General features: G+C 46.0%; 1 protein-coding gene across 1 annotated transcript; it reads right to left on the bottom strand.

Annotated features, from left to right (window-relative positions):
• Positions 1-7,697: 7,697 nt before the first annotated feature.
• On the bottom strand, positions 7,698-45,976 carry LOC142805238 (solute carrier family 22 member 3-like). The gene is made up of 10 exons (XM_075891168.1): positions 44,325-45,976; positions 35,233-35,336; positions 33,482-33,636; positions 27,316-27,484; positions 19,332-19,461; positions 12,075-12,190; positions 11,183-11,397; positions 9,910-10,091; positions 8,988-9,190; positions 7,698-7,858 (listed from the first exon to the last, which is right to left on the bottom strand). Exons 1-10 carry the CDS (start codon positions 44,685-44,687, stop codon positions 7,801-7,803), a joined length of 1,695 nt encoding a protein of 564 aa, XP_075747283.1. The 5' UTR covers positions 44,688-45,976; the 3' UTR covers positions 7,698-7,800.
• Between the last annotated feature and the right edge of the window lie 22,243 nt (positions 45,977-68,219).

The raw sequence follows: 68,219 nt of genomic DNA, 5'->3' as shown, positions 1-68,219 counted from the left end.
GAAGCTCATGTTAGTATAACTCATCCCCTGATGAAGGGAGGACCCCTCCCGAAACTGTTGGGAAATAAATATATTTATCCTTGTTGACAACGCTCCCGTTGTGCCATGCCCCGCCACGGTGGTCTAGTGGCTAAGGTACTCGGCTGCTGACCCGCAGGGCGCGGGTTCATATCCCGGCTGCGGCGGCTGCATTTCCGATGGAGGCGGAAATGTTGTAGGCCCGTGTACTCAGATTTGGGTGCACGTTAAAGAACCCCAGGTGGTCTAAATTTCCGGAGCCCTCCACTACGGCGTCTCTCATAATCATATGGTGGTTTTGGGACGTTAAACCCCACATATCAATCAATCCCGTTGTGCCATATCCCATACCTTCAAGAAGACGAACTGACCCATTGAATTATTACTCCCACTATATATATATATATATATATATATATATATATATATATATATATATATATATATATATATTGTTGCGAATGTATTTACTACTTTAGAGTAGAAAAGTACTCCAGCAGTCAAGATGGCAGCCGTTGTGTATTTCGAACAGCCCAAAAACGTCGTCGTCTTCTTCTTCGCACCGCCCGCATAGCTGCATAGCCGCGAACCCGCAACATCGACCTCCGGCGGCGAAAAGCGCCGACCCGGCGCTTGTTAGCAGGTGTTGGACGAGATGTACGGCTTGAGGCGAGCGACGTGGACGATGTCGGAAGATGTGGAAGGTATCGAAGGGTTTAGAGGTGCTATTTCATAGGTAACATCAGTTACCTGCCGTAGCACACGATAAGGTCCGGAATACTTGGGTAGAAGCTTTTCAGCCAGACCAACATGTCGCGACGGAGTCCACAGAAGAACGAGGTCACCTGGACTAAAGTGGACGTCCCGATGGTGGCTGTCATAGCTACGTTTCTGACGGAGCTGCGAGTCCGAAAGGCGCTGGTGGGCAATCTGACGGGCTTTCTCCGCGGTGCTAATAGCGCGGCGAGCATATGCTGTGGACAGGTCGGTAGGGTTGGGTACAAGCGTGTCGAACGGCAATGTCGGGTCTCTTCCATACAAAAGGTAAAAGGGAGAATATCCAGCAGTGTCGTGGCGTGAGCTATTGTAAGCGAAAGTGACAAAGGGTAGCGCAATGTCCCAGTCACGATGATCCGTCGACACGTACATGGCGAGCATGTCAGTGAGTGTGCGATTCAGACGTTCTGTGAGGCCGTTTGTTTGAGGATGGTAGGCCGTCGTAAGCTTGTGCTTGGTTGCACAAGAACGAAGTAGATCGTCAATTACCTTAGATAAAAAGTAGCGACCGCGATCGGTGACCAGTTGACGAGGAGCACCATGATGTAAGATGACGTCTTGAATCAAAAAGTCGGCGACATCTGTAGCGCAGCTGCTTGGAAGAGGTCTCGTAATTGCGAAACGGGTCGAGTAATCTATGGCGACGGCGACCCACCTGTTACCGTCGGTAGAAAGAGGGAAAGGGCCCAGCAGGTCGAGGCCGACACGATAGAAAGGCTCGGCAGGTACGTCGATCGGTTGAAGGAGCCCGGCGGGGTGTACCGCTGGCTTTTTGCGGCGTTGGCACGACTCACAAGACCTAACATAACGTTGTACAGAACGGTAGAGGCCGGGCCAGAAAAAGCGTCGGCGGACACGGTCGTACGTTCTGGCAACACCAAGGTGGCCAGCCGTTGGTACATCATGTAGTTGCTGAAGTACGGTCGAGTGCAAATGAGTGGGTATTACGAGTAGTAGTTCGTTTCCCACATGGTTCATGTTGCGGCGGTATAAAATGCCGTCTATGACAACGAACATGCGAAGCGAACTGTCTGTACAGCCTGTGTTCAGGCGGTCGATTAGCTCGCGTAGGGACGCGTCACGCCGTTGCTCACATCCCATGTTGCCGAAAGCAGAGAGCGAGGAAATACAGATGGACGCGTCGTCGGTTACTAGATCTGGAGCGTCAACGGGGTACCGAGAGAGGCAGTCGGCGTCTTGGTGTAAACGGCCAGACTTGTAAACCACTGTGTATGTGAATTCCTGGAGGCGCAGAGCCCAACGAGCAAGGCGCCCCGTTGGATCTTTGAGGGCTGAAAGCCAGCATAGAGCGTGATGGTCAGTGGTAACTGTGAAAGGCCGGCCATATAAATAGGGGCGGAATTTACCAACTGCCCATACAAGCGCCAGGCACTCGCGTTCCGTAATAGAGTAATTGCGTTCGGCAGGAGAAAGGAGCCGGCTGGCATACGCAAGAACTCGATCGTGACCGGATTGACGCTGGGCTAAAACCGCGCCAATACCGTAGCCACTAGCATCAGTGCGGACCTCGGTTGGAGCAGACGGGTCGAAGTGGGCGAGAATCGGTGGCGTGGTCAGAAGTGTTATGAGCTGGGAAAAGGCCGTGCCTTGATCAGGACCCCACTCAAATGGTACATCTTTCTTCAAAAGATCAGTGAGGGGGCGTGCGACCTCTGCGAAGTTTCTGACAAATCGTCGGAAATATGAGCATAGGCCCACAAAACTTCGAACGTCCTTGACACAAGTCGGTACAGGAAAATCCAGGACAGCTCGGACTTTGTCGGGATCGGGGCGGATGCCGGAGGAGTCAACGAGATGCCCTAGAATAGTAACTTGGCGATGCCCAAAATGGCATTTCGAGGAATTAAGTTGGAGCCCAGCCTCTCGAAATACTGAAAGAATTGAGGAAAGGCGCTCGAGGTGAGACTTAAAGGTTGGGGCAAACACAATCACGTCGTCCAGATAACACAGGCAGATAGACCATTTAAAGCTGCGCAAAAGCGTGTCCATCATCCGCTCGAACGTTGCCGGCGCATTGCACAAGCCAAACGGCATTACCTTGAATTGGTAGAGACCGTCAGGCGTTACAAAGGCGGTCTTCTCCCGGTCGAGGTCGTCCACGGCGATCTGCCAGTAACCGGAGCGTAAGTCTATCGAAGAAAAATAGGTTGCGCCATGAAGGCAGTCCAGGGCATCATCAATACGAGGAAGCGGGTAGACATCCCTTTTGGTGACCTTGTTTAAATGCCGATAGTCCACGCAGAAACGCCAGGTATTGTCCTTCTTTTTAACTAAGACTACAGGGGACGCCCACGGACTCGATGAGGGCTCTATGATGCCTTTTGTGAGCATCTTATTCACCTCCTGTTGGATAACTTGGCGTTCTGATGGTGACACTCGATAGGGACGCCTGTGAATTGGAGCTGCATCACCGGTATTAATGCGATGTTTGACTTGCGATGTTTGACTTATGGGCCTACCGTCAAAGTCAAATATGTCCGAATAGCTCGTGAGAAGATCAGTGAGGTCTTTGACCTGAGACGGCAAGAGGTCTGAGGCAATCATCTTAGTTACATTGTTGAGCCGTGTAGATTTGGCTGGGTCGGTGCTATGCGGGTTCGGCGAGGCGACTGTGGCCAGTTCACGTGACACTGATGAGATCTGGCACTCGTGTGACGGTGAAAGAGTGGCGAGAACAATGCCTTGTGGTAGGATTTGAGGGCCGAGTCCGAAGTTCAGAAGAGGAAGGCACGTCTTGTTCGCTGTGACAGTTAATATGGTGTACGGGGAGGAAACGTTGCGGGCCAATAAAACACCGGGAGAGGGAAAGACCACGTAATCCCCATCCGGAACACTGGGATACGGTTCAACTGTGACACAAGTTAGGGCTTGGGGTGGGAGGCGAACAAACTCAGCGCACGAAAGCTTGTTCTGTACCATCTTCGACTCTTCGGTGGCCGCAGGCAAGTCAAGTTGCACGACGCCGGCTGAGCAGTCAATTACAGCGGAGTGGTCGGACAAAAAATCGAGTCCAAGGATGACGTCATGTGGACAGTGAGCGAGAACATGGAATAGAACGGACGTCTGGCGGTCGGCGAATCTCACACGCGCGGTGCACATTCCGAGCACAGCCGGGGTCGCTCCACTAGCGACACGTACAAATAGGGACTCTGGCGGCGTAAGGACCTTGTTTAATCGTGCACGGAGGTCAGAGCTCAGAATTGAAATATGTGCGCCGGTGTCAATAAGGGCAGTAACAGGAAGGCCATCCACTTCTACATCAAGCAGGTTCTTGTCCGTAGTCAAGGTCAGCAGAGGGTTTTCAGGTCGGGAGTCCAATGCAGCGTCACCTCCGGGAGCTGCATTGCTCAGTTTTCCGAAGAAGGGCGTCCACTAGGGTGGGGCGACGAATAGCGGCGGTGCTGAGGTGACCTGGAGCGACGGTCATGCGGGGACGGCGAACGGCTGGACCGGCGGACTGGTGTCGCAGGAGTGCCATTGTACGGTCCATCGTCACGAGCGCTGTACTGCAGGGGCCGGTGGTTGTCGTCACGTCGATAGCCAGGAAACGACCGAGGTGGATACGTGCGGAAACGACAGTAGCGGGAGATGTGTCCTACACCATGACAATGAAAACATATAGGCTTGTCGTCCTGTGTCCTCCACTGAGCAGGATCACGATAGCGGCGGAATCTTTCTGGTGCAGGAGAAGGCGCTATGGTACTGACCCGAGGTTCCGTCAACGAACACACAGGCTGCAGCCCAACGTTTGCCAGCTCCTCTCTCACGACCTGTTGGATCAACGAGATCGTTGGTCGATCATCAGATGGGCGGGTCAGAAAAGACGGAGACGCGGCCTCGATTTCTCTACGAACGATGCGAACCACACTTTCGTTGTTATGTGGTTGACTGCATGGCGGCTGAAGGTCCTCGCAAGATGACGTAGCGGCCGTGTTCGGAAGTCGCAAGAAATTCTTGGCGACCCGGCGACTCTTCAGCTCTTCGAATCGGCGGCACTCTTTGATGATGTCATCAATGGTGGAACAGTCTTTGGAAACCAGTATGTTAAAAGCATCATCTGCAATGCCTTTAAGTAAATGGCTTACTTTGTCTTCCTCGGACATGTTGGGGTCGGCACGATGGCAAAGGGCGAGAACGTCAAGGATGTAGGTGACATATGATTCGGTCGTAGTTTGTGCCCGACCAGAGAGTTCTTTAGAAGCGGCCCGCTGGCGTCCGACGGCCTTACCAAACAGGTCACGAAGCTTCTGTTTGCAAGTATCCCAGCTGGTTATGTCCGCTTCATGAGCCTCGAACCACGCGCCAGCTGTTCCGCAGAGATAGAAGCCAACGTTGGCGAGCATCATCGTAGGGTCCTACCGGTACACTGCTGCAAACCGCTCGAACTTCGGAATCCAGTCGTCAACGTCAACATGGTCGGTGCCGCAGAAGTTGCCAGGGTCGCGCGGTTGCGTCAATACGACCGGCTGTACAGGCTGCGCCGGAGTCGCGGCTGAAACAGGAGCGGCAGAATTGGTTTCTGTTGCCATGGTCGGGCAGTCGAGAACACGTCCGCTTCGAAGTTCCGTCTTGCGTCGTACCCAGCGCCACCACCAAAATGTTGCGAATGTATTTACTACTTTAGAGTAGAAAAGTACTCCAGCAGTCAAGATGGCAGCCGTTGTGTATTTCGAACAGCCCAAAAACGTCGTCGTCTTCTTCTTCGCACCGCCCGCATAGCTGCATAGCCGCGAACCCGCAACAATATATATATATATATATATATATTCATGCCCCACCACGGTGGTCACTCGACTGCTGACCAGCTGTCGCAGGATTGAATCTCAGCTGCGGCGGCTGCACTTTAGATGGAGCCAAAAATGCTGTAGGCCCGTGTGCTCAGCTTTGGGTGCAAGTTAAAGAACCCCATGGGGTCCAAATTTCCGGAGCCCTTCACTACGGCGTCTATCATTATCATGTGGTGGTTTTGGGACCTTAAACCCCATATATAAATCAAATCAATATATAGAATCACCTAACCGCATTTAATTTTGTGCTATTCGCTTCTTAACCTGCAGTCACCCAACTGTATGTTGATACGTCACTCAAACGAAACCGCGGCAAAATGTTCATTTTCTTAGGTGTAGCATAGATCACTTACCGAAAATGCAGTGTAGTAAAGGAGTAAAGAAACTACTAGAGGCCTGCACGAACCTTCTCTGTTGAGGCAAGTACATTGCAATGGACTCACCCAGTTCTACCCATGCTAGGTCTCTTGTTTTCCGCTTCATGAGCGACCTGCTGGACCTCGGTTCACAGCAGCTGCGTATGCAAAGATAAATTTGTTTCGAAGCAGTTTCCCGTCCCGTTAGACGGTTAGTAAAAATGTTTAAAAAGAATCAGGCATGGCCTGAAGGGTACAAAGTCGCACGTGCCGTTGCTGCAGCTGTTGGGCCGTATATGATCGAAGTTCACTTGGTGCAAATCGTTGAAGCGTGAATATCTGAAGGGCACATTTTTTTTGTCATATCAATTGAGCACAGACCCTAAAAATATACACCAGTATCCAAGTCTACTCAGGGATTTCAAAGTACAAACTTCTGGCTATTCGAAGGTGGGAGATGTTCTGCAGAGACGGTGGCCTGCGTGGGGCAGCGAAGTGAGACTCGGTCAGTTGAGTAGTTTAGATACTGCTGCCAGTTTTTCAGTTTATACGCTTTTATTTTACTTCCTATACTCCTCATTATTGTGTTTACTTACCTTGCGTTGTTTGTAAGTGATCTCGTAAGTTATTCCAACATCGGGCGCAGTCGTCATGAAGTTTTCTTGTACTTGCAAATGCATGTATGCTAGCTGTTCACTGACTGATGACTATTCTTTGAGGGCTACTCAACGGCTACTGACAAAGAGTTGAGAGCTACGCACACGTAACGGGCTGCGAAAAAAAATTCACCTTCAGTTGTGACAGACACACGCATCGCGAAGTCTATGAGGAGGTGGGTTAGGCTCTGTTCTGATGTCACTCGTTGAAGATCAGCGTTCATCTCCGTTAATTAACCTAACACCTTGCGTATTTTTTGTAATATGTGTAATTGGTGTTTTGTGTGTAATGCGTGCAATGTGTGTATTCGGTGTAATGCGCGTCATGTGTAAAACATTAGGGTAGCTTCGCACTCGTGATGCCGAGCATGAACAGTGGAGCTGGGTGGCCTGCCTTGTTTATCTTTATCTTTTTCTTTCTCCATTCTTCTATTTCTCTTTTATTTTCTCTTTTTGTCTGTGATTAATTTAATTTCTGTCTTTCTCTATCTATCTATTCTTTTCTCTCTCTTTCAAGTTTTTATCTTCCTTCGCTTTCATTTTCTCTACATTTCTCGCTTCCTCAATTTTTAACCTGTTTCTCTCGCTTTCTTTATTTGATCCTCACTCTTTATCTATCTCTCTCTTTGTCGTTTTCTATTGCTCTTTTTGTACTTTCTTTTTATGTGTGCCTGTTTCGTGCTACATCTTTCACTCTCTGTCTTTCTCTGTATTTTTTTTTCCTTTTCATCCTCGCGTTCCGTTTCACTCATTACTTCCTTTTTCTTTCTATCTTTCTGTGCTCATTCTGTCAGCGATCAGAGTTATTGCACCGCACGTCGGACAAACCAGCGCACGTGTTCTGGAAGGGAAGCAGAACATGTGGAAGAGTAAGAAGACGGCACCTGCTAGTCCATAATGATTACAGTTTGCTGTTCACTCGGCACCTACTAGCGGTCGGCTTAAATGCAGCTCCGCGATTAAATCTTCACCATCCTCCACTCCCGAGCTGCCAACACGATATTTCTCAGGTCTGCTAAATCAGGCTCCCAAAAGATATGTGTGCCGCCGCGCGCGAGCTTTGAATAATACACATAATCCAATCGCGTAACATAAGAAGTTTATTGGTCAACTGAGCGAGTGTCCCTCCTCTTTTACCCAACCAAGGTACGTCTTTGGTGATGAAGTGGTTGATCGCTTGTACTTCTACAAGTGCGTAACAATTTCCTGGTTCTTGACGGGCTCTCCATTCGATTTGTCGCCCCTGTAAAAGAAACCAGTAAAGCAATCATTGACTTTTTCCTTCTTTTCTTTGTTTATAACAGAGTCATAACATTAAAACCCAAAGTATACAATACACGAGGTATGTGTATTGTGTGGGTCCTGCTTTACGCTATATCGCCTCTCAGTTAAGTCTTCCTTGATAATAAAATAGATATAGCACCCAAGTATGGCTTTTTCCAGAGAGAAAGAGAGAGAGAGAAAGAGCTTTTTCTTTATTTTTCAAAATGTGTGGTTATCGATGCTGTGCAAAATATTGTCTCCACTTAAACAAAATGCTCCAAGAAGTGCTTCATCGCCAAGCACGTTTCCTATCCCGCATAAAGTATTTTCCAGTTTGCAGTGTTTCTTCTATTTTATATATTAGATGAATGTTTTCTTCCTCCTTTCCTTTTTCATCAACATTTCTTCTTATCTGTGATTACAGCAATATGTCTTTTCTTCACTAAACAGTGGTCAATGAAATGCAATTTTTGTGGCATGAAGTAATGTACTAACCATATTCCGGTTGCTGATACAAAAGGACACACAACAGCAGGAGGTTGAGTCTTAATCATGATTGCCTTCAGGCTACACTCTCCTCATTTACAATGAAATTAAAGTGTATAAATTGATGTAGCGTCCTGCGCCATTTATGAGCATCGATACAGCATTCATTTATATTGGGTCCAAATGTCACATCGCACTCCGGCGAGACTGAAGCAAACTGTGGCTAGAAAGTGGTGAATCATATACATTCAGCTAAATGCAAACATTGGGTTCAAACTGCTTATCGTAAGCATTGTATTGATCGCCCTGAAAGGAAGTATGACAGGCAAAAAGGTGGATAAATCAGTGACGTGAAAACCATGCTGCCTGCCCCGAATACCGGTCCACGTGATTTGAGAGGTTCCTTCATTTGCTCGCAATCTTTGCGGTATTACTTTCATATGAAGAATGTGAAAGAGATATATATCCCTTCCGTTACGTTTCTGAATTCTTCAGAACTGATTTGCAGCTAAAGACAATGTTGCTAAATGCGTCAAAAAAGACTATGCAACCAAACGACCCTGTTTCCGTCTTAACGGTCTAGTTCAAAAGAAAATCTATCTATAGGTTATCGCGGTACTCACATCTCCTTGTCTTGTCGGTCTGGCAACCTTTTGACGAGCACGGGACAAAAGCAGAGACCCTGGTCTTTCGCGAACTGCTCGCCGTCCTCGATAGTCTGTGGCAGCGGTTCGTGCACTGTGTCCGGCACGAAAAAGAGCAGCAGCGCAGCTAGCAGAGACAACACGCCCATCACTAGCAGCGGAAGATACCGATCGTACTCCACCTGCGCAGTACGCAAATCTTGTGATGCCGCTCGATGGCAAGTGACACTGAAAAACGTCAACGGCAACGATTTAGTGAGCGGGATGGATCATCCTTTTTACCTTCCAGTATCTATTCCCACCTAGGTTTAACTTATATAAGTGGAGGGCTTGTGTGAAAATTTTTTTATATTTATCTTCATTTAAACAGCATGCATAACAACATCTCTTAAGGAGAAAGCCTGTCTCATCAAAGCCGAAATTCGACCTTCGGCATCGGCACAACTCGAGTGATGCAGAAACTGTCACATGACGACGTTGCCCAATAACGTCGTCGTAGAATCGCGGGTCGCCGAATTTATGACGCCACTGTGTCGCCAGATGATGACGCCATCTCATGACATCATTGGTGAAACGTGGGCCGATCCCGGAGGCACTGCAAAACCACGTGAGGAGCGGAAAGCTTCCTGCGAATTCGATCACGGAGGCCCAGCTAAACCACCTTAGTGGCAAAAAGCTTCGGGGAGAGGATGAGACCAATACAGTCGACTGAGAAGTCAAGCTTCTCAGTCGATTGTATTGTACCACTGAGTGATTGTACGACTGAGTGATGGTGAAGCTGGCTTTTGCTTTCGAGTCGTTTTGGGTAAATGCATAAGGAACTAAAAGCCTAACTAAAAATAAAAAGGTGAACGTGTGATGTATTCCCGCTGTGTGACCAATAATCCAGCTGTCGTCTCACCAGGTAAGCAACATCGGCACCCAGACAGCTGCCGATGTCGCCGAATAGCCGCTTGATGAGCACTCCTCGGCCTCGTATCTCGGTGGGAAAGATTTCGGAGGCCAGCTGATAGGTGATGTTGTAGCCGCCCGCGTAGCACACGATTGAGAGCACGGCCATCACCAGCGTTGCTGCCGATGAGTCTGCGTCCGTAAATAAGAAAATGTCATGGGGTTATGCTTCATCCTGGCGATATAAGGTTGAACTGTGGTTTCGTCGAGCGTCTGCATGCAGAAATAACTACGCAGAAACTAACAGTTCTGATGGTGTCATGGTTCTGATGTTATAGTTACACCAACAAGGATGGTGTTCTGATGGTGTTATAGTCCTTAAGTAACAATGTCTACGGTGATAATATACTGATGGTTTTGCTCAGTATGCTTCATTTCGCTATAATACAAAAGACATGTATTTCAATTTCCCCAACAAGATACCCCTCCAGTGGACGTGATATATGCCGACGTAAAGAAAAAAAACATGACATACTCTTGCAATACTCTTATGACTACAGCGCAGTCAGTGGAAATAATGATGTAGACAAGGTTGCTCAAGCACCGTCTGAAAAAGACCACTACATTGTGATTATCAGGGACGAAAACAGCGAGGTAGCGTCTCGACCTCGCAAGCACATATCTTAAACAGAAAGCGCTCCAGACTATCGATTAAATAAGTTCAAAGATCAAGTTCAAAGTTCAAGACACTATAAGCGTGCTGACTAAAATAAAGCAGTATACCAAACTCGGCAAGGTTAATTATGGTACGGCCAGAGTTGTCCAACTTGAAAGGAAAATGTGTCAGTGTATGCATGCATCTCTGAAAACCGCAGGGTCAATTTTTTACCCAGACTGCGATTACTAGGAACTTCAAAAAACCATCACTGCTCTGCAGCTTCCACGAAATTCCACCACCATCAATATTTGCTACATACGTGAATACTTCCAGTTCATCGCATACGTCATGTACACTGCCTCTTTTATTTAAGCATATAAGTGGGTAAACGTGACTTAGTTGCGCGAGCTCACACAGCGAGCAGTGAGAACATCGGGGCACGTGTTCGGTGTGCGGATGGGAGAAAGATGAACCCCTCCCGCTTAACCTACCCTGGCTATGCCTCGGCAGTTGCTATTTAGGTAATTCCACACGGGTCTTGTCAAGATTAGACAGCCGGCAAAGAGCGCTCGGGGATAATCAGTAACTTTAAGTCAGGCAATTAACTAATAAAAAGCACACGCACCTGTCCTGAGCAGGGCCATCACTAGGGAAATGGTGCCGCCGATGAACATGAAGCCCACGTTGGGCCACCGCCTTCCCAGCCTGTCCAGAGCCAGTATGGTGAACAGGTTGACGGGAAGCTCGAACGCAATAGCCGTCGAATATGTGCCGTACACGTTCAGACCTAGATGACTCAGCTCTAACGTGTTGGCGTTGTAGACGAGGCAGATGAGGAACCTGCACCACGTGTCCGCACACCGACAGCGACATGAGCCAGCGAACAACCACATTTACGTCTATGAATATTTCTACGAATAAAATTGAACCGCGTTAATCCCTGTGGAGAGGTATTTTGCGCTTCGTTTGTGACTGCGCTTATAAATGAGCTGGCAGTGGTGGGCCTGCCGTCTTTGTTTAGCTGGAGCGCTCCACAGACGGCGCATATGTACCATACGTGCATATAAGTTATACATTATACGTGTGTAAGTTATACATTAGTTGCGAAAATGGCACTGAAGGTTCGTTTAGACCGGCTCGATCGTAGTGAGGACAGCATTGCGCTATTCACTGCGAAGATGAGTGTCGTTCACATATACTATTTGTGTACGGACCATTAAAAAACGTATCAGTGGAGCTCGAATGTATACCACAGTATGTGCCACATCATTGCCTTGGTTGAGCTTCTGTGTGCATTATCTGGTTTGAGTAAAATTTTCAAAATTCATCAAACTAACCTTAAGTTGCTATAATGTGACCGTCAACTGAGTGTCAACCAATGCCTATGGTTTCCTGACCAGCGCGTGCTCGGACCATGCAGGCTTCCTTCTCATTATCCTCGTGAAATGTTTGATCATACGAGGAAAAATGCGAGACTAACAACACTGATGTGAATACAAGTTGATTGGCCATTTTACCATCCTCCGAAGAGCACCAGAGTATTCCTCCGTAGGCGCGGAGTCGCCACCAGAGCAAAGGTGTCCTTCCAGAAGCTCCTCTTCTCCTCCATCTGAGTTACCTCCGCTGTCTTTATCTGCAGATCAGAAAGGTTATATAACTTTAATCAAGGTCAGCTGAAAGTATTTTTTTTTTCTGTCAGATTGTATCTAAGCTGAAATGTGCCACAATCGACCGCATTAAATGATGCATGCAGCTACTCCGATAACATGCAGTAACACAGTAGTCGCATTTATGGAAGTTGCTTACAGGCATCCTTGTAAATAAATCTCCTGAACTGACCAATCGGCTTTGGCACTGACCTGAAGTTCTTACCATGTTGTATTGTAGGAAGTCTATTAGACTGTATACTGAGCGGCTCCCTAATGTAATGAAAATTCAGCAGTCTATATTAGGATGATCAAATAGAAAGATATGGCTGATGCTCCAACAAGAATTTTCATGGATCGAGGTACTGAATGGGACTACCGTGAGTAAGGCGAAATACGTAAGAGCATTATCAGACAATGGCCGCCATGTGTGGCTCAAAATCACTCGTGACCTCGATAAGAAGAAGACTGAATAAGACGCCCCACGGTGCCTGGTGCATTTGCCTGACCCAACAGCGAAAGTCATCACATTTTTCTTCACGGTTGATTGTAAAAATCCACCCCTCTCCCTCTATTCCTGAGAGCTTTCTGCACCAAACAAGGTTTTGCTGCGCCTTCGAAGTGGGTCCACCTTTGACGAAGCGACAATGTCAAGTGATGGTGTCGGGATGGCGTCACAAATTTCGGTAACTTGCGAAGTTATGATGACGTGATATGGGGATGTCAGCACATGATATTTCTTTTCACCCCTCGCGCTGACACCGACGTTCGCTTTTCGCCTTTGATGGGGAATCAAAAGCTTTCGCCTCCATAAAAAAAAAACCGCCGTCGATTACGATACTGTCTAATGTGTATACTGAGCGCAGCTGTTTAGGTGCTTTGATTTTGCGATTGCTGGTGGCAAATGCTTCCCCTTTGGCGGTATCGAGTCTCTATTCTGGCAGCTCATTTAGGTGCAGCGGCCGACGACACACTTCACCAGTTGCGGCTTTCATTGTTCAAAAAGAACTGGCCGAGACTATTTTTGTATATAGGTGCACGTTTTACATCAAGAAGAGAACAGCGTGAGTAGCTCAACTGACGCGCACAATTTCATGCCACCTGTTTCGCATCAACCTCCACAGAGGGAGCATAGCGCGACTGCTTCGCTCACCGGGAGAGCGCGGCAGACAACGCGTGGGCGAGTTTCACAACAGCCGACGCAGGGCGGCGCGCACAACTGTGACGCTGCATGACGCCGTGAGTGGCCGCCAGGGAACGTGGCGTCTCGCTATTAACGCGATAGCGGTAAAGAGCTCGTGTCGCAGAAAACCTGCCGCCGGCGTCGGCCCCGTTGGTTGTGAGTGAAAAATCGTCTGTGCGTCTGTGACCGAAAAATTAAGTTACCGAGATAGCCGTGGGAGGCCGCTACATGTCCACGCGTGCGCGCGCGATGTGACACTGAGAAAGCCGCGCATTCGAAGAAAAAGAAGTGCTCAAAATCCCGAGGCGCGGTAGTTTCTTTGCCCTACCGCCCCTCCCTGCTTAGCTTCCAGCACTTTCGTCGGGACGAAAAAAGAGATAATGCAATTGCAGCATGCGACAAACCGATGTAACTCCACTCGCACTGGACGGATTCTTAAAATTTTTGCGGCGTTGAATTCTTGAGTTCATAAGCACTTCTAGTGAATTCGTTCTATTGTTACGAGAAAAAGTGTTTCAGGGCCCCTTTAACGCATTTTGTTTGCATTCGGTGATAATAGCGCGCGCTGGTCCAATCTACTGTGTGCGTGTTTGTGTGCGTGCGTCTGTATGTAACAAAAAATATGATTAACTATGCACTTAGTGGTTGAAGGGTGCACTAGGGGCCGGATTTCGCTATCGCGTTCAACTCTTAAAGACGAAGCTTAAGGGTCCCCCAATTTTCGTCGTTCGCTTCTCCTCACGTTTTCCTCGCTATACTGCCGTCTTTCGTCCTCGTCGACGCGTTCGCTCTAACGGTTACGCCAACGCCGCTCTAGACTGCAACGGGCGCCCAAGAGCTATGCTCCGAAATTTAGAGTTCGAGCTGCAATTAAACCCAGGAATTCTTCGCTGCAGTCAAGTATTCTACTATGGGTCACGTCAGTGTTTGTAACCGCACTCGAAAGAGAACCAGTCGTCGTGTTGATCAAGGTGTCACGTTAACCGATGTTACAATGCGCCTTAAAGCGTATAGAATCGCACCAACCTGTAACACCACGTGAACTGGGCAGTGAGTGGGTGGTGAAAAGTTGCCGACCTGTTAATAACTGATCACCGTCACCAGCAGCGATGTCATCGGCAGCCACAGCATTCTGAAAGGCGTTAAGACCTTTGCACGTCGTTAATGAAGGTTATTCAAAGAAGCGATTGTCACGTGACACGTGACAATCGCTTTTCAAGACCCGTGAAAAGGCTTTCGCCTTGATCTATATTTGGACGGACTTGAGGACTTCAGCAATTTCAATTGACTTTCATAGATCCAGTGATGGCGCTTTACTTCACAGTGCTCTACTGAAACCTTTACAAAACATAGCCAGGAAATGGTAGGGTGGGGAGGGACCAATGACAATGCATTTTTAAGTATTTAATTTATCGCTATTGTGCTATTCGTGAACATTTCTTCGAGCACAGCTGACTAATAATGGGCTATAGCTTATACATACAAATAATAAACTTCTCCACGAAGGAGACGGCGTCAATGGCCTCGGTCAAGAAAGCAAAGCGATTGGTGTAGTGAATGCTTTTGTCTGCTACTTTATGTACCTATTTGCCATCCCTGTCCTGTTTGCACCTTTCCGTAAACAGCAATAAGTACCAGCAACGAGATAAACAATTAGGTACCTCCGTATATGCACCTTGGTTCATTCCCGCTCCTTGACACTACGATATCGTAAAGATAAGATGCTTCAGAACCTTTGTCGCTGGCCGACGCGTCAGAAAACACGTCGGCAAACAAGCGTGCAATCGTCATTCCACAGGCCGTAATTGCAGCTTTGTCACCACTGATTTCAATGGCCTACGCCATTATGAAAGAAAAACACGGTGCAACATCTGTCGGAACGGTCATCTTCATATCCCGCAACAGCTGTTCGCTGACAGGTCACTTTACTACGCACAATAAGAAGGGTTATTGAACGCGCTACAATTCGTGCCCTTTCAGCACTCGCTTATATTTGCACAATTGTTTGACGTGATGCTTTTTGTGCGTGTTGGACGTCTTCGACGCTTCAACTACGCATGAAGCCTTGCCATTTGTTCAGTTCAGTTTATTTTCCTTAAAGGGCCCATTCCCGATTGCAAACAGCGCTCTATGGGATACCACTTGTTTGAGACGGTCGTATCACCATCCACATTTATGACAGTAGACTGGGCAAAAGTCTAGTTCACCTTCGCGTCACTACGCCCCCCCCCCCTTCCTCTATCTTTCTATTTGAGACTGGTTTGAACGCTGCCGGAACTGTGTCCGAACCACGGGTCTGGGCTAGGAACGTATGGGGGTGTTGAGCATATAAGAAACATACATGTTCCCTCTTGATTTCGACATGAAGCTCCACAATATCCTATAACAAATATGCTGTCACACTGTGGTCTGCACTATCATTTGTATCGTTTGTACTCAGTTGATGCTGTGCATATATGCCTATCCTCCCCTTATCATCTTTACTGTTAGCGTGTTACTGTGTTGCGTGGATATATAACTTCCAAATCGCGGTGAATTCTTGTTTTCTTTTCTTATTGCACCGACGTTGTGAAGTATGAACACGACGAAAGGTTTAACCTCCTCGTAATTATTCGAAATTAGTACTTGGCATAACTTCTATCAAGAGGACATTCTTTTTACATACGCCAAGATCCCGTGTAGATATCACAGTTAATTTTTTTTTTCTTCTGTACGCAATAAGCCTCCAATCAAGCCTGTGAGGCGTACCGTATGAGTCCACCTAGTAAGTGCACCCGTCGTAGACCGAGGATTTTCAAACCGAGCGTCCCAATGTTGTTGGCGCCGCGCTTTCTGAACGCCACCGCCATACTACTACCTGATTTTCATTTCCCCTTGCAGATGGCGCTACTAGTCGTAGGAACACAATTTGCACAGGTGCGGGCACACCTTGATTCCCGGTACCTCGTCACCACGACGCAAACGCACACGTGCTGTCAAACAAAACAGCCTAGTTTCAACGCGCCGCATGTGGTGTAGGCTGGAATGCGGTGTGTCGGTGTGACAGCGCTTTCCTGCCATGTGTGTTATACTACAGATAACTCATATAAGCACAACTGGCGCTGAAGTATCTGGCTCGCGGTGATAAGGTGGGAATTAAAACGTAGACCAAATTAAAACAAAAAATGGAGGCACAAAGAATTCGAGGTATGCCGGGGCACATTGTCTGTGCGCCAACGCTATTGCGGGGCGTGTGGATAGGCCCTCAGCGTGCGACTGAATCGGCATCCTGTGCGTCATCGAAGCAAGTATTGCGACTGCGATCTTCGTAGCTGTTGGTCTTCGTATCTCAGACATGCAGGAAAAAATATATCGCTCGCTCCGTACGCCCCTTCTGCAAACACGCGGAAACGGGAAAAAAAAAATATTGCGCAGGTGCGCGAGCATATTTATAGCGTGGAATGTGCCTGAACCCTTAATACCGCTTGTGTGTCGCCCAGGAATTCAGGGGACGTATCGAATATCGCCTAAAAGGTCGGCGCTACGTGCTTGTGCTCATCTTCGCTCATTCAGTGTGTACCACGTCGCTAATCAGCATTCTTAGAAAGCAGGTGGAAGGCCGCACTGTCACGCTGCACAAAATACGTGTAAGGACTGCCCCGTCGTCATGCAGGAAGCGTGGGAGCGCTTTTACGCGTGAACTCCGCGTGAAATGAAATGCGGGTTCATTAGGTAAAGATCGAATCTTGCGCACCTGTTTTCTATTCGTTGAAAGCAACGAACGGTACAGAATATGATTCTCGCCCCGGTCTACTGATAGTCAAGTGATAGCGTATTGTCTTGCCGTTCACGAAACTTCACAAAGCGAACGTATTTCTTTTTTTTCTCTCTTTCTCTGAACTTTTACCGTGACGGTCAGTGCCCTCAGACAGAGATAGTCATACGAAACAAACTTCAAACGCTGCTTACGCGTGGCGCAGTCCATCGTATCGTACAATATGTTACGCCTTTTTTCGCCTTGACGTGTGCCATTGTGTTTTTGGTTTAGTTATTTCACATATCTTTAGCGCACTTAAGGGTGTACTACGACGGCGGCCTCACCGCCACGTAGCGCAAAATGCACGCACCGACGCCTCGTGCAGAAGCCACGCCCACGACGTACACCGGAAACACATTCTGTGAGATCATCGCTTCGCAGCGCATGACGACGCGCCGGCGCAGGTGCGCGTCTAATTGTCACCGTATAAGAAAACAGGAAATGGAAGGTGAGGAGGGAGCCCAATTATAGGACTGCTCTCGGTTGGCAATCATTCTATACAAGCGCAAAGGGAAGGAAAGAACCTCCAAGAAAGTATCGTAGCATTAAAGTATACAACCACCCAAAGGCATGACGATAGTTATAGCGCGAGAACAAAACGACGACACAAGAGACAAGGACACGAAAGATTGTCTCTGTGTGGTCGTTTTGTTCTCGCGCTATAACTATCGTCATGCCATACCAACTAGCCCAAGCTGCCACACCCAAAGGCGTGTGCACTGAAGAGAGGGAAGGAGAGGCGGGAGCCTTTGAGTTGAAACTTGGTCCCCTCCCCCTCTTTTATTAGAGAGCCCTGTGCAAGACTATGACTCTCACACAAGATAGAGATTGTTTTAGAGGAAGCCAAGGCATGTACTCTGTCCCGCTATACCCAACGTCAAGATGTGAAGATCTACGCCACGTTTGTGTCTTTACACCATTACTTGCTTTTGTGTGACTGTGTTTCTATCGCTATAATATTAACTTTCTGATCAACTAGCCCCACAGCAAGAGACATTATTAGGCGGCCGGAGTGCATCGGTCTTTTTGTGCCGCTTGAAGGCGCAATGACACCCTTATCAAATTATTATCAGTGTTGCGTGTGTTTATCCGTGTTCTTTCACGCGGAGTTTTCTTTTAAACCGTTGGCGACGGAAGAGTCGGGGAACAGCGGTGCACTCGCGAGTCGTAGCGTACTACGTAACAATCTCCTTGCTAAGCGAACGTTGGAATTCCGGCGAACGATTTTGTTCCGTGCTCAGCCGTGCGCGCAAACGAGCTGTTTCATCAAATTTCTCCGCCTTGACATTGAAATTGAATAATCAGCAACTGCTCGAATTTTTACAGAATTAAGCGACGGCCCCTCTCCGTAGATCACATGACGCCACACACGTCATCATTGCAAGATGTCGGTCGTCGCCAGTGGTGGCCGGCTTCCAGGACTTATTCTCCACTGAAATCTTTTTTTCACTGTCCGTTTTTCTTTTCTCATATATAGGCCCTATAGGCGCTTTAACTCTGTTTCTTGCTGAAAACCTCCCAATTCTTGCGGTTGTTTCGCACTGCACAAGTACGTGCTGAAAATCTCACTCTCCGCTCTCGGTCAGTCAACGTGGCAGTGCAGATTAAAAAACTGGCTGATACCATCGCATTAGAGCAAAACTAAACGCATCACCATTTTAAGGGGCCCCACAAGACGGGGAAACGAGTTTACCACCTCTGTACGCGTTGGTGCTCGGCTGCCGACCCGAAAATCACGGGTTCGATTGCAGCCGTGCTGGTGCACGTTAAAGAACACCATGCGTTCCAAACTCCCGGAGCCCCGGATTACGGCATCTCTCATAATCATATCGTGTTTTGGGACGTAAAACCACTGATATTATCAATATTATTCAGTGTTCTGATCGGGGTGCTCAATGATGCGCATATCACTTCGTCAATCATGTGCGCACAGGAAGGCGGAACACGCTTGCAGCTGGCGTATAGCGGAGAAATTCACGCATGCAGTTAATCAGTTCACATCAAATGCATGGTCACAGTTGTGCGTTAGGGCTGGAGCTCTCCCTACCATTCTATATGTACTTGATTTGCTGCTGCGGCCCACTGTCCATATTAAGCGCGAATAGCCCACGTGACTCTGTGGCGATGGACAAAGCGCCCTGTAGTTCACCTGTAGGGTCTTGAAGTCGTCCTTGGTGATCTCGCGTCGGCCATTGACCCTGGCGATTTTGGTCAGAGTACGAATGGCCTCGTCCCTCCGGCCGGCTGTCAGGTGCCAACTCGGAGACTCTGGCACGAACCTGCAAGGTGAGAGCATGGTAGCCATACATGGCGAATTCGCACGCGTACCGAAAGGAAAACTGCGAAACCACGAAAACGGCCCCCGCTTTTTTTCCCCTATTTGTTTCCGTCTTTCTCCCGATTATTCTTCGCGCTATAAACCTTCCACTTAATTTGCGATCAACAGCACTTGGGGAGCAGTAAAAGCGCGAGATTTTGAAGAATTTCAATTTAACGCAACTAGGCTCGGTTAATCGCGTAACGAAGAGATGCCTGCTGAATACACGAAAGTTAGGGTAACGGCTGACTCTAGTAACACCTTAAGAAAAACGGAAAATCATAATATTAATAGGGCGTTTTCGAATAGCGTACGCAAAGGTTTGCGTAGGCTATCTGTTGTGGTCGCTGCCACTACGCCTACTTCATAACGCTTGCTGGCGTTAGCGTTTGCGGCCCACCCGCCAGAAATTCGAAATAGCGTGCAGCCCACAAAACCTCTTTGCGGTGACTCCAGCGTTTTGCGTGGAACAAACGCTATTCGAATACTCATACGCGCCCATACGCAAACGCTACGCCCACAACACCAGCTAATTTGTACGCTTTTACAAGACTCCCTATTGTATGGCGTTCTACGTCCCAAAGCCACTATATGAATATGAGAGAGGGCATAGTGGAGGGTTTCAGAAATTTCGACCATGGTGTTCCTTAACGTGCGCTGACTGCTGAGGCGGGAATGGAATCCGCCACCTTCGGGTCGGTAGCAGAACACCCTAGCCACTGATCCACTAAGGCGGAAAAAATAGAAAAAATAATGCAGGGTGAAAAATTATATTTTCAAAATATAATTTTTCAGTGAATGTTCCAGAGGCGGGTCGCTCGTGAAAGCAAGTGTGTACCTATCTGCCAGCTTTATCTCGCAGGTCTTGTGGTCCTCCGGTTGAGTTAGACCACGCCCACCATGTCCTCGTCACCGGTCAGAAGTGAGTCCACACAACGACGTCAAATGAGCGTTAACCAATTAACCCAAATCAGCGTTCTTCCTCAATGCTTGTAGGGTGTTCTGGACATGAGTATACATTCTTGTTGGACTGATTGGAAAACTCCGTGTGCGACATGCACACAATGTTTCTGCTGCGCTTTGGTGACTCCCTGCTTGTTACGGCAGTTGAGATACGTGTCATATGCAACGAGTTCCATTCGGTTGTTTTCCACTTCTGATGTAACGACGAAGGCGACGCAGAAGCGCCGGCACGCGGAGGAGCAACTGGAGCAACCACGCGATGACGTCAGTCATGCGCCTAAGTCAACGTTACATCACGTAGCCTAGTCACATGATTATAATAACGTAACACTGCGTAGCTAGTGACGTGGCACATCCCCGTCAGAACCACGTGACAGGTGCGCGTATGTGCGGCCAAAACCGGAGGAACAAAGCCAAGTCTATAGCCTTACTTATTTCAGTATATATAGCTTAAACATAGCATCTCTAACAAAAGCTGGCCATTCGTGAGTGTTATGGAGTTCAACTTTTGCCGTGCAGAGGTTACGTGCTTTGGTGAGTGCTTCACGCGCTCGGTATGCAACGCGCCAATCCGGCCCGTTTGTCTTCCTTTTTGCGGCGATACTTCTCCGGCGGGGGATTTCCTGCACGTGTGGGCTTGTGAGTCCGTTGCGAGAAGCAGAACGAATGACCCTCACTTCTATTTTCTCTCTTCTCCAACCTTATCCTTCCTATATCTAACATTCCTCATGCCCCATTCCTGTGTCGACCTGTTGAGGTGTCCTCGTATAAGTAGAGACAGTCGTGGGTCGGCACTTTTCTTTACTTCTGATATAACCCCTTATATATAGCAAAAGCCGAACAACGTGCACTAGCTCATCTGACAGTTCCAGCCTAACCCCCATAGTGAAAGCCGCTCCTTTTATTTAGCGATGTTAACTTATTTATTGTGTTTACTTGTGTGTTATTGAAGCCGTTGTTCATTAATTTTAACCCTGTTTCGCACTTTGCTATAGCCTTGCCATAGGCCTGTACTGACCAATTCATCTTAAGCATGGTTACGGCTCATGAGATGTACGGATGAACGACAAGGCACCCGTCGATTTCCACGTATGCCTCCTTTCTGCTGCGCACTTAAAATGTTTTCCGCGACAAATTGAAGTTGTCCCGGCCCCACCGTGGTGGTCTAGTGGCTAAGGTACTCGGCTGCTAATCCGCAGGTCGCGGGATTGAATCCCGGCTACAGCGGCTGCGTTTCCGATAGAGGCGGAAATGTTGTAGGCCCGCACTCTCAGATTTGGGCGCGCGTTAAGGAACCGCAAGTGATCGAAATTTCCGGAACCCTCCACTACGGCGTCTCTCATCATCATATGGTGGTTTTGGGACGTTAAACCCCACATATCATTGTAGTTGTCCCGGGTGTTGAAGCTTCGAATATAGTGATTCACTGCATTTGTCGCAAAAGGTGCGACGTGTTTGCCTTAAACTGACCCAAGTGACTTTTGCTACGGCATATTCAAACGTTCATTTCAAGGCCACGCATGCGCAGTGACCTCAGGACGTCTTCGTCTTCCCGCAGATTCCGCGTTCCACAAACAGTTGTCGCCGGCTGCGCACGTAACATGCTTCGGTATAGTTTTTAGTGTGAAGGGCTCACTTTCCGAATAAATCCCAGTAAAGCCACGTTCCCCTATAAACTAATCACCGTAAGACACCCGGCACCACAATCTTGGACAACGCCAATTAATACGACCGTAAAACATCGTAGCCTCTTAACCAACCATTGTCATTCGCACGCGTCTATCGTAAGGTTGTTCGTTTAGTTGTTAGACCCAAACACAGAGGTCAATTGATTGACATATAGGGTTTGACGTTCCAAAACCACCATATGATATATGAGAGACGCCGTAGTGGAGGGCTCCGGAAATTTAGACCACCTGGGGTTCTTTAACGTGCACCCAAATCTGAGCACACGGGCCTACAACATTTCCGCCTCCATCGAAAATCCAGCCGCCGTAGCCGGGATTCGATCCCGCGACCTGCGGGTCAGCAGCCGAGTACCTTAGCCACTGGACCACCGCGGCGGGGCCACAGAGCTCAATATGGCTTCACTGAAACGCATACGTGAAATAATCTATAGCTCCCGTAGAAATGGGAAGCAACATCTAGAGAACAGGTAAGGCGAGGGCCTGTTTATTAAATGAATGTAACAACTTCTGTCCAATTAGTCTGTTTACGCGTACGTCTCCTCATTCGTCGCACGACACGGGGAAACCACACGGACACTGAGGTCGTTGGTCTCAAAGAAAATTTGTACGGACGGGCGAACTTCGCAAATGAGAGCATCCACCGAACCTGTATACGCGGCCGGATTAAGCAGCCGGCTATCTATGCATTCATGCAGCCGTCGCGCACACGGCACTGTCTTGCGATCCCACTGCAAGCCACTAAACTCTCGTCTGCGAGAGCTGCATCCAAGTAGCCTTCATCACGAGCAAAGGCCATGATCTGGCGTAAAGAAAACAAAAAGAATAGAGAGAGCAGCTGAGCTGTTGCAGCAGTCTCTCCTTCTGTACGAGTCTTTATCATTGGCTGAGGCGCGGAGCTCGTGGAGGAAAGATGCGGCAAAAACAACTGGTAAAGAAAAAGCAAGAAGTACCGGTGTGATCGTCTCTTCGTGAATGGGTATCGATAAATATAGCCAAGGCACGGCGCCCCGAAAAGAGCTATGCTGTCAGTGCTTATCGTGGCGGTGTCTCCGAGCGTGGTCTTTCCATATAGGGTGATTCCCCGCGCTGGACTTTTTCCATTTCCTGGGCACCGAAATAGACCGCCAGACAGTGCGCGTGCGTGCGCGCGAGTAGCTCCGTGTCGATTTGCACATACCTTGGGCGAGGCGTACAGATCGAGATCTTGCGTCTGGCAGAGCCGAGAATTGCCCGTGGAAAATTCTATAGGAACTTCAAGGTAGTATAACTTGATCTGATTACATAGCTCGTTGCTGGTGTTAAATTCTCGAACCACGAGCTTGGGTTCATTATTTATTTATTTGTCTATTTATTTATTTATTTCATTAAATGTGATGAGTCACAATCTTTCCCCTCATGCAATAGAAACATCGGAGAAAACAACTGATTAGGTTTCCAAGGAAAGTTAAGCTATACACTTCTGCAGGCATAATGACGAAATGACTTCGTTGAGCAAAGTAACTTATATGAGACTTAGCAATACTGGCGGAGCCCCGCCACGGTGGTCTAGTGGCAAAGGTGCTCGGCTGATGACCCGCAGGTCGTGGAATCGAGTACCGGCTGCGGCGGCTGCATTTTCGATGGAGGCGAAAATGCTGTATACTCACGTGCGCTCAGATTTGGGGCACGCAAAAGAACCCCAGGTGGTCAAAATTTCCGGAGCCCTCCACTACGGCGTCTCTCACAATTATGTGGTGGTCTTGGGGCGTTAAACCCTACATAACAATCAATCAATCATCAATGCTGGCGAGGTTTTACAGCGAAGCGGTGTACGGCGTGACTGTGTTAGAATGTGTGCAGAAACTACTAGCGTGCGAATGTGCCACCAATATTGGGCAAACTGCACCGTTCACCACTGGCCCACTAAAAACAAAGGGAACGCACGGGTTATACATAACCCGAAATCGTGCACACATCACCAGGCGCATTTGGCAAGCCAGACACGATGACGTGCTTAACGGCGATAAGACGCGTGCTGATGAAATGATTTTTTTAGCGAAGAAGCCTTCACTAAATTCAAAAAAGATTCTTTCCGGACAGACATCTCAGATGTAATAGCTAGGTCTGTGATTGGCTATACAGCTCGAAGTTCTGTGCAACTTCTGCGCCGTGTGTAAAACAGCTTCGCTGTTCATCCCCCTTCACGGAGAGGAATAGCTCCTAAATTTTGTATTGAAGCTTCGGGCGCATATAAGCCGTGGGAGACCATATTAGTCGTCGAATTCGGCGTGCTCAAGCATACCTATATGTCTGTAGATGATTACAGATAACTAGGACATACATTTCGGTAACAGTTTGCATAATGGGCGTACGAATGAATTCAACTCAGCCCACAAAGTTTTCATTCTTTAAAGATAATTCAAAACCCAGGGTAAAATATTATATGTTCATTCCCCGCGCCTCCATCAACATGTCGCGCGAATGAGGGGCATCTCCACTAAATAAAACCCTTATTTACCATGGCGTCTGCAGCACTGATCAGTTCAGCCCGCAGCCCGACAAGACACGTGCGTATACTCTATGACCAGCTGCGACAGGGGTTTCAAGCACGTGATCCGCACTCCACACATGACTGTCTTCGTTCAGCGATTTCTTTTCTTTTTTAAGTACCTTTATCAGGTACTCAGACATGACTAGTAGCAAGCATTTCTTCAGTGAGGCACACCACGTGAGGCAACATAACCGTAAAACGAAAGCTGTATATTTGAAAATTGGCGTGCAGGTTTTAGTCATCTATACAGAAAATCGGTATTGATGTTTCCCTAATTTCAGCACCGAACGCCCTTCAGAGTTATGGGAAGGAGATTAGAGGTATTTTTTATAGCAATGTTAGCTAACATTATGTTCAAGCCATGGGCGTCGGCAGGGGGGGGGTGGAAAAAGGACACTTGCTCCCCTCAAGCAACACCACTTGCCCCCCGCCCAAGCTACACTATAGCTACTTCCTCAGCCGCAATGTAACAATTGTCACCCCCCCCCCCCCCCTTCTACCAAAACGAAATCCTGCCGAAACCCATAGTTCAACTTGCTCCCTCTCCTCCTACCCCTACCATCCCCGTTCTACCCTTTTTCACATTGCCAGCCCTGACGGGACTAAATTTCGTGAGTGTGGCTGGCTAGCTCAGGTGAGCAACCCCTGAGAATAAAAAATTTTGGCAGATCCCACACTCAGTGCAAATCAGTTTCGTGCGAAGCATCCCGGCCGGGATTGTCCAGGCTTCATTCCTTGGCTTTTCGGCAAAACGTTAGAGTGTGGATCGATGTGTTTTTGTAAGTGCAGTAGTTGGATGCACATCGCGGGTTTACCAGGATTGTCGACAACGCTGCAGCGGTCAAAGGGTCTATGGTCTGCCGTACCGTTAGAACTCATGGTAATGCGCATGAATTATAGAAACGATGTCCACTTTACGGTGCGATGATGTGAATATCATGAGTAACTTTAATTAGCACATTCCTGCGATGTTGAAGAACGCCAGAATATTGCTTCTTGAATAGAAAAAATACAAATCCAATATTTATTACACTGCTATAAAACAGAGTCGACACTGAAACCACAAGTTACGGTCACCCGTTATGAGCCCTGTATGAAAAATGTAAATATGTAATGTTTATTGCTTCGTTATCAAGTTAGATTGCCAGCACTGCAATCACAATTGACGTTGCGCTGACATCACGGCATTCTTGGCATCTTACTCCAAATCAGCTTCAAGGCCTGGTTTGCCTCTCGGTATAGAGTACCTGAACTATTGGGTTCGACTCCTGTTGGAATCCTGATTTCGATTCTTTACGTTCCTAGGGTCAACGTTGCCGACCCCGCTTTTTTATTAATGCTTTCGCATATAAATTACCAATACCTGTTCTCACCAATCCTGGCTAGAAATGAGCTGCCAAAAACCAGTGCCGTATACCCACATACCATGGCCCTTTATATATGGGTATGCGCCACAGGGGTCCAGAATAAATGGTTTGACGGCGTACGCGACGAGATTTTAAGATTATTGTCATTATAGATAGATAATAGATAGATAGATAATAGATAGATAATAGATAGATAATAGATAGATAGATAATAGATAGATAATAGATAGATAGATAATAGATAGATAATAGATAGATAGATAATAGATAGATAATAGATAGATAGATAATAGATAGATAGATAATAGATAGATAGATAGATAGATAGATAGATAGATAATAGATAGATAGATAGATAGATAGATAGATAGATAGATAGATAATAGATAGATAGATAGATAGATAGATAGATAATAGATAGATAGATAGATAGATAGATAATAGATAGATAGATAGATAGATAGATAATAGATAATAGATAATAGATAATAGATAATAGATAGACAGATAGACAGATAGATAGATAGACAGATAGATAGATAGACAGACAGACAGACAGACAGACAGACAGACAGACAGACAGACAGACAGACAGACAGACAGACAGACAGACAGACAGACAGACAGACAGACAGACAGACAGACAGACAGACAGACAGACAGACAGACAGACAGACAGACAGACAGATAGATAGATAGATAGATAGATAGATAGATAGATAGATAGATAGATAGATAGATAGATAGATAGATAGATAGATAGATAGATAGATAGATAGATAGATAGATAGATAGATAGATAGATAGATAGATAGATAGATAGATAGATAGATAGATAGATAGATAGATAGATAGATAGATAGATAGATAGATAGATAGATAGATAGATAGATAGATAGATAGATGCGCGGAGCAGCTAAATATCACCACTACTGTTGGGCGTGTATTCAGAATTGGTAAGTTGGTACATTTTACATTGTATACGCTGTATCGGTTTCGAAGTAGTCATTTTCGCAAGCATATCCCACTTGGTAAACACGTTCCTCTAATGGTGTGAACTCGAATAGATTACCTCTGAATATTTATCAAAAAGCATTTGTGGGCTAGCTTGTTGGTCGTACTAAGGCGACTGATTTTGATAACACAAAGGCGAAGATGGCGCTAGACCGCAACATCGCAACATAACTTGTGCGTGTGACCATGGCGTGGAATGTGCCGTTATCATAACCTTTTACAAACCCAAGAGATGCGGTTTCGGGGAAGCTCACCAAAGAATAATCAGTATGGCGACGCTGAGGGCCGAATTGGTGACGACCAGCCCCCGCCAGCTTTGGATGAGGTCGGCGTACCAGGGATAGGAAGACGCCAAGATGGTCCAGCTGAAGGCCCACACGAAGCCGATGAGTGTGCGTCGCTCGGGAATGGTGAACTCGATCACTGCGCAGTTCATGAATGGGTATTGTCGTTTGCGATATGTGTATGATAAGGCAAGCCTTGGCAAAGATTACGATATGTCAGTGCGTCGTTATGAGTGGTGAAGCTACTCGTAACTAGCACGACGCGACAACTGCAATAAGCTATTCAAGAAAATTAATAACAAAAGCGATGAATGGGCAATTCAACCTTTAACAGTTGTTCTAATCTGCACAATTCCACCGCACTTGTCGTCGTAGTAGTAATAGTAGTAGTGGTGGTAGTAGTAGTAGTGGCAGTAGTTAGCAGTAGTAATAGTTGTACTAGTTGCAGTAATAGTGATGGTGGTAGTAGTAGTACTAGTTACAGCAGTAGTAGTGGTAGTAGTAGCAGTAATAGTAATTGTGGTAGCGCAGTAGTAGTAGTAGTTGCAGCAGTAGTACTGATGATAGTAGCAGTAGTCGTTATTGTAGCTAGTTACAGTAGAAGTAATGCTCGTAGTGGTAGCAGTAGCAGTCGTAAGAGTAGTAGTGGTATCAGAAGTTGCAGTATTAGTAATACTAATAGTTCTAGTAGTACTGGTTGCATTATAGTAATCGTTGTAGAAGCAGTAGTGTAGTAGTGTAGTAGGCGTCACGCAGGTCACGGTGCCAGAGAGGGGAGTGAAAAAGAAATGATTAAAACGAACTGCTGATGATGCCGTATGAGATGGTGATGATGATGATGATGATGATGATGATGATGATGATGATGATTATGATGATCGAGAAGGTGGTAGTGGTGGAGGTCATGATAATAAAGACAATGTGCGTGATCTCGCTAGACAATCACATACACACGCGCGCTTACAGCTGCGCTGTCCGACGGCTTTTAGGTCGTGGAAGTGGCTGGAGGTGTGAACTGCGTGATGGAGAATGTAAGCGCCCATGTGTGTGTCCGTACACATTCCCTTTTCCATCCGTGTTTTCCTTGTGTTTTCTCCTTTCTTAAAAACGGATTACCAACATGCCCACATTTCCGCATTGATAATGCAAAAAAAATCAAACCCGGCATGTCCTTGTATTTGAGGCACCCATATCGCGTTTCTCGTCACACAACGATAACATGCGTTGATTAGAGCGCGGTCAATGTTCAAGTGAAAAAAAAAAAGAAGTCAATCCTTCTTTTCTTTCGTAAAGCTTAGTCATAACACGAATGTGAAACATGTGTACATGAAAGTAATTGCAACTTCGTGGCTATAAGGTGTCGACAGGCATTGGGATAGCTATCGTGCCTTTATTTGTCCCTTAGAAACAACCTACTACTACTACTACTACTACTACTACTACTACTACTACTACTACTACTACTGCTACTACTATTACTACTACTAAATGGAACTCTATTTCAGTACACTTCGATCTGATAGCTTCACGGCGTCATTATATGTGCGATTTGAGATAGCGTCGCCGAGCTGTGTTTATGCCCTGGCGTGTTGCCAGTGCATGCGTGCGTGGGCGCTGCTTCGAGCGACTGCCCTGCCCTTGGGTCCCACCGTCACGTAGGCGGAACCATGGGCAATGCTAGACTGTATGCTTACGCGCGATGTGCAACAGCTGCGAGAAATTCTGCGAATGCTCATTACACCCTTTCCGACCGTGCGCGTGTACACTCGGCTATGGTGTAGAGAAAAGCGTACCTTTGCCTTAACAGATGCGGCGCGTTTCGCAACAATTGGGTGGTGTCAGCAGTCACGAAACACTTGCCTCATCGTATCGGATCACGCGATGTTATGGTTTCGGTTGCAGCGGACTGAACAAACCAGCGTTTTCCGGGAACGTCATCAGAAGACGAGCACTTATGTAATCAAAGAACGGTGTTGTGTATTGCCTAGACCTCTAGAGAGGTGCCCCTACTACGCCACGGAAGGAAGGTGTCTTTCTTGTCGCTTGGAAATATTCGCTGTTTGCTTGCAGGAAGAGCTTGTTCTTTTATTCTATGAGTGGGTTAACGCATATGTGGCGAAACGTATGGATGCACACAAGCTGTATGAACCGAGAGTTGTGTCCACCTTGCTGTTACATATAACGTCCAAGAATACCACTCGATGGGGCCTCTGGGTCATCGTCACAACAATCTGTATTGAATCCTAACTTCATCATATTCTCTTTTAAGCGTACTTCGAGTTTTAACTTAATAGGTACCCATGCTTAGAATCCCACGTGAATGTGGCCGTCCAATGACCACGAATGCTTACGAATGTTGATGTTTTTCATGCTGATGATGCAAGCGCATCTTTTTGCGCTCTGTGTTATTAACCTGTTGATTCTGAAAGAAATCGCATATATTCGAGATGTATATATCTAATAACTGTGCCTTCTGCAAAGGGCTTGTAATAGAGAAGAGAAAGAGAAGGAGATTAAGAGGAAAGCCAGAAGGTTAACCAGATATTAGCGTCTGGTTTGCTACACAGCACTCGGGTAGGGGGAACAGGGGCGAGATAGAGGATCTAGAAAGAGAGGGGAAAAAAGTAGGGGGGAACGCGTGTGCACGCAGGAGAAAACACACACACACACCGGAAGAGCGTTTTGGCTACAATGGTTCAGAAAGGCCACTCGATCACAAAGAGAGAGAGAGAGAGAGAAAATGAGGGAAAGACAGGGAGGTTAACCAGAAAATGGAGCATCCGGTCTGCTACCCTGCATTTGGGGAAGGGGGAATGGGGAAGAAAGATGGGAAAGAAAGCGAAGAGGGAAATAGACGTGCGAAAAAAAAAAGGGGGGAGGGGGGGGCTGGGGTTCTACAGTCTATACAATAGGCCGCTGCCACGCAAAAAGTTCAGTAAGGCCTTCACTGATTTTCTGTCAGCACACAAATCATGTCGCCTTTCCAGCGCTGATTGTTCAGACAAAGGTCTGTCGTCAAGGAAAGCTAACGCAGCAACTAGTTGCCGTCTTTGCACGCTGTAACGAGGGCAGTGACAGAGAACATGCTCTATAGTTGCATCGCTGCCGCAATGACCGCAAGCAGCACTGTCTTCCATGCTCGATCACAAAACGTGCAGTAGCGCTTGCAGGGTTTTTTTTTCTGTGACGTTGTGTCCTGACGATGGTGTAAAATTATTTTCTCCGACAATGGTTTGTTATCTAGTTTAATGAGCACGTTGCAAATGCATCGTCGCTGTGCACTATAGTGTCGGCAGTCATAAAATATATGCCCAATAGTTTGCTGGTAATAAATGCCGAAAAAATTGGGGTGGTTACTTTTCGGTAGCCAGGCACAAGTAACTTCATCCTAATAGTAATCTTATCCGAATCGCCGATCACGTTCAGATAACGTGTTATCGATCGTCGTATGTTCAGATAACGTGTTACGGGACTCGCAAATAGAGCAGGCAGTAACAACAGTGGCACATATAGTGTTATAACTTATCGAACTAGTTATCAACAATGACAAGGTGCGGGCCTTCGGGAGCAGCATTGCAAACGATGTCCGAGCACACTCATCTGTCGTGACACCGAGTAGCCTGCATGCAGTTTCTCTTCCGTTTTCTTCCTTACTAAGAATCCAAGCTGAGCAGGACGCAGTTCTTTCTACCTCTTAACGTGGGATCACGGATTCAATCCTTGACACCAGAATTCGTATTACGACATCAAGGAAAGAACACACAACTTAAGTTCGATACAAGATTAATGGTAACTAACACTCTGTTATATAGTTCTCATTAGAGAGAGAATCTGTCAACTATCCTGTGGAGCTACGTAGCATTGTTTATTTAAAACACATCATTTTTTCCCCTTTTAGTCCACGTTGATTCCTTAGTTATTCTTCTTTACTAACATCGAGCGAACACTACAGACATTGAAAGTCGGTAGCCATAAATCGAAAGACTTAGAATAATGCGGTCAATGGCAAGTTTTGTAATGCACTAGAACGCATCTACGTTTCCAGGCAAAGTTTCTTGTTCGCGTCCTTTCGAGAAATAGCCAACCGTGACCTCACGGGACACCTGTATAATTTTGCGAGGTCTGGAGTGGTTATTCGTATATTATCCGGCATTCCAGCTAGAACGCTCGTATGCAAGACTCTGCACCCTTAGTAATCCAGAGTATCGGGATGTACATACATACAAGCAATTTAAAAGCATGCGATAGGTGTAGCTGCAGTGGAATGCAGGAGGGAAAGAATTCTTGCTGATAGAGCGAGAAATTCCTGATGCGAACCCTGAGTCCACCTAACGCGTCATCGGTGGTTCTGACGTTGCTATAGCTCACATGCCGCTACGGTAAAAGAAACAATAATAGTTGGCTAAAGAAGCGCGACAAGAAAAACAAAACAAATGGTAAGGTTCCGTTATCGTATGCACTCCGTATGTACCTTGCATGAAGTACATGCGTGCACGGGCTCGGAGTGAAGAACAGTAAAAGGCTGGTAAAGCGGAGGGGGGCGAAAACAGCATGAAGAAATGTGTATAAACGCCGACTGGAGCGAAGAGCAATCTCGCCTTCGAATGCCAATGCAAATTTCGTCACGTATATCGAAACTAAGAGGAATGCATCGCGTCTATACCTCCTTCGAGTCAGCAGTGCCGTTGCAACAGATACGTGCGTGGTGTGTCAATACGTGCGTGTATATATGTATACTATTCTATGACATGTCTTCCTTGTTCCGCTTCCAAGTCGTCGAACGAGCTGGGTCGCGTTTGGGAAATGTTAACGCAATCGCGATGCCTCTATAGACGTGCAAGCTCAGTCTCGACATTTCTCAATTCTTCTCTTGCCACTCCTGGTGCGTCCTTTTTTTATATTTCTTGCTTTTATTAACTCTCGCAAGTGGCCACCTGTCTCGATTCGGGTATTTATACCTGTTCTTTTTTTTCTGTCTTCGTGCAAGCAACCACGATTGTGCAAGGTGCTCTTGTCGCGACGACTTCGTGCGCTCCTTCAGTGCTGATCCACTTCAGCACTATCCCATAGGAGAACACGCCTTTGCATGTGAAATTTTGGTTATGTTGGCGTACGTGCAATTACATGCAAATTAATGCGTGTTGTTCGAGTACCACATCCACATTCGGGTATTTCCATCATGAAGACATCTGTACGAAATAAATGACCAGAGAGAGAATGTGCCGATATCAAGACAAAACTAAAATAACAGAGAATATGAATGATGGAAGAATCAAAACAGAACTGAAATCTGAAACCAGCCGACAAAAATTAGACAGGTAGAGCTTCACTTACCAGTTATCTAAAACCAATGGAAATCTTCTTGTACTGCGGGTCGGTGATGTAGCCCCTAAGCTCCAAAAGCGTGTCCCTTAGTATCCTGATTTGGTGGTGGTAACAAGTTAAATAAAAGTTCCAGCAAATTTGTGGCCTGAGATATGGCCGCCCCTGAGGAATACCTGAGACCCGGCCGGTCACGTCGCTGCCTCACTGGCTTGCTGGATGTGTCGATTTTTTTTTCTCTCTGACATAAATAATTAAGCTTCCACATGCCCAAGCGAACTTACTAACACTTTATTACCTGTCAATACGGTGTACTGCAATGTCCGTTGGGTTTCGTTTAACTGGCAAATTCAGAGTGGAATATCTTGCTTAATTTTTGTCTGCCAGTTTTATACTTTTATTTTTGTCCCTATACATCAATCATCCTTATACTTTCTCGATATGTTGCGCGCTCGCATTTTGTTCATAACTTCCCTGCTTACGATTGTATTTTCGTAATGGGTTCACTGCGCGTTCTGCATTCAGGTATTATGTTCATCACGCATTAGGAGAATCTGCTTGCCAAAAATGCGAAAAGAAGCGAGATAGTGTTATAAAGCAGTAAGCACACGCGCTCAACTACGATGTGCACTATATATTTAGCTTTTTCAGACAGCCTTCGCAAGAGAAGAAATGGTAGAAAAGGAAAGGCAGGAAAGGTAATCCAGAAGAGCACATTTGCTACACTACACGCAGGGAAGGTGAGATCGTAAGAGGGAGAGGAAAGTAGTGAAACGAGAAAGAAAGATCTGTCAGGAACACCAGATCAACCTACCTAGAACGAATATGGTAGAGCAGACACTTTCCGCGCCCAAGCCAGCGATGAGCCTAGCCACAGCCAGGCCCCAGTGCTGTGAGATGACTAGCGGCATCAGATTGGCTACAGCACTCACGGCAGATAGGCAACCAATGGCCACACGACGTCCGAACCTGCGAGCACATTAACAGCCCGAGGAAGTATACTTAATAAACCTATATCCAACGGCATGCATTCTACATATACACGTAATGTGTGGACTGTGCAGACAGACCACAGAGTTTCCTGATTCGACAGCACGACATGCCCTGAAACATACAAATCAATAGACCTCATCGACTGCTTCTAACGGACATCAATTCTCAAGAATGCGTTCGAATTATCAAACCGTCTTTGATGGCGAGGGCCAACCGCCGTTGGCAAGCCACCTTGGTAAGGGACACGTTCGTTATCGCTCTTTGAATCGCTAGCGTAGGAAGTGCTGTACGGAAAAATACAGGCCCACGATTGGTATGGTGCAACGACTGGGCTTCATTTTTTAACCTTGTCGCGCATATTGAGTATTAGCAGCGCTCAACATATGCGTGCGTCACCACTGTGATCAGCCGGCTATGAGCGGGGGATTGATAAGAAAATGATAAGGTTGAGCTAAAGGAATCTACACATTACATCACCACAGTCGAGTTCCTACTAATAAATATTCAAAAAGTGAGAAATGCCGATGTCTCACCAGAGGCGATAACCTCAACCCCACCTTTGAGAAAACGACTTCTCTACCCTTAATCAGTACCTCGTACTCTAAATCGTTAACCCGTTTTTTCTAAACACACGAATCAGGAAAAAAAGGAATAATGGGGAGAGGCGAGTAAGGGGGTGGAAGAGTACCGTCGAATATACAAGAGCCCGCATTTACAACTGGCGAGCTGTTTGTAACCGAAGGACTCGTCCAATCGCTGGCATATTCATATCACCATGATTGGACGGGCCCAGTCGGATAGGTCCGATCAGATTGGTCTTATTTGATGGGTTTGATTGGGTGCGCCGAAAGCGGCCTATCAGCGGCGAACAACTTTCACTTCCGATATGGTTTGTGGATTTCGATCCGTGCTTGTCGATTATTAGTCCAAGCTTTTAAAAAAACACGTCAAGTCAGCGTTTCGTGCTATGTACGAGTTGGCATTCATATAATATTCACATGTCATGCTATAAACTTGGCCCATCAGACCAGATTCGACAATCATTGCGCTCATCGAGCATCGTTGCGACTCCGTATAGTCACTTTATCTTCTGGGTATAAGTTCGCCCGATGAAGGGGTATGTGTTTAACACTTATCACATAATTTCCTTTGCAATCAGATAGAGTACAAGAACTTAATTCATCTCACTATAGTTTTTTTTTTTGTTTGCACTTTCGCGACTATAGTCTACGTATTGGCAAATAGTTCGTAAACATTTCTGGAAGTGCAGCAGTAGCAATGTATATGTCTAAAAAATTTGTTCTCCGGCAATAAAATGGCCGTCAACACAACCCCTATAATGAAGTGTTTACGAACGATCATTATACCGCATGGTTAAGTAGCGCCCTTTTTTTACAGGAACAACAGGGACAAGAAAGACAGGACACTCTTTATTGTCCCTGTTGTCTCTGTGGCAAAGTGCGCCAGCCATACACTATAACGATCAGTCACCAACTGGCCCAACTCTCAACGTTACTGTTTTTGTACTGTTTTTGTATGTTCTTACAAACACCATGAACTCCAACCACGCACCTGTCGGCAAGAAATCCAGAGGTGACGTATCCCGCCATCGACCCAATCCAGAAGGTCGTATGAAGAACATACTGCTTCCAGCTGTCCCCGCACACCCAGTTATGCTGTGAATGAAGAACACAGTTTGAGTACATATGCTGATGAATAAGTCTAATCGTTTCCTGTGTTACAATAAAGCACTCAAAATGCACTGCAATTTTATTGAGTAGTATAAACATGCGACCGACGCTACTCAGAACCTTTATGGAACTTTTGGGCTCAGTAGAAGCCATCAGATGATGATGCATGCAGAGCACGCGCCTCAGTCACTGCGTAGAGCAGTAGAGAATAAGGCAACAAGAAGCCAGTAGCATACTTTATTCCAAAAGAAGGCGAGCGAGTGAGTCGGAGTGAAAAAATTGCATAGGCAGATAAGATTAGGAAGCTTGCAGAAACAGTATGATCGCCGCAAGCGCAGGACCAAGCGATTAGAGAAACTCGAGAGAGGCTATTGCCCTGTAATGGGCTTAGTCCGGCTGATGATTATGATTATATAAGCACGATGTAAAGAGTTCAGTCTCCCCTGTTTTTTCTCGCATTTTCAGATCTTATGAAGTCATTCATATGTTATGCAAGACCTCTAAACTAGTATTGTTTCTTTTACCACTCAGTGAGAGAGACGGAACTTTATTGAAACAGAAAAAAAAATCAATCATAGCACATCTACGCAGTGAATGGTGATGGGTAAAGCGAAGTGTCCATCCGTATGTCCGTGCTACCATTCGTCCGCCCTTGCTTCCGTCTGTTTGTCTGTCTGTCCATCTGTCTGTCCACTCCTATCACCCTAGAGCACGCATCGGACGGCCAGACGCTTCACCCCACTCATCATCATTCACTCCATGTATATGCTGGCTACGCAGGATGAAAGAACGACCAGCCATGTGATGCTACAAAAAGCTTCGCCTCTAAAAATGACCGGCGAGTTACTCAGGGATCTGGCAAATGTCCCCGCCTAGGTGTCAGCCATGAGTCCTTGAGCTCTGGCGGGGGCCTCAGCCCGCTGAACGGCCCGCAGTTGGTTATCGAGAGCATGGCTGAGCAGTGCACTCTCCCAGCGCCTTTCGTTCAAGCCTACATCTCCGTCTAGTGCCTCACATTGGACACACTGTCATAACACGTTTTCCACGGTCGTCCTGGCCTCGCAAAACTTACAGCGTAACGCATAAAATTCTGGGTAACGGAGATTCAAGATCACCGGGTTTGGAAACGTTCTGGTCTGGCACCGTCGCCATGTGACCGCCTGCGTTTTGTTCAATTTTTGGTGGGGTGGCGGAAATTTGCATTTGGCCAGTCTGTGATGCTGGGTAATATTCTTAAAACTGGTGAGCTGACCTCCCACTCCCATTCCTCCCTTAATGTCACGGCTGAGGCAGTGGTGGTGATGTTGTCGGCTCAGTCTAAGTTCTCGAGTCACCTCGCCCCGTGTGCCGCCTCGTTGCCGACGAGCGAGGAAGCGTGGGCGAGTGCCCATAATTCGTAAACATCCTTATTTTCGATTCTTCCCGCAAGTGGGGGAGAGATGAACAACAAGATAGAAGGCAGGGAGGTTAACCAGGCACATGCCCGGTTTGCTACCTTACGCTGGGGCAATAGGAAGGGGGCATAAAGATGAGAGAGAGAGAGGAAAGAGAAGAGAAAGAGATAAAAAAAAGGATTGTCAGTCAATGGGTTGACGCGTATCCAGCGGTGGCACTACACAAAAGTTAGAGGTGGTCACGTAGCCCTGTAGTCCTCAAAAAGCACAAGACAGCTTTGACTGCTTTTTGAGCCGACGAAAGCCGAGGACGGTGTTCGAGTAGCATCTGCATCGAGAGTGGCCGATCGTCTAATTGTCGCAATGCGTTCCCAAAGCTTCTGTCTTTCAGAGGCAAATCGAGGGCAACGGCATATCAGATGGTCGATGCCTTCTTTGGTGCAGCAGACATCGCATTCCGCATTGTCAGTCAATCTGATCAGGGTTGTACATGCTTTTGTGAAGACAACCCCCAACCAAAGGCGACAAAGCAGTGGAGTTTCACGTCGACGAAGTCCTGATGGAGGCCGAAGTTCCAGTCGAGGGTTTATTTGGTAGAGTCTCGTATCTCTTATGCTTAGGGTGTTCCACTCCAGCAGACACAGACTACGTACCACGTGACGAAGTTGCTTTGCAGCGTCAGTCCTTGACAAATGAATCGGAAGGGTGTGCTCTTCTTGGTGCGATGTGCGAGCCGCGTTGTCTGCGGAATCATTGCCACTGATCCCACAATGGCCAGGTAGCCACTGAAACTTGACCTCGTGGCCTGTTTCTGTGACGTAGTGAAGAAGCTTGACAACCTCGTAAGTGAACTGTTCATGGCAACCTCGTCGAAGGACTAACTGCATGCTCTGTAGGGCCGGTTTCGAGTCGGAAAACGCAGCCCAATTACTCGATCTCTGGGATTCTTTGTACTCCAGGGTGCCACGCAAATCCGCAAGTTCTGCCGCCGTACACGTAGTGAGGTGTGACAGCTTGATTCGCAGAGTGATTCCTGTAGTTGGAATCACCACCGCACCGCCAAATCCATATGATGCTAGTTGTGGGTGAACCATCGGTGTATATGTGCACGTGGTCATTGTACATTTCGTGCAGCAGGTGCAAGCTCAATTGTTTTAGGGCTGACGAAGGCAAATTTGATTTTGTCTGTATTCATGCAATTGAAAGACGTACTTGCGGAAGTGTCAGGCACCACGGAGGATACACCAGTTTCTCAGCAGGCGTAAAACATGACGTAACCGACGCACGGTGTGCACAGACAATTGCACTAAATTTCGTGCGGGGCCTCACAGTAGCGAGGTTTGCCAAGTGGTGGGAAGGATTCCTGGCATGTTGCCTAAGGTACGTACGCATCGTTTCAATGGTGATGTGCGTCATGATCGAGTAGTCCTGCGCAATGGCAATTGTTTCTGCTGTCGATGCGCAGCGTGGTAAACCAAGGCATATCCTAAGCGCCTGGGCTTGAATATTTTGGATTATGCGCATGTTCGTTTTGCACGTGTTAGATATAACAGGTAGGCTGTACCGCAGGAATACAATAAATAATTTCTTGTACAGCTGTAACATAGACTCGACAGACACTCCCCAACTTTTCCCGGCTTCCCTCAAGTAAAATTCGTAATGCCTTGGAGCAGAAGCGGCTATTGGCGAAGTTGTGAATTGTCGTCTGGGAGTCGCTGATAACCACTTCGGCCGTAGTGGTAGCCTGCGAGCGCGATAGACACTTTCTCTGCTGTCTCCACGTGCTCTGTGCGTACCGTGACGCTAGTCTTGCAAGCGGCCACGAAGCCGTGCCTGCGCGCATACCTCGCCGCGTCTACGAACACTGCCTCCCTACATTTGCCATACTTCCTCTGAATTTCTCGTGCTCTCTTTTCCCTTCTACCCCTGGGGAATTCAGGGTGCATGTTCTTCGGCGAAGGAAGGATGACTAGTCTATCCCTTACGTTGCTTGGTACGTCGATTTTTGACACCGTGCTGGGCGTGATATGTGATTCGTAAACTCTCTAGTATGTGTCTGCCCGTTGTGCTTTTTCAAAGGCGCTCGTACTGCGCTGTTGTCTGTGTCTCTATGAATTTCTCCAGCGTGTTGTGCAGACACAGATCGAGTAATTTACTTCTGCTCGCGTTCATCGGTAGCACTATCACCTGTTTGTGCGCCTTCCTGATCAAACCCTCCATCTTTTTTTCTTTTCCGCGACCTTCCACTTGAGGTAGGATTGTACAAACGTACGTTTTTCGACTCATTACAAAGGCCTGAACTAGCCTTTTCATGTTGCCTCTTTCATTCCGCTGTGTCGGTTTCCTCTGCCTTTTAGTAATCTGATGATCTGGGCAACCACGCCTTCTAGCCTTCCGATGGTCTCTTCGTTATGGCCATTGGCGCGATATGCAAGCCAATGGCCACAACGTGTATAATATCTACCCTTAGCACGTGTCACACATTGGATGCCGTCAGTCATATGCCGGGATCGTCATTCACCTCACCGTTCGGCTCGCGGCCCCTTCGCGTGGGTTTGTACGTTCTGATTTTCCCGCAGATCAGCTTAGGCCGGTGTTCTTCAAGTATCGCTCAACAGTCTCGATCGCACGTTGCAACGTCTCTATTCTATGTGCCCGTCACAGCCCTCGGTAACCGACAACGTAATGTCGTCGGCGTAAAGGCTGTAATTGAGTCCTATTTTTTACAGCTTGGCTGGCAACCCCACGAGAACTATATTGAAAAGCATGGGCGATATCATGGATCTTTTGGGTGTACCGGCGCTACCCAATTCTATTGCTATGCTGCCCCAAGGTAAGCTTGCTTTTCTATTCGTGCGAAAATCTTGATCGTAGTTGTACGTTCGTTCATCGAAATCTAATTCCCGCATTTTGGTCAGTACGGTTGAGTGTGTTACGTTATCAAAGCCCTTTTTCAGGTCCAGGCCAAGTATGGCCTTGATAGACCTCGTGGGGCATTCTATTACCTGGTGTTTTATCTGTAGCATCGCGTCCTGCGTGTACAGGTTTCTCCTGAACACCAACACCGTGTAGGGAAGCAGGTCTTTACCACAGAAGCGTTTTTTATTCTACAGAACGGAGCTGTTTAGGAAGGAGGTTTCACTGAGTCATGCGCAAAAACTCGATGGGTAAGTGCTACTCCAAGTCTATATGTGGCCAACAGCTTCTACCATAGCGCAGCTTCTACCATAGCATAGCCATGCACAAAGGCGTGCGAACAGGAGAACTGGGGGAGAGGCTGCCCCTTAGTTGCCTAAGAGGCGGGAAGGCACTAAATGTCCCAGGGGGGGCTGCAATTACACCCCCTTTCGTTGGAAAACCACGCGCACGCTTATAGCCATGCATAGTATGTGGCAAGGAGGGAGCGAAGTGATGGTGGAAAAAAAAAGATGTGAGCGTACGGAGGCAGGAAAGAAGGAGGAGAGAGTGTGAAGTAGATACGCAGCTCCTAGCATAGCGTAGCCATGGATAGTATATATCCAGCTAGCAGGCGAGAAAAGAAAGTAAGGGTGAAAATGAAGGGGGCGGATGGTATAGCATGGCCATGCATAGTACGGTATAGCAAGGGGTGGGAAAGAGAAATGAGTGTGAGGATGAGGGAAGGAAGTAGGGGAGACGGTGTTTCGTAATCACGTTTGATACAGTTTGACAACATGTGGGAGATGGCAGCAAGGGCGAGGAGAAGAGAACAAAGAGAGGAACGTCACCAGCTCCCCTGTTTACTCGGTTTGCGCACCACTAATGCATAACTGCCCAGATTATATCTATCTATCTATCTATATCTATATCTATATCTATATCTATATCTATCTATCTATCTATCTATCTATCTATATCTATCTATCTCTATCTCTCTATCTATATCTCTATCTATCTATCTATCTATCTCTATCTCTATCTCTCTATCTATATCTCTATCTATCTATCTCTCTATCTATCTATCTATCTATCTATCTATCTATCTATCTATCTATCTATCTATCTATCTATCTATCTATATATATATATATATATATATAGATATATATATATATATATATATATATATATATATAGATAGATATATATATATATATATAGATAGATAGATAGATAGATATATAGATAGATAGATAGATAGATAGATAGATAGATAGATAGATAGATAGATAGATAGATATATAGATAGATAGATAGATAGATAGATAGATAGATAGATAGATAGATAGATAGATAGATAGATAGATAGATAGATAGATAGATAGATAGATAGATTATAAACTGTCGTCGGCATAGATGTCTCAACACAACGCCATACACACGCACACTTTCGTAATATGTATGCTTTCGTGGATAATGCGCATTGCAGTGTCATGTACTTGCCAAACTCTCTCCAGTTAGCTTTCACTTTTCGTACCATTTGTACGGCATTCACAGGCCGATGCGTCTGCGGCAACAGTACATGGTACCAAAATTTAACTGGTCCCGACGCTAATAACATTCCCAGCCTTTTGATTCATTTTTCACTCTTCCAGACCACATGTTGCTCTGTATTATTTAGAATATTTCTATGTTTTCAAGAACATCCGTTATAAGCAAGTATTTACAAAGAGAGATAAGGTATAAAGTGATGCGGATATTTATTTTACCTAATTTTCACTACATTCGCTATGGCTAGCCAGATAAACGATTAAGCAGGTACGCATATTGACCCGAGTGAATGTGTGGGTTTGAACTAAAGTCATCACGCACCTGACGAGGAAGATTACGCTCTAATGGAAATGTCTTTTTTAAATGCGAAGCATTTCTTAGCGAACTTCAGTGACCTTGAGCGTATCTGTCTATCTATCTATCTATCCGCTTACGTATGGCTGCTCTCGTGGTCACCCACTTAATTTGGCATGAACCAAAATTAGCATGACCCGGTAAGATGGTTTGACAAATGCGACGAGCTGCTGAAGACATGTATAATGTCACAATCCCGTCACGTACATCGTCAAAATCTTCCCGCCAGACAGTGACACATACCTACGGGCGGGTATGTGCCACTGGTATGCGGTTATGTTCCACAGAGGATTGACACTTAGTATCTACCCAGGAACGACGAGAACCCACATGGGCAATTGTAACGCCCGACATCAGCAGCGTTGGTAGAAATACACGACATCGATAGCGTTTACCCGACGAATGTGAATACTTAATGTCAGGGTACCAGCTGGAATCAAACTCAAGCATTCAACGTGGCAACGAAGAATTTTACCACAGAGCTTCATCAGGTTTCGGAACTTCTTTTCGAATAGAGGCTAATCTTTGTGAAACGTCAATAGTGGTTGTAGTGCTGCTTACCCAATTTTATAAACATTATATATGTACTCCTTTGATACACCCGTCACGTCGGTTTAACGTCATTTGTGGTTAGTTGTCATGCGCTGAAGCTGATTTGCGTAGCAGTGTCAAGGGCCAGCATCCTCGCAAGCATCAAGGCTTCATACCAGCTTCTGGTGTTGCTAATACGTCTGCATGTTCGAGTTGGCATCGTTGCGCAATGGCAAACAACTCCTTATATAAAAATTTAAACTCTTCAACATATGTCTGTGCGTGCAACGTTTGTACATATATTTAGAGTAATGTTTTGACGTGTCACTCGATAAAAAAATTTCAACACGGTCACCTTCCCTCGGCATGCTTCGCATATTGTTGATTCACAGGTACTTGGGTTCTGTCAATTTTTTTTTTCGCCAAGCATCACTTATTATCCGCAACTATACGTGCCATATGAAGAATTTTATGGTGCAAGTCATCCGCGCATATTACCCGGAAATCACGATAAAGAGCACGGTGCGCAAAAAGCTTCACGTAACTTCGAGTTCGGCACTTTTTTTCGTAGGCAAAAAGTTAAAGAGAGATGGTGACACTCATTAGCATTCGTGTAATGAAGCAATATCGCTAGCGTGAATCAAGTGCGACTTGTTTTGTTGTAACCTTTTGAATTATACGACAGTACATGAACCGATTCACTTATACATTCTAAGAAGTGCGCACTGTCGAGTGAATTATTGAACCCGAACTATCCACGATTTAATAGGTCGTCATCGATCTCCATTGCTAGATTTGCTTTCTGCGAGTCTGCTGAGAAGGCATCCTTCACGAATCTTCAATGCAAATTCGTTACCTCTTTACGTGGGGTGGCCTCATAAGCACATTTTCAGCTCAAATACTCGCCAAATATTGAACGAAAACTTGTGCCAATTTTTTGCCTCGCTGATCTGAGAAAGCCGTATAGCCGCAGACCTCGTAGAAACGGCATGACACCGCGATTGGCCGAACGTAAAATGAGCTTAGCATTTTAGCATTTTTGAATGTGACACCTTAGAGAAAACGTTTTATATTGCTACGTGTGTTAGCACACACAGCTTGTGCGGTCTGCTTCAAAGATCAGCCATTTACGTCACGTAAAAATCTGTCAGAACTTCGTCCCGTCAAAACTGCTTTGTCGAAAGGCTACAGAGGAGTCCTCAACATGGGACATAAAGTGACACGAAAGAAAGGCCCTTCAATAGAAGCGACAACCTATTCACAATTGCGGATATGATCCGCAGCTTCAGAAGACGTAAACAGCCGAGAGAGAGCAACAAGAAAGAGCTGGCTACATTAAAAGCTAATTATCCGATGTTGTATTCAGCGAAGCCCAGGGCTTAACATCAAGGTATGGTGTGTATGTGAGGCACGTTCAGCTTGATCAAGACACGGTCACGTTGCGTCTAGCAACACAAGCTATCCGGTGCTTTATGACACACGCTGTTTCTAACCACTAACATACCTGAGATTTTTGTGATCACTCGTAAACAGACCACGTTCCAAGACCTATGCTCGCTATGGTTCGCGTTATTTCGTGAACTGCTTAAAAGGTAATTTTGGGCTTTCGAGATATTGTTGCCCCTTACTGTGGTTTCCATGTAGGTGGGTACATGATAAAACGAAAAAAAAAAGAATACTGTTTGTTTCGTTTTTTTTTTTTTCAGTTCAAGCTCTCTTCAAAGGTCTGTACCAGGATCTAGTTCTGTCTGAGCACTGAGTTATAGACTAATAAGTTACATATTCAGGCATATAAGTTACATAAGTTACATATTCATAAGTTACATAAGTTACATATAAGTTACATAAGTTACATATTCAGGCATATCGCCCAATCAGGAATAAGTGAGATGACGCTGAGATGCAGGAGGGTGGCTTAAGTCGTACGCCTTGATCTTCTCAACTGAAGTACATCAAAAGACACCCGAAGATGTTAATTTGCAAGCTTATTCCGGCCGTGGTGGTCTAGTGGCTAAGGTACTCAGCTGCTGACCTGCAGGTGGCGGGATCGAATCCCGGCTGCGGCGGCTGCATTTTGTAGGCTCGTGTGCTCAGATTTGGGTTCACGTTAAATAACTCCAGGTGGTCGAAATTTCTGGAGCCCTCCCCTACGGTGTCTCGCATAATCAGATGGTGGTTTTGGGACGTTAAACCCCACATATAAATCAAATAAATTTGCAAGCTTATCATACTCCAAGCACGTTACCTCGGTTGACATGGTCGAATACAGGTCGCCGTACTCGTAGTACCAACCTCCTGGACACTGCTCCGTAGTGGTCCCGTTATCGTCCACGGCACCGATACCCAGTTCGAGGCGGCACGTTTGTCTGAACGACGTGACCGAACCGTTCCACGAGTAGTCGTCCGAAAAGCTCGAATTGGGACCCTCGGACACCGCGATGGGACACCAGTAGTGTTCGGGCACGATGAGTATGAACACTTGGGACATGTGATTGAACGCGAAGTGCGCCGTGGCCGTGGTGAGGAACACGAGGGCGAGGATCGTCTGAAAGCGGCCGAAGCCGCCGGACTTCATGAGGGCCCCGTCGAATTCCATGGTAGCCGTCATCCTGCGTACTTGTGGTGAAAGGCTGTCTCCGCAGCTGTTGACTTGCTTCGTACACTGACAGTTTCAAGATACTGTGCAAATATACGTTTATTACAGGGGCCGATGAGCTATCGAAACTGTAGCTCCTCCCTTTTTTTTTTTTACGTATCGACGAGCGTTTCGGATTAGGGCGCTAGGTTTTGATAGGCACGTGGGACCCTACAATTAGTGGCGGGAAAATTTACAGGATGAACAATCCTGTTTCCACTGTGCGTGCAGTTACTCGTGAATGCGGTTACGAAAGTACAGTAAAACGTGCTTGACGGGTGATTACGTCACTGTCGTTTTTTTTTTCATCCAACGCACTTTTAAATGTAATTTGCGCGATAAATGCTTACGCAATGGTTACGCGTCATGGGCGCGACAACGTCCGCCTCGATGATTTGTTGTCACTGATTTAGCAGACAACATTAACCATGACGGGATTGCAGTTTGTCATTACTGAAAAATAAACAATAGATGTCAGTTTAGCAGTAAAACAAACTACAAAAAATTCTTTACGTTCACCGCTGACTGGCAAGTTTATGAGCCCCTGAAGGGAAGTGCTTGTAAAGTCACGAGCTGATTTCGTTGGTGGTAACCTGGTCAAGCCTCGTAAAACGCTCGTCTGGTTGGGTATAGGCACAAACAACGCAGCTGCGTATTGCTATGTCGTTCTCCCAGGTTAGGTTTTTCAGTACAAGCTACAGGCTGTAATTTTGTTGGTTTTTTTTTAGAAGAGCCCGCTTGCTTCGTCAAATGTGCGCTCCCTAATCTTTCTCTGTCACCTCTCCTAACAACCGCACCACACGGCGGAGCATATGTAACGACACCGGCAAACTGTGACGGACGGCAGCTTACGTTACACGCAGAGATTCTCAACGCACTCGGTCTTCTCGCTTTTCAAGCGAGTTTACGATGGCCTTGCTGGTCGACAACACCTCGGCGCGCACCGATTGCACGTACGGGTCCGGACGAGGCCCGCTGCAGCCGCCAGCAATCGTGGTGGAAGGCCCAACGTCAGAGAGAGCAGGCGCAATTGCTTCCGGTGTTTGATCGGTTCGACTTCGATCCCTGGTTTCGGCAGATGCAGAGCAGATTCCGGACCCAAGTGGGGCACCATGTAGATTTCAACGTGCACGGGATCGAGCCTGTTGAGGCGAATAGCGTAAGCAGGCAGGCCGTCCCCTAGTCAGCCTAGCTACTGCGCCCACTGTACCTCCTCCTTGTATACCTAGACTGCAGTCTGCGGGTTCATTCGAGACCGACACGCTCTCTCTGCTCCGGTGTCGTTGTTTGCACTAGGAAAGAGAGACGGGTGGTAAAATGAAACCAACAGCGTTGCAACATGAAGAAGAAGCTTAAGGAGAAAGCATGGATGAGACACACGTCGGCAAATGGAGCCTGAAGCTTATCTAAACTACCTTTTCGCGCAAATCGTAAAGGCTGCGGAGAAGATGTGTGCCTGTGACACTGGTTGTGACGCCACGAGCGGAAACGACGTCCCCCGACGGCCCGCCGTGCAACCGCTGTACGTAACAGGCAATACATCATGGTCCCGCTAAAACTGCTTCCTGTAGTGGGAAGGGAGCTGAGCAGGGGGTAAAAAGGGGCACTCGCCCTTTGAAGCACCACCAGCACTCTTTACCTCCCCCAGCCGCTATTCATCTAGGGTTCCTTCCCTTCGAGACGAAATCCTGTCGACACTCATGTACCGAGAGCTGTCTGGCCGATATCGTGCCTGGCATTTCCGCAGTTTGTTAGTAAGCCTGTTCAGAAAAACTAAAATCTGTGAGTGAAAAATCGCCAACAAACAAGAAACCATCAACGTTACATTGGCTCCCCGCTACATTCCCTGCCCATGCTCATCTTCATTTCTCCCTATATGATGTCCTTCACATATGTCTCTTGCTCGCTCACTCTTATGAAATCTTATGCTTATTTGCATTCGCATGGCTCGCTGCGTCCTCTTCAACTTCAGTTGAACTTTTTTTTGTAAGCCTCTGGGCTTCCGCACCGTAGGTAAGTATTGGCAAGGTGAGGTTGCTAATTACAGTTCCTGCTGTTGAGGGATACGGATAAACTGCAATCTATAATACAAGAATACTTTCTGAAAACACTCCATGGCCTTAATCTGCTATAGTTACTTCAGTCAAATGGCCCACGTTTACGGCACCCTTTGACTATACACCTATGTGTGATGCATGGCCAACATTTAGTCTGCATGCCAACAACACCTCAATAGACAATTCATCTCTTAATAGTTTAGCAACCTATAAATGCAATAAACGCAGCAGGGTTATAAGTTCAGTGGGATTTCACAGAACGAATGTGTCGTATTCAGTGCACTTTGATATGTCCATTTCTTCGCCCTGGCTTCCTGGTTAGCTCAATCGGTAAACCAACCAATGCTGATTGTATTGTAGGCTGATTGGTTCAATAGCGCTTTATTTCGGGCAAGTCGGTCTATACTTGGAACATAATGCTTGGCTGCACTTGAAAACAAGGGTAAACAAGAAATGTACGCAGAACGGGCGAGAACGGGCCCGTTCTGTGTACATTTCTTTTTCGTCCTAGTTCTATTGCGATAGCAATTATGTGAAAACACTCTCAGCTAATTTTCGCCGTCATGTCTCGCCTATGTATATGTACTTATATATGTAAAAAGGGCATACAGAAAAATAAATCTGTCGAAAGAAATTCCAAAGCAACCAACCAGCAACCCGCGCTCCGCTGCGCCAGTCATCACAGCCACGCGGCGTTATCTTTTTCCTTTCATGGTATTTATTCAACATAAACAAGGCAATAATGTAAATACACAGAAACAACTGACATGGGTCATGCTTGCATGTGCTGGTGGTATAACGGCGAGCTATTCATACGCAGCATTTACCGCTCGCGCTACACAAATCTCGGAGCAGCTTGAGCGCATTTTTTATCACCAATGATATTACATTTTCTCCCAAAGTCGATGCGTTACGGCATCTTTCAAATTGAAAAATTTGCCCCCCTTTTGTACCACTCATGATGCAGTAGAGAAGAAAAAAAATAACGTGTGCGCGTGCCACCAAGGCTCCCTCTATTTTTTGGGGCATCAGACGCCATCACGCGCCAGAAGACACAGAGCAGTCATTCCACATGCCACAGTTTAGAATACGAAAAAAAAACAGCCTTGGCTTCTGCTCTGGGGATAATTTTAGCGCGTTCTTCCCGTAACAACTATGCAGTTGTTTGTTCACACGTGTCCTGTGCGTTCTTTTCGAGCATCATTCTTTGCGCTGCAATGACGTACTGAAAAGTATCGAGCTGCTTGTTGTTCTTCGTGTGATATTCCAATGTCTTGCTATCGCAATCGTTGCTTCACCCCAGGGGCGAAATTGACTTTTTTTTAGCGCTGTCATGCATAATGCTAATTGAATGTATGCTATAGGTTAATAGATGGTATAGTGTTTGCTATGCACGGGGTCGTGACTTGAACGAAGGGAGCAGACTACAGGTCGAAGAAGAAACTGTTCATTCGGGCCGAACTTGTGGCCACTCAAAAGGAAAGTAAGACACTGGCACTAATAGCGGTGAACAGAGCATCGGCCGTCGATCAACTGACAAGCGACGAATTGTGTCAGCGTTTATACCCTTTCCATCGAATATTCTAGCGTTATCGCTAGCCGCGACGTAAGTTCCTGGATAGTCTGTGACGTTCCCGAAGTGGCCGTAATCCTAATAAAACTATCTACTAAAGCCTCGAAGCTTCTCAAACATCGTAGGCGAGGCTTGCGCTGAGTGTATGCTTATATAGTGTAACGGGGTGATAACAAAACTTGAGGAAAGGAACGTGGCAATTTTCTACTGGCTAATATAGACTAGTTTTCTAACAGTAGTAACACTAACATGGTAAGAGTAACATTTTTATATAAATATCATTCCAAATATAACTTGTCTATTCAATAGCGGTGTTCTAAACTTTGAAGTAAAACGTCAGGTGTCCGCAAAATATAACAGTAATAAAAACACTCCGCACCACCGCTTATTAATACCCTCGCCTAGCCACATAGGCACCGAGGAGCAGCCACCTCCAAGCCACAGTCACAGACGGAAACAGTTACGCAACCACCACGCCGAGTTTGTCCGATGTTGGGAGAGCCGTGTAAGAGTGACAAAAGGATTCTACCGGGGCTGCCTCAGCCAGGTATGCACGTTAGTTTAAGCTGCGGGAGCTTGGACAGTCTTGCATAGTACGTGACAGGCTGTGGTTCGACACTGCTTGCTCTAAACCAGGCAGTGACCTCCACGAAGGCAATGTTAAGCCTCTAAGATTGACCGCATTGGTTGTTCCTTATGGTTTGTACATGGCTAAAGTAAACTTCTTTTTTTTTTTTTACAGGGCTTCTAACGAGAAAGCTTCTAACGCAGTATCACAATAAATTTGTGCATAGAGGCAGTATAGTTTATGACGTTGTAGATAAGAGGGAAATAGGTCCTCACGAAGGTCCTGTTCGCGCATTCCGTCGCTACTAAACAACGTAATTGCCTACCGCTCTGCGAGACATCGCATACTATTGCAGCTTTTATTTAGCTTGTGCCAGCGGTGTAACGATGCAATCTACTTCGTCCGCTAGCAGTCCTTCGCCTGGAGATTCCCTCAGTAATTGTTGCCTCGATTGTTTCAACTGAGCCACGTGCACATTTCTTTAACGCTTGATTAGTGATGATGCACAAGGCATACGAGAACTCGTCGATAGAACTTTCAAAAAGGGGAGAAGATTATGAGACTACTCCCACTGCAGGACAAAGGCCTCTCCTATACTTCGCCGGTCAACTTGGTCCTGTACTTTTTGCTTCCACTTTATACCAGCAAACTTCCTAATCTCATTTGCCAACCTAACTTTCTGTCTCCAATTCACCCGCTTGGCTTCTCTTGTAATCCAGTCAGAAATCACAAATCAGAACATTGATTATTTCCATAAGATCAAGCTATTGAAATTTAGTATACAAGAGATATTCAGTCGGTTACCCATAATGACCCGCGGCTATTCTGCCTACGCGCTACGTGCCCCGTTCATGTTCATTTCTCCTTCTTGATTTCAACTACTATATCCTTAATCCTGCTTTGTTCCCTGACTCAATCGGCTCTCTTTTTGTCTCTTGAGGTTACACCTATAATTTTCCTTTCCATTGCTCGCTGCGTCATCCACAACTTAAGTTGAACCCTCTTTGCAATACTCCAGGTTTCTGCTGCGTGGGTAAGTACCGGAAAGTGCAGCTTTTATATACATCTTCCTATTGAGGAATAGTGGCAATCTATCATTCAAGATTTGAGAATGCTTGCCGAATGTACTCCACTCCTCTCTTATCCTTCTAGTTACTTCACTCTCGTGGTTCGGATCCACGGTTACTACCTGTCCTAAGTAGACGTACTCTTTTTACAACTTCAAGTACCCTGCTACCTATCTCAAAATGCTCTTCTCTTCCGAGGTTGTTGTACATTACTTTTGTTCTCTGCAGGCTAATTTTAGGACCTCTCTTTCTGCTCTCCTTGTCCAATTCACTAATCACGAATTGCGATTCGTCCCCTGAGTTACTCAACAATGCAATGTCATCGGGGAAGCACAGGTATTAAGATACTCTCCATTAACTCGTAACCCTGACTTTTCCCATTCTAGACCTCGGTAATCCTCTGTAAACACGCGGTAAATAGCATGGGGGAGATCGTATCCCCTTGTCTTACACCCTCTTTTATTTGTATTCTGTCGCTTTCTTTATGAAGCACTATGGTGGCAGTGGATAAGCTGTATATTTCCTCCACTATGTTTATATATCTTTCGTCGATGCCCTGATTCCGTAGCGTTTGCATGACTGCTGATAGCTCTACTGAATCAAATGCCTTCTCATAATCTATGAAGGCTATGTGTAGTGGTTGGGTGTATATTTGAGCATTTCGCTATCGCCTGATTAATCGCACGAATGTGGTCGATTGTTGAGTAGCCTGTACGAAATCCTGATTGATTCTTTGGTTGATTTAATTCTAATGTTGTCCTAACTTTGTTCGAAACTACGCTTGTAAATAGTTTGTATATGACAGAGAGCAAGCTGATCGGCCTGTAATTATTCAAGTCCTTGTCGCCTCTTTCGTATGGATTAATTCCCTACTGCCTGGTGACCAGACAGAGGGTATTATGTCATCGGCACTAGAAATACCAAAGGGGAGCCATTAGTATAATTCACAGAATGCAATATTTTCCGGATCTCGAATTCCGTATACCGAAAACAAGTGAACGTAAGTGGACGTGGGGGAGCCCTAATGGTGAAAGTACGAACGAGACAGACTTTATAAAGAGTGCCCACCCAGGCATCGTGCAGCACGGTAGAGGTGCTCGGCAAGGTACGATGCAGTGACCATAAAATCTTAAGGTCGCGAAATCACCTAGACTTGAAAAATGAACCACAGAAATGAATGCGCAATGAGCCAACCAATGAGCTAGCACTGACAGGGAAAGTACAAGAAATCAGAGTCCTCGTTTCAGAACAGATCCTCTGCGCATATCGAGGAAACGAAACCGGCCTTAGCGTTGACGCAATAAATGAAGATTTCAGATCTGACAAGCGTCATTACGGAGTGTGCAGTGGAAGTTGTAGGTAGAGTAGCTTGACAGGACACTAGCAAGCTGTCCCTGGAGACAAAGAAGCTCATCAAAAAACGTCAAAGCATGAAAGCCTCAAACGCAACGGCCAAAATAGAACTGCCAGAGCTTTCAAAGTTGATTATTAGGAGTAAGTACGCAATGTAAGAAGGTATACCTTGGAGAGAATCGAACGTGCTCTAAAGAACGGAGGAAGCGTTAAAACGGTGAAGAGGAAACTTGGGATATGCAAAATCCAGATGTATGCACTAAGGGACAAGGAAGGCAAATAACTACAAATATGGATAGGGTAGTTAAAAGAGCGGAGTTTTACAGTTTTACAAATATCTGTACAGCAGCCTGGATAACCACGACCATACTGTAAGAACTAGCAGTACCCCAGATAACATCTCACCAGTAAAGACAGATGTCAAAAAAGCCTCGGAGGGAATGCAGAGAGGTAAATTCACTGGTGAGGATTAGGTAACATCAGATCTGCTTAAAGACGGAGGACAGATTGTGTTAGAAACACTGACCACGTTTTTTACGAAGTGTCTCCTGGCGGGAAGGGTACCAGAATCTTGGAAGAAGGCTATGGGTTATTAAGCTTCTTTAAAATTTAAGACACCTCCTCGGAAAGAAAAGAAAATAAAAACGCTCACAGTATTCCTTACGCACTCTCCTAAGATGATTAAAAGGCGAAAGCCATTTCCTCTTTTTTTTTTCTTTTCGATCAATGTATTGGCCCTCATCTGCTTCCTTCCTAAAGCTTTGTGCTACTGACGTGATGGTTCTGCGCTGCCTCCATGATACACTGCACTGCAACTTTAACCATGCGATAGTATGCTGTGATGACGTCATCATGTGAAACCATGGTAGCGTCCTGATAACGTCATAACTTTCGGCGATTTGGAACGTCATGATGGCATCGCATGGTTACGTCTCCAGGCTGATGACCTTTTTCATCACTTGTGTTGACGCAACCGACACCAACATTCAATTTGAGCATTTCTGTGGCACCTAAAAATTTCACTTTAAAGGAGCCCTGCCACTTCAGACACTTTTTTGGTGTTATCAGCAAACGCTGCTGATCGTTGTCGGGGCTCCTGGGAGCGTGCAAGCTACATATTACTGCATATCACGTGCCCTGGAATTTGTCATTAATTTTCAGTCAGCTGAAAATAGCTCCCTCTTCTCTCAACAAATTAAGCCATGTACCCACAGTGCAAGGCCGTTGGTTGATTGAAGCATCGTGATCGTGGCCTCCGAGATTAGCCGGTGGCCTGCCACTGCCGGATAATCTCGGCGGTCATGTCGTGAGCGTCACAGTTACCCCGGCCACCACGAGAAGCCGCCACGTACCAGCGCGCGCACTCGCGATCAGGCTGAAAGTCTTGAGGTCGAAGAAAACATGAAAAAAAAGGTTCTCAAAGTAACGGCATAATGACGCAAGCTAACGAAGGGACGAACCTAACTTCATCCTTGTCTTCCACCTCCCTGTGCACCTTTGAGGGCACTCGATCGCACTAAAAGTGAGACAAAGCGCTTAATGCCGGCTGAAAAGCTCTGTAACTTCGCTCTTACTTGACAAACTTCGAAGCATTTTCGCTGCAATCAGTTTGTGAGCAAATAAGCCATTATAATGAAGCCTATATACGACGTGTAATACTATTGTAGGACCCCTTTAAAATCTATCTAGTGGCATTCTCTTGAGGGTAAAGAAAACCAAGAACTTCAAAGCTTCTTTCTGTAAAACATTTATCATGTTGGTAAGCTGCTGATTCGTTCCATCTGAGTGTTAATTCGTATATCTACACACATCCTGCATCACGAATATCTCCTCGTGTGTTCACATTAACTTCCTTTAAAACAGCAATAAAAATGTCGACGTGCATCACATTCTTCGCGTTCTTCACAACAATGGGTCATTCATTTTCACGCGGATAATAGTAGCCCAGCTTTTACAACGATGGAGACACCCCACCTTGACAGATTGTGTCGTTCGACGTTCAAGTGACTGTTCTCAAAGAATGGCTGGTCTTTGTCATCCGGTCAAAAATAAGGCATCTTGATAACACCGTGTGACTTTGTGTTGACAAGCATACACACACACGTGCTAGTAGTCTACTACCTTTGTGGTGGGGCCACACACACACACACACACACACACACACATATATATATATATATATATATATATATATATATATATATATATATATATATATATATATATATATATATATATATGAGGGGGGCACCGCAAAGGATTATTTCAGCATGACCTTTAGTGTAAGTGTGTCGCGCTAACATGCCAAGAAATTTTGCTCACGGAAACAGAATTTCAAGTATAATTGTAAGCAACAGGTGTCTGCGTTTGAGAACCGCGAATGGCTGCACAGTTATAAGCTTCAGACCACAATCCTCGGAGGAGTGACTAATGCCGAGGTAGTCAACTACAAGCACGTAAGAGGTCGAACGCCGTTCAGAAACATTTCGCTGACTTGTTGCCCCAGCTGTTTCGTCTCTGTGGTTGTGAGGGTAAAAAAAGGTGGAAACAGGGGTGAACTTCGTTTATCAGTTAAACGGCTGCAGAAGCCTCATCAGACGCGAAAACTGACCGGATGCGTTGATGTTGTCACCATGAGTGATGCAAACAAAAAAAAAACATCGCATGATTACGTCACCATGTGACGCCAACATGACGTCACAAATAGCCACAAAATTGTGATGTCGTCATGACGACATTCCGTTACGTCGTCACTTGGTCTAACGTGGGCCGATCACGGAGGCAGTACAAAACAAGGTGAGGAGCTAAAACCACGTAAGGTGCAGGAATCTTGAAGGATGGAGGCGAGCAAGGATCAACACATCGACAAAGAAGAAAAAGATATCGTTCACTTTCTTGTCACCTTGAGCGATTACCTTGAGCGATCGCTTGTGCAGACTTGTGTACAGCGTAGCAAAGAACACTCACAGCGTAATACGATGTCATCCGCCGTAGTAAGTCTCAGAAGGAAAGGTGCTGAGCTTATTAAGGGAATTTTTATAAAGTGGATATGCTAGAACTATCGTGTGCTGACATTTAAGTACACTAAGGTGGTCAAACTTGGTATAGAGTCCTCCACTGAGGCGTGTGTCATTAGAATATTGCAGATCTGGCACCTAATGTCGGGAAGTTAATGTTAGTGCAATAATAGCGGCGTGTACAGTTGTCTGTCATCGAAGATCTGACCTACCGATCTAACTCACTACTATACCATTCCCATTGGGTGCATAACCCAGCAGCATATAACAACAGAAAACGTTCGATGATGTCCCGATACCTTTAGGCATGATTTGCTCCAAGCGATAGCACGCATAACAGCTTTAGTCTATAAAACCTTGTCATATCTCAATAAAAAAGCAAGTACGTGTTTCAATAACTTCATGTATAGGTCGTGCATTGAGGTATATCTATAGCATGCTATAGGTGTGCCGCAATGCCAGTCTCTCCTGTTTCAACGCGGAAGTGTTTTATGCCGGAGCCCACCAAGGCTTAAATGACGTATTTCAGTCACGAAAGTGACGTCGAAAAAATACGCATGATCAGAAGACAAAGAAAAAAGTTCCGTCATCGGGAGTCTAACCCGTGAGCTCTGGGTCCACTGCAACAGATGCTGGGCACGCTATCAATATTTTTGCGAATCTGTGCGCCATTTTCTTGGACCACTGCGCCGTGATCACATACTTTGAAACTTTAAAATGTACGCCTTTTATCTCTACCACAGTCTTTTCAGCGTTGTCGGTAAAGTGCAGTAAGGTATAATGACAATGGCGTCCACGATTAGTTCCTTCAGTGCACCGTTTAAGGTCCGTGTTATTCGGCACTTTTCTAATAGAAGTATGTGCAATTTTGTCAACGCCTAACACAGCCCCGGGTGGTGATCTTACCCCAAGCGTCGGTGTCATGGCATTTGTTCAGACTAACGTGTTGAACAACGCATATAGTTTCCTCAAACTAACTAGAGGGGACTCTGACGCTGCGATCGTTCAGTGACAATGTGGATGATGGGTAGTACACGGATTTGCCTAGTTTTCGTACTTGCTGGTGGCGAATCGCACTTGTGGCACTTGTGGCATAGTCTGTCTGTCTGTCTGTCTGTCTGTCTGTCTGTCTGTCTGTCTGTCTGTCTGTCTGTCTGTCTGTCTGTCTGTCTGTCTGTCTGTCTGTCTGTCTATCTATTTATCTATCTATCTATCTATCTATCTATCTATCTATCTATCTATCTATCTATCTATCTATCTATCTATTAGCGTCAAATTCCTTATTGAAACATTGGCTCCAGCGATATACTATTTAATCAGCTACAATTGATGGCTTTCAGCTTCAATACTTCCGTCTTGTTTATGTTTCTTCTATACATGCATTCGCTTTGTGCTTCGGTGATGTGGGTACACGGAGATGTAAAACAAGATATTTAAGGCAGTAGTAAGGTAAATTGTCCAGTTGGCTACATTGTACGGGAGGGAGGGAGGTTTCACGAAGGGCAGAAAAGATAAGAAAGCTCGGAGAAAAGAAAGTCGATCCATGCACTGACTCTTCTATAATGTAGCGCGTGGCCGTCGATGTGGCTGCAGCGGTGGGTATTCCTCTTCACTGCACTTCAATATATCCTTATGCTTTCAAAAAGCACATCATTTCTATGGGAGGTGTTCCGGATGTCGAATGAGATTTAATTGGAGTCGGATTGCCGGACGCTGTGGCACTTTACTGGAAGTTGGGTTGTGTTTCGGTGAGGTTGCAGAAGCCGGCCTTGATGTCTTTGTTTAATCTTTTCGTTTTCTTTGTGTGTTCTTCTGTCCTTATGTGTTGGTTCAGCTCATGCACTTTTGATGTTCCCTCAAGTATGCTGACCATCGATGTCCCTGCACCAAGGTCCTGCCGTCAACGCATATAGCGTATCAGAGTGAAGCACGCGCGCGCATCCTGCTTGAGTCCTCTGCTGTGCAAACAGGGGAGTGCAGATAGGGTTGCGCTGTGTTGACAGCCTGATGCGCTTTCGGCCACGTTGTATGCATTGTTTGACCAAGATAGCCTTCTGTCGTGGGGAAATTACTACCACCCTTGTAATTGGCTGTGTTCAGGCCAAAGTCTGTTTTACCTGTGATGGTGCAGGATGTCGGCATAGCTATAGTGGTTACCCATTAATTACTTGTCATTTGCCCGATAGGGAGGTGAATTCCCCATAGGATATCCACAGTGCCCCTGCAAAGTTGACACGTATCGAGAGTAAGCCATTGATATTCAAGAGGGGAGTCAGTGCTTTTAAATTAAGATCACCCCCCCCCCCTCTTCGTTAACGTGACGAAGTTCATTTTGTTTGCCGACTTCATGCAGCTGCAACAGCATTCCCCACCGCCTCCTGGCAAAGCTACACCCCAATAGCTGAGCTGTCACCATATAGCACGTATACATATATGTATGTGGCACTTGCATTTGCGTAGTGGTGTAGAACAATAGAAAGTTGAGCTGTTAGGCGTATTCATAATAAAAGAAGGAGGCGTACAAGACAACATATCAGAACAACATGCTACCTGTGTTATTCTGATCATTTCTACGTGCCTGCACACCAACTTCTTTTGTCGTGGTGGAGCTCGCGCAATGGTATTCCACACCTCCTTGGGCATCTGCGCTGGGCATGCGCGTGCGTATTTCTGACAACGCATCTATAAGTATAGAAATCTTTCCTATATACATGCGGAATTTCCTGTGGCATTGAAGTGTTCGTTCCAAAGAATGAAGGGACAAAAAGGGGAATGTAAATGCTTTGTATGGAATGTTCGAACAACACATATATGTTAAAGGGGAGGGCAGAGACATGACCAATTACGTCTTCTTATCATTTGTCATCAACGACAAACGACGTCATTTGATGGTGCCAAGCTGTGGTCACTGTATCAACCAATATTCCCTGATGATGCACGATCTCGGCAGCGGCCAGCGATGAGACAGTTTAAGAAACCCGTACTAAACGGGCCCTGAAGATGCCTTGAGTCACCATTGAGAGCTTTATTTCGTGAATTGCGCCGCATCCTCCACCGTGTAGGGAATCGGCCATGATTAGTTAAACCGACACCTTTGGTCCAAAGAGAAAGCGAGACAGCCGAAACAAGGCACGTAGAACCGGGTCATCTCTGTCCAGTTATCCATTTGTTGGAAATCAGCCAACTGTCCCAAATAAACACTCTAGTGTAGTTCACTTGGTCCGGAGGTCTGTGCCGTCTTTCAAACCTGCGAGGCCATCTCCGTACACGGATGGCCACCGTCTAGACTACAGCAAAACGACGAGCAGCGCGGGCATCTCTGAGTCACCTTTCACTTCACACTAATGGCCTCTCATGTTTATTGCGGAGCATTGGCTGCACTCTTGCTGAGCTATCACAGAAGCCTAGGTAAGACTGGTGGTGTGGGGGGGGGGGGGGGTCATTTTTTTTTACAACCCCTTGGCGGAACTGCTGGGTATTTGCGCTCTTAGGTGACCGCGCCTCGTATGAGAGCTTATCTTGCGCTAACCCGCCAGACGACACTCATTCTGGTTACAGCTACCTTATCTGTGCGTCTCACTCACACGTCTTCCAGACTCGTTGTCACTCCGTGGCGCTCCCGTGCGCGAAATTCGCGCGAAGGAAAAGAGCAGGCATAAACTGAGAAAGCGAATAAAATAAGTGAAGGAGATAGATCGAAACAGAAGAAGTCGGCGAACTCACTCTGCAAGTACGTGCGGAAGGGTGCTTAAAATGGGAACACATACTTGTAACACCGGTGCCACAGCGAATTCAACGCACATATACTCAACCAGGTCCCTGCTCTTACGTGCGGTACGCTTTCTTATTTTCCCACGCGTATGCGGCCCGCGGGAAACTGTCGACCGCCGGGGGAATGAACCGAATGCTCTAAGCCTTGCGAGGTTCCTCTTAACAACTTGATAACTCGTTTAGATGGCATGAAGACGTATGCAGATTCATCAGAGCATTAGATGGAAAGGAGATGTAAGAAATTAGCACGCGAAAGACGACCTAAGGGAGGGCACAGGGCACGTGTGAACGCGTATGGCAGCGTGCAAAGGTCAGTCCTCGTGCGGGAAACGTTAAGTAGATTGCATCTATACTTATGTTTCTCAGATGTGACAACATCTTGAAGGTCTTATGCACTGGTTGTCATATATATGCTGCTCAACTTCTTATATTGACTGTTGTTACCCATTGTCATCTTCTTGGGAGACTGCAGTGGAGACTTTGGAGACAATGCGTAAGTTGCACGAAAGGAAGCAACTGTCGACAACACCGGTGTATTACGTATGTGACTATATGTATGCGCCGCTTATCACATTCTGCGAAGTCTGTATTGGTCAAAATCAGCGTAGTTGTAATAAATACGCCCTATTGCCATGGAAAATTGGAACGTTGTTTTCGAGATTTCACACGAGAGCTCATTGACGAGCCTACACTATGCTTCGTCCTTCAACCTCCATTCTCCATGGGAAGTTTCCAAGAATTTGATCTTGGCTACATGGCCTCACAACACGTCAGCCCAGAAAGCTGCACGAGCCCTTCTAGAATTCTTGAACGCAACATCATTGAGTGACCACCTGAGAAACCCTGCACTGCGTCTGTGGTGTGCAATGTGTATCTCCTCTCTCTCTTTCTCTCTCTCTCTCTCTCTCTCTCTCTCTCTCTCTTACTCTCTTATTACCCCTCCCTACGTAGGATAGCAAACTGGACTTAGTCTATAGTTAACCTCCCTACGTTTCTTATATTCTCTCTCTCTGTTAGAATCAGCTTTATTGCCAGCAATAGCCCGTGCCGTCTAGGACCAAAGAGTTCAAGCCCTCCTGGGGCTTACATGAGTAGGCTATGCTTGCTCTGTTGTTACTACTTCTCTTGCGAGGTGTTCCAATATCATAACTTTCGGCCCACGAGTGAGATGCAGTCAGAAAAGGACCTGCTGCTGTGCACACCGGGAAAGGAACCCAGGGAGGCAAGAAGTGATGACAATATCTCCTTCGATGAGAAATGTGAGAAATAATAATAATAATAATAATAATAATAATAATAATAATAATAATAATAATAAAGCTCTGCTGCCATCGGTTTGTGAATTCTGTGTATGTCATGTTGATGAGCTTTATAAGTGGGCATTGCAAACGTTCGTACAGGAGTATGAAAATCGGCAAGACGAGGCGGTAACACGTAATCCGTTACTGACAAAGCCGAGTTTTATATCATGAAACGCCAGCCAATAGTGAGGCGAGTACATTTGAAAATTAGTATTACAGGAGTATTTCATAATATTTTCCGAATGCGGCTTGAGAGCTCACGAGATGAGCGACCGATGATGTGTCACGCAAGGCGAAGTATCGGCATGTGTTGTTTAAAATCACTCACTTTGCTGGCCCCAGGCATCCGTTTCGTACATGAGACCTTCACATAAAATTGAAGAAAAAGGAAGTTACGCTCATGAGTTCTACTATAAAGGTTGAAAATCAAGGCAGTTTCGCACTATAGTCGCGCCAAGCCTGACCACCGTGTCGAGCTGGATAGCCTTCTCTTCTGTTTGCTCTTCCTTGCCTCTATCCTTTCTTTTTTTTTTATCATTCACCGTTTTGTCTTTCTTTTTTCTTTCTTTGTTTCTGTTTATTTTTTATTTACTTCACGTTTCTATCTTTCTATATTTCTCTTTCCATTTCTCGCTTGTTTCTTCCTTTTTTTATACACCTATTCGTGGTTTTTGTATGCGCTGCGCCAAGCGACAGCCACACATCACGGCATACTACTACCCGCGGGCCCCTAAAGCTCCGTATTTAAAAGCTTTTCACTTGACATTCTTATCACGCTTACACTGTCGAGTAGACTAGTGGGCTCATGGTCATGAGCTAGGGGCAGTTTGTAAAAAGGTGTTTCTCTCTTCATGTGCCAAACTGTTACAGCGTAATAAAATAAAAAAACAGCGAAAGCAAAGCTAATATATTGCGCGAACGTTTAGAGGAATCGCAAGCAGTATAAGTTTCCTCATGGTCCATTTTCCGCGCCAATACGTGCTGCTGCAAGCATAGATTGACTGCATGTGCAGCCATTATAAGAAAGCTTTCTCACACCGTTTATATTTACAACTAATCTACAGTTTCTCATTAACTTCTATCTCACAGACGAAATATGTTCAAAGTTTCACTGCTGGCATTCCAGCCACGCATGTGGTGGGATCATAGCCAATGGGCGAAGAGAATGTGTGAAATCAGTGTGAATAAAATGTATTCCTCCATAACCACAAGAAGACAAATTTGATAAACGCCATGGTGGCCGGTATGATGAGATGAACCATTTTGCTCGATCCTGTTTATTTCTCATCATCCATCATTCGCGACGTGGTGATTCCGTTGACGAGAGAGGTGGAAAGAGGCATGGGCAATTCACAAAGAACGTAGCATCCTTGTACAGCTCTATGCGACACCTTGAAACCTAGAAATATTCCCAGGCACTCGATTCGTAACCTCGTTCTGTCTTTCCTATTCGCTCAGTCTGAGATGGGCAAAGATACTCTGAAACCATATCACGATACGATAGAAAGATATTCGAGTAACAAGTATTTGAGATGCAGATACAGTACACTACCAAAGTTATTGCATATACAATGCGGTACTTTCTTAACATCGACTAACTTGACTTCATTTGAACGAAATCTCTGAACTATTTATGGTGGTTGGTTTAATTACTTCACACGAAACAAAATCTATCTTTATACGATACGTTGTCACTTTTTGTTTTTGCTTGCTGCTCTTGCAGTTCACGAGAGTTCCGGCTATGCTTGCCCAACGGCTAGCGGTTGGCCATCAAATTACAGGAACATCAGTGAAAGCATCTGCTCGATTGCGCTAATACCGCCACGAAGTTTGACCTTGCCTGCAGGCAAACGTATTAGCCCTTACGCAATGCTGGATCACCGGACACGTTATAGCAGCGACAACATGGCGGCGACATTCTTGTATACGTCATCGCATATACATGCAGAAATTACATTAAACTGCAACTACCTTTCATATTTCATTGATCTGCTGGCGTAAAACGTTCGTAAGTGACACGTCCACTAACGCGCATCATTTTAGAATTTTTTTTCCTCTACTGGAGAATTCGTGCAACGCATAAGTGCTAGAGACCTATTGTAGCGCCACAAAACGTCGCGTGTTAACACTGCTATACAAACTATCACTCAGATTACAGGGGTGCCAACGGGGGGTGTGGGGGACAGCTGTCCCCAAGAAATTTCCGTAGTGACATTTCAATGTCACAATGTAAATCAAGACATTCATGAGCAACAGGTGATTAAAACTTGTCTTCTACCCAGGAACGACGAGAACACGCTTGCAAAGAACTAGTGTCAGGTTCCCAGCAAGAATCGAACCCAAGAATTTTGCGTGGCAATAAAGCATTCTATACCACAGAGCCCCGCCAGGCCTCGGAACTGCTTTTCAAATAGACCCTGATGTTCGCGAAACGTCAGTTGTGGTTACAGTGCCGGCTATCTGATTTTATAAAGCCTACATATACATTGTTTCGATACAGACGTTACTTAGGATTAATGGCAATTGTAGTTGGGCGCCATGCGCTGGAGTTTATATATGTATCAGAGTCCAGGGCAACCATCCTCGCGAGCATCAGCGCTTCATGTCAGCTTATCACTTCTGGTGTAGCTGATATTCATGTTCCTGTTGGCATCGTTGTGGAAGGGCAAATTGGTTATATAAACATCTTCGATTCCTCAACATCTGTCTGTGCGTGCAGAATTTATACATTTATTAAGTGTCATTTCATGACCTCTCGCTCAATAAAAAAATTACTACACTGTCACCTTCCCTCCGCATGCTTCGCATAACATCGATTCCCAAGGCATACGTGGGATCTGCTGATTTTTCTTATATAATTCAGCCTCAATTTCGCGATTTTACTAAGCCTTAGGCAGAATATTGATTTGCCCAGATTATTTTACTTTCGTCCGTGATAACACCCTGTCATAACCCCGAGATTGCAAATAGAGAGAGAGGCTATGGTACAACAGAATCATTCTAATCTCTACTGTATTACGACTTTAGTGAACTGATTAAAACATTGTGTCCGTATACGACGCCTAACAACCTCTTAGTCGTTAAACCCCACATATCAATTAACAACCTCTTAGTGATTAACCAATATTTATAGTGAGACCTGGTAAGCAGGTCTCACTAAAAATATTGTTGAACACTTTTTTATTTTGTGATTCTATCTTGTCGGAAAATAGAAATTGTATAGATCGATGTATACTAAAATCATATGCCAAGAACGTCATATACTGAAATTTCATCGCAACATGTTTTGTAGCAAGCAGTGGTCATGTGTTAAAAGACAGCAACCACGAAACAAATATAGGATTCAGAACAAAACGTTTGACGCGAACGACTGCTCCCTTTTAATACAATTTTTCGTCCTCACCTTTGGTGTTGTTCTCAACGGGGTATTTGTTTTCTGAAGTCCAGTTCGCTTCGCCTGAGTGAAATGTACTTCTCATAGAAATGCTTCAAACCGCACGATACACCTTTCCGCAACCTAAATAACTAAATAAATAAAATCGTGAGTTCCTTTTCCTGTGGTATAAAGGTGAATAACGGTTCTTTTGACCTTGTGAACACATTAAATCTGTGAACAACTTTTTTTTCCTCAACACTGCATTCTCAGCCGGCGATACCACGGGGTTCGACAATTTTCATGGTGTCGTTGCCAGCAACAACGAGAAAATAATAAATGTACGAGAACACGTACGAAACAAAGCTCGGAGAGCTAGGCGATCGCAAAAGAAGTTTCCACTCGGAAGTGCAAGGTTCAACTCCCCCCCATATCTTTACGCTCCGTACCTGCGCAACCATGGATGCACAACTGTAAACCGAGAGTCCACGACCACGCATACACTGCCCCCCCCCCCCTCCACATTCCGCTTACTTCGAAGCTCCCCACCCACACCTGGCCCCATGATGCGCCGCTCGCGCCATGTCCACCCATCTTTCTTCTTCCTCGGTTCTCCGGCACGCAGCTTGCGCGATGTGGGCAGGATGTGCGACCTTGAGAGTCGCGACCTCTGGGAAGAGGAGGGGGAGGGTAAGCTGTTCGCGTAATGGAGGCCTCCCCATCTGGACAGGATACGCGAGCATAAACGGGCGCAAAGAAAAAAAAAATGTGTGCGCTGCCTCAGTTCAATGCATGCGCGAGGGACGGGCGAGGATGAAGAGAGAGAAAGAGGCATTGGAATCCAACACCGTTCGGGACGGGACGCGGTAAGACAAGAGCAAAAGCCTATATATAAGGGTGGAATGTAAGTGGGCAGAGGGAGGAGAGACGTGGCTATTAGACCCAGACGGGTTGGCGTCTCTGCTTTAAGAGCGCCCAAGGCTGGACGGCGCCCCGGTGTAAGGACGCGCACTGGGGGCCGCCTTCTCTCACCCTCCTGCTTCATCCTCTCTCCATCACGAAAATATCAAGGTCGTTTACTGACCTTGCGTCTGGAGAAGGAGGAATCGAAACAAATACAAAGAACCGGACATGAATGTTTATGTTTAGTGAGTTCGAGGGGGATAATGTTCTCTCGGCAGCCCAGGAGGAGGCGCCCTCGACCGCTGCACCAGATGGGCGAAAAAAAAAAAAAAGAACACGTGGAGCCTGTGCGTCCTGTCCTGCGGTTCACCTACGCGTATGGGTTCCATCCTCGATTTTTTTTTTTAGTGATTGCGCGCGTATGCTGTGGTAATTAGCATAACTTCTCTTTCGCGTTAATGATGATAACGCGCAGGGTATACGTATGGTCCATGTTCGTATTAGCCCGGCTTCAGATACATGCACACGCTTGCGGTGCAAGCCACCGATCCACAGACTCGCAAAAGCATCCCTTCTGTTGGTCCTTACATGCCGACAATGTCGGAACCATGGTTCTGCAGTTCCGGTGATGGAAGTGTACTGATCTCAACTTCCGGCCCGATCATTAGCGAAAAAGGACGACGACAGCGTTGCGACACTGCAGTCCCCGGACGACTATGTAAAAGGTTCCTCACTCTACTGATACATGGTACACGCGGACACTCCAGAGGAACCGCAGCATTGGCATTCAATTTGCAGGTTTGCTTCCACGTCGAAAATGACGATAGTTATAGCGCGAGAACAGAACGAGGACAAAGGGAGAAGAAGGACCTTCTTGTATCTTTGTCGTCGTTCTTGTTCTCGCGCTATAACTATCGTCATGCCATACCAACTAGCCCAAGCTGCCACACTTCTAAATCCACATCGAAGCCGGGTATTCGTGAAGCCGGGTATTCGTATGAGTGGTTAAACGTTCTGAGATTAGTAACTTGAAAATTTGGACGAGTTGGTGATGCGTGGTGAAGCACAGCATAACACCGAGATGAGGATGAACGGAAGAAAGACACACAAAACGCCGACGTAACTTTGTATGCGCTGATGAAGTCAGAGCTCTGTATGTTCTTCCAATCGTTTTCGTCTCGGTGTTACGCGGTGGTGCATCAGTCTGAGACTAGGTTTAGATGAATATGTATTTTAATGAATCGCTTCCCCTCCTCCCCCATCGACGTTCGTTTTTTTTCAGTTTCACTCCAATATATATATACACGTACACACATAAACACACACTACCACACATAAAGAGAAACTAGTACTTCCCCCCCCCCCCCAACAAACATTTCTCGCTACACACATAATCCTGGTGGCTTTACAAATCCACAGCTATTAGGCAACTTTTGTGAAATGCAAGCACATGCAGACTATAGAATGCCGCCTTATTATTGCTGTGGCATTTTTCAGCCTCTGTAATAAATAAGAGATCACAAGTTCACTGCCCTCGCCTGTTCAATGAGTGATTAAAGTGACCTAGCTCCATTGATGTCGTTGCTTGCTCATTGTGTGCTATAATTTCAAAATGGCAGGTGCGAGGCGATTTATAACGACACGTAATCACTTATTATAACTTTTTGTTTCTTTTGCTTATGCCACGCTGCGAAGTAGCCCCGCCGCGGTGGTCTAGTGGCTAAGGTACTCGGCTGCTGACCCGCAGGTCGCGGGTTCGAATCCCGGCTGCGGCGGCTGCATTTCCGATGGAGGCGGAAATTTTGTAGGCCCGTGTGCTCAGATTTGGGTGCACGTTAAAGAACCCCAAGTGGTCAAAATTTCCGGAGCCCTCCACTACGGCGTCTCTCATAATCATATGGTGGTTTTGGGACGTTAAACCCGACATATCAATCAACGCTGCGAAGTATTAACCAGTGCGGCTAGATGACGCTGCAGACTCACTATATATGAAGTAAACTTTAAAAATGCGAATTATCTCGAGCTAAAGAAAGAACCATGTAGAATAACGGAAACAATATATCAAGAGAGGACACTAGTACGACAACGCGGGGATGAGTCACTTGCTATTTATTGCTTTCACTGGCTCTCTCAGGACAAAGACTCACTCCGCTGTAACTTAATCCTAGGATACTGACCTAGCAAAAGGTGAACGAAACGGCTTTGTTTCCAGAAGCGCCATGGCTACAGAAGTGTGGGCGTATATAGACGACTGTGCTGCACATAGACAGCAGCTTGTATATAGAAACGAGCGGATAGCTATAGGCAAAGCGCAGTAGATTGCAGATGCTGTAAAGATTTTACCAAAGTACGTCACCACTTGTTCGCGTCACGTCTCACAGAAAGCTGATACCACATATGATAACCGTAATCCTAGGCTCATGCACCCCGTTGTAGATACGCAGCAGTGATACACTAACTTTATGTAATGTGCGAAACTGCTGAACGAATGCGTATACTCACCAGTTATATTGCAAGGGTTAGAGAAGAGAAAGAAACAAAACAGAAGCAGCTGCTATGAGGGATCGAACCGATAACCACTATTCGGAGGAGGTGAGGCCGTGGGATAGAAAGTAATTTAAACATCGTAGTAACTAAATGGTTGGAGGTACATGCTTCTATCCGGTTGCTTTACAATAATGATGAGGAAGAAGACAAAAAATATGGGGATCACGACTAGGTAATAACGACAACATAAGGGAGAGGCAAAACACCAATGAATCCTTGCTATTTGTGACTTTCGGTCAATGAAATGATATCAAACCTACTTCGAAGTCATTAGATAAAAATTGTGGGGGTTTTACTAACCAGAATCGTGATATGATTATGAGGCACGTTGGGAAAGAGGGATCCAGGAATTTCGGCCACCCGGGGCACTTTAAAGTGCACCTAATTGTTAGTACACGGGCGTCCAGTATTTCACCTTTATCGAACTGCGTCCGCCACAGCTGAAATGCTTAACGAAATCAGGAGATTAAGTGCAAATGTCAACAAGAAACTTCCGCTTAGTGAAACGTGAATTCGGACAATACCAAACGAATGTTTAGCAACCTGGGGCTCGTTGTTATAATTCGTTCTAAGTTATCAAGGTTATCTTGACCGCCAGAAAACGATACTGAACGTTTTGCTCAAAAATTAAATATCGACGTTACCCTTAAGACATTGAAAAATAAGCGACAGTGCTAAAAAGTTCGCACGTGGTAATGAATTCTTCTAAGGTCGAAGGCATGTGCGATGACTTTAAATTTCGGTTCATACTTCTTCGCTGACTCAAGTGTCGTCGCACGTTTTCGGGAATATAGCTCTCGCTGAGAACATACATGACGAACCTATTTTCTGAGCAACGCTCAAATGACGCGCTTTCATATCAGCGCACTTTTGGTTGTTTTGTTTGTTTTTCATGATTATAGATTCTAAGACATAACAGGACCTTCTCGCACGAATGTTTCTTCAGTTGTTTTGAAGCAATCAGCATTCCTCGGAAACGTGACGCTGCTTAGGCATGTGTGTTTTTATTTCCAGACATGTTTTTTATCGCACCTCTTTGATCACTGTGTGAGTGCCGCTAATTAAAAAACGTAACTATAGCGGTCGTTCCGTGTACAAATACAACCGATGAGCGAAGCTTCTTATAGGTATGAGACACAAACGATTATGCGCCGGATATCGCTATTGGCTATTGTGGAAGCGGTAGGGTGGGTAGCGGGCATGTATAGGTAGCGGATGGGGAGGGCGTCTGCTGCGTTAGCGTGGTCAGGAACGACTGAGCGAATGGGTGTACTGTGTACTGTTTTAATACGTTTTCTATTAAATATCATGGTGAAAAAGAAAAGAGGCGTGGTCGTGTGGTAGAACATCCGCTTGCCACGCAAACGACCCGGGTTCGATGCCCATTCGAACCCAAACGACTCTGGTTTGTTCCCCACTCTGCTCCTGGATTTTTTATCAAATTATCTTTATTTGCTTCATTCTCGATTTTTCGGTCACGCATTAGATGATGATTTTTCGCTCACAGCCCACGGCGTCGTAATTTCTGCGAAACGAACTCTCTAACGCTATCGCGTTAATACGAATAGCATTTTTTCCCACTTTTCTCTCAGTTTCCCTGCGCAGAGTAGTAAAGCAGGTTCAGCATAGTTAAACCTCTTTGCTTAACCTTTATAACATATCTCCCCTTTACACGCACCTCTTACGTCCGAAATATGCGGAAGGCATATCTTCCAAAGATGTTCCACGTGATTAGTACTCCGGCATCAAGTATTTTTTTCTGCTGTTGGCGCTGTTTTTCAACCTATAGGCTTCTGGCGAGAGAATATTTTTTTCTCGGAACCACGAAAGTTCGTGCACGCTCCAGTGAGGCACGAGAACAAAGGTCAAAAGAAAGAGAGATGGAATTTCTCTCGTGCCGTTTAGATACGCATTTAGAGCCGAGGAATGCTGGCACCTGCGCGCTGGTACCGTGAGCACATTCCACGACGGAATG

The sequence above is a fragment of the Rhipicephalus microplus genome, chromosome 1 (assembly GCF_043290135.1).
Source record: "Rhipicephalus microplus isolate Deutch F79 chromosome 1, USDA_Rmic, whole genome shotgun sequence".
In the NCBI taxonomy this organism is placed as follows: domain Eukaryota; kingdom Metazoa; phylum Arthropoda; class Arachnida; order Ixodida; family Ixodidae; genus Rhipicephalus; species Rhipicephalus microplus.
Note: the sequence above shows the minus strand (reverse complement) of the source record. Positions and strands in the feature narration are given on the sequence as shown.

What these genes read in the sequence shown, in the direction of transcription:
- LOC142805238 (XM_075891168.1), bottom strand. Translation starts at nt 44,687, where the DNA reads ATGACGGCTACCATGGAATTCGACGGGGCCCTCATGAAGTCCGGCGGC. An exon ending in ATTCGACCATGTCAACCGAG is followed by an intron (nt 35,337 to 44,324) that starts GTAACGTGCTTG and finishes CTTCATTCACAG; the next exon opens with CATAACTGGGTGTGCGGGGA. An exon ending in GACCGACAAGACAAGGAGAT is followed by an intron (nt 7,859 to 8,987) that starts GTGAGTACCGCG and finishes TTTCTTTTACAG; the next exon opens with GGGCGACAAATCGAATGGAG.